The sequence below is a fragment of the Rhinolophus ferrumequinum genome, chromosome 10 (genome assembly GCF_004115265.2).
Source record: "Rhinolophus ferrumequinum isolate MPI-CBG mRhiFer1 chromosome 10, mRhiFer1_v1.p, whole genome shotgun sequence".
Classification (NCBI taxonomy): Eukaryota; Metazoa; Chordata; class Mammalia; order Chiroptera; family Rhinolophidae; genus Rhinolophus; species Rhinolophus ferrumequinum.
This window is the reverse complement of record NC_046293.1, coordinates 22,791,971-22,864,059: the sequence shown is the minus strand read 5'-3', so window position 1 is coordinate 22,864,059 and position 72,089 is coordinate 22,791,971.

Here is a 72,089-nt window from a genome sequence, read left to right as displayed (position 1 = left end):
TCCCCAGTCCTGGGTTCATTTCACAGAAGTGGGAGTGGGGGGCCTGGCTGGGAGGTGACCTCCATTAGCTCTGAACTGGTGCTTCCTCCTCTTTCTTTCCCCACTTAGCGATTTATTTATTCGTTTGCCTTGGCGGAGTTAATGGGGACTCAGGCTGGGAATGGCGGGTGGCCAGTAGACTGCTGTGGATGCTGTGGATGGAGGGTGTTATATATTGCTTCCTGAAGGGTGACATCTGGGGGTGGGCAGAGTGGGAAGCAAGGAGGGGGAAGGGAGGAGCTGGGCTGCCGAGGTCCAGTCTAATTGAACACCTAGTGCACAAGAGGGATGGTCTCCCCCAGGGAGCAATTCGACCTGGAAGTAGCTGGAAGAAAGAGGAGGGAAAAGGCGGGGTGGGAAAGAGAAAAGGAGTCAGAGAGAGACAAGACCCAATGACAGACAAATGTCCCAATAAGGCCGATAAGCCAGGCAGCAGAGAGCGAGAGGGGGTGGGGAGGTGGTGGGAGTCAGTGCCTCGCATTGCTAACAGCAGGCACACTGGGGGCAGCGGCAGCTGGCTGTGATTTCAGAAAGACTGCTGTGTCTCTGCCCTGCATTTGGCCTCTCCATGTCTGATAATGCATGCGGTTCATTATTTAGGTTTCGGGTTTTGAGTCCCCTCTTAGAAGGTAATGTTTTGAGCTGTTGTCACTGTTTTACACCACAGTGTAAGTGATCTGTGTGGTGGTGCTGGTGGTGAGGGTGGGGGATGTTAGGAGTAAGTTAGTACCAAGAAAACAGCAAGTCAGGGAAATAAGAAGAGGCACGAGGAGGAGGGAATGAGATCGAGGACCCACGAAACATCATTTTTGTCTTCCCTATCACTCTAATCTTAGGCCTCCATGGCTGAATCAGGACGGTTCAGTTCCCCGCATCAACACTGAGAAAGTGATGCAGGAAGGATGCTGAGGGAGGTGGGGCATGGGGTGCAGCTGTCAGGGGGAAGGCATGAGTGGGGGGCATGTGTAAAGATGAGGAGAGGTTGGGAGAAGACTGGTTCAGGGACAAGTAAGTGCCCAAAGCAGATATTTTTTAGGGAAAAGTCGATGGAAATTGAGGTTTGAAAGGAGGGTAGGTGGTTGGCAGGCAAAATGTGAAGGGTCACAAACATACACTGTAGAACTCGGACTTGATTATACAGGTCACCAGAGAGAGAGCTATTAGAGCTTCCTGAGCAGCGATCACCATGCTCTCACACTTCTGTCCTTCATACCAGCGCCCTACCCTGCCTACCGGGCCTTGTCCACCTGGCAAATTTCTACTTCTCTTTCCTCTCCTATGCTTATGATGCCGTGCACTGTAGAAATCAGAGGCATTCATACCATTGCATCTTAGGTGTCTGCAGGTCTTGTAGGTTTGCATGAAACACTAAGCTCCTGTCAGCTTATCATTGTCTTCGTACCCCTGCCCAATTCCCATGCCACAAAGTAGCTGTTTAATATGTGTTTGCAGAATGGATGAACTTTCTATAGATGAGAAACTTGTCCAAGAACATTCAGTCAAAAAACCTCAGCGCTGAGATTCAAATCCAGGTCTATCTGACTTCCACAGCTGTGCCTTTCTGGGACAATGTGTTGGGGTGTTTCAGTAAGACTGAAAATTTCTACTCACATGCCATGTCCTCTCAGTGAGTATGTTAGTTTCCTAGGGCTGCCACAATGAAAGACCACAGACTCTGTGGCCTAAGGCAACAGAAATTTGCCTTCCAGTTCCAGAAGAGAACTGGAAGAGAATATATTTTTCCAGAAGAGAAAAATATTCTCTTCCAGTTCTGGAGGCCAGAACGCTGAAACCGAGTTTCTTTCCGCAGGCTCTAAGTAGAATCCTTTAGCGCCTCTTCCAGCTTCTGTGGCTCTGGGCATTCCTTGGCTTGTGGCAGCATCACTCCGATCTCTGCCTGCATCTTCACAGGGCTGTGTCTCTGTGTGTCTGTCCCTCCTCATCTCTTATGAAGATTCTTGTCATTGGAATTAGGACCCGTCCTAATCCAGGATGATCTTGCCCTCAGATCTTCATCCTTATTACATCTGTAAAGATCCCTTTTCCACAAAAGGTCACAGTCACAAGTTCTGGGTGGACATACCGTCTGGGGGCCATGGCTCAACGTACTCCACTGAGCTTGGTGAAGAGTATGGAGACCAGAGGCTCGGAGATATGCTCCCTCTCCTTTCACTTGCGGAGTCAATAGCTGTGTGACTATGGCATTCTCTAGTGTTTTATAATCATTGGTCTTATTTTCTTCTCACAACAGCCTGGCTAAAGAATGAGAAAGAAGGGATGGTGCTTGTCGTCTACAGAGATGAGGAAACAAGGCCCAAACTCTGAAAAGTTCCCCTGTGGGTTCTACAGTCAGGCTGGAATTAGACTTCAGCTGGCTGTGGGTTGAGGGAGGAAGGGGCCCTTTTCTTTACCAACTGAAACAGCTCCTGGTTCCAGACTATCTGGCACAGTAGTGGCTTCTCCTCTCCTGACTGTCAAGATCGATTTCTTATTACTGCAATTTGACCCTGTGCCCTGTGCTAAGAGACCCTGAGTTAAAAAGACCTTTAGCAGATGGCTATAGTCACATGTCTGCAAGTGAACAAAAAGTTTTAACAACCTGGGCCACTAAGAAAACAGGTTACCAGTTTTCAGAGACCTAAGGGGGCTCTTCTCTCCCATTTCAGGTGTTCCTGGCTGGTGGGTTCAATGGCTGTGGATATCTGGGCTCCTCCTTGCTGGCCGGCCACCTTCAGGGCTCACCACAAATCTCTGAGTGCAGTGATGTCTTACATTGGTGAGGGACCCCTGTAAGCCGTGAGTCTCTGGCTCTGGTGCAGTCCTCCACAGGGCCACTGGGTAGGAGGTGTTCTGAGAGCCCTGCACCGTGGTGACTGAGTGGGCCTGGGCACGCACAAGGAAGTATATTTTAGTGTCAGGAGAAGGATTTAGGGAGTATTTCAGAGCCCCTCTGTATCCAAGTGAGGTGTCGAGCCAGCCCTGCCCCTCATAACCTGGAGGAGCTGCTTCTCTGTGCTGGGACCCAGATGTCTGACATGTGTTTGCTGGGAAGTGGGGGGAGAAGGAGGGAGAGTGGAGCAGAGACGGGTAAGTGGAAGGAAGAGAGGAAGAGAGGAAAAGAAAGAGGATGAAAGTGATATTGGTAGGGGAGTAAGGACTGAAGAAAGGAGAGAAAGATGAATAAAAGGAAGGAAAGAAGAATCAAAGGAGAGGGAAAAAACGGTTCTTGTATGATGGGCAACTGAGGTAACTCTCTACTGATTTACTGAGAAAAACGACAGCCTTCGCTCCCCACATCCCACTGATAGGATGCTCTCTGAAGCCTCGAGCACTGAAAAATGTCAGATGTTCCTAGCCACGTCGTCGTCGTCATCATCATCATCATTATATTCATCTAAGTTCTTATTTTCTTTGTGATGATATTTTAAAATAACAAATATTACCTTCTTCCAGAAAATATATTTTTTGACGACCCTACTTTGCTAATGCTGCAAGCACAGGCTTATCAGGTAGGACATACCAAACAGATAAGCATCTGTAAAACGAGGGTGGCATCATCGGTGAGAGTCTTTAGATTTGTTTGGTGGTTCAAAATGTACAAAGCTAGTTCACATATACTATATGAGTGGACCCTATGGAAAAAGATAAAGCAGGTTTTTATTTTTAATTGGAAAAACATACAGCTAAAGGAAAACAAATCCTTCAGTTTCACCATCCAACGACTTACAATTCTCCAGGGTGTCTAATAAATATGCCTATGGGAGACGTATGAGGTGTGATCAAAAACTATGGTGAATGTTTAAATTAAAAAAAATTATTACAATAAAAGACACATTGCCATTAATCTCCCTCAAAATACTCCCCCTCATTTCAAACACATTCATCCCATTGTTCTTGCCACTTTCTGAAGCAGTTCTGGAAGTCCTCTTTCGTGAGTGTCTTTAGTTGCACTGTTGTGCCTGCCTCGATGTCCTGAATCATTTTGACTTTGGGGAGAAGCCAGAAGTTGCATGGTGCCAGATCCGGTAAATAAGGTGGTTGATGACACACCATAATGTTTTCATTTGACAGAAATTACCGTATATCAGAAGCGATGTGTGACACGGAGTATTGTCATGATGGAGGATGAAGTCAAGTCACTCATGAAAGAGGACTTCCAGAACTGCGTCAAGTGGCAAGAATGATGGGATAAGCATGTTTAAAGTGAGGGGGCGTATTTTGAGGGAGATTAATGGCAATGTATCTTTTAATAATTTTTTTAAATGAAATATTCACCGTAGCTTTGGATCACACTTCGTATATGCAATAAGAACAACATTCTACCTCAAAGCTGTCCAAGAATGGAAGACCCAGCTTCAGGAAGAAGTGAGTAGATCACCAACAGAAGAAACTGTGGTTTCAAGTGCACCCCACTCCCCCAGCTAAAGACAGGTCCACATCCTCACTCCCAGTACCTGTGAATGTGCCTCATGTGGAAATAGGGTCTTTGCAGAGGTAATTAAGGTAAGGATCTTGAGATGAGATCACCCTGGGTTTAGGAAGGGCCTGGTGTCCTTATAAAAGAAAGGAGAGGGACATCTGAGACACAGACACAGGGAAGAAAGCAGAGGCTAGAGTTATGCTGCCACAAACCAATAAATACCAAGAGCCACCAGCCTCCAGTGGAGTCAGGAAGGATTCTCTCTAGAGCCTCAGAGGGAGAGTGGACCTGCTTGCAGACACCTTGATTTCCGACTTCCAGCTTCCAGGACTCTGAGAGACTACATTCCTGTTTTAGGTTACCAAGTTTGTGGGTTCAAGCAGGGGTTCAAGCCCCCTTAGTAAAGATATCTCGAAAGGAAGCTGAGGATCAGAAAAGCAGGTCGTTTAGCTAGGTGATTTTTAAGGTTCTTTCTAATCCTTAGATTTTATAACTCAGAGAATTTTTACTCAACTGCATTATGTACTGATAAGCTAATGTTCTGCTTTTGTATTTAATATAATTTATATGAATTTTTAAATAGATAACTTCATATTTTTATCTATACTGACTACATAGTATGTCAGCAAATGAATGGTTGTGATTTCCTAACCCGCCTTACTGCCGATGCAAATTGTTTTCACATTTTTTATTATGACATATAACGCTGTTGCAGATCTCATTATTCATGGAACTATCTTTCTTTTGATAGCCTGTGACAGCGGTTCTCAACCAGGGGTGATGTTGTCCTCCTAGAGACATTCGACAATGTCTGGAGACTATAATTGTCACAAGTTTTGGGGAGAGTTGCTACTGGCATTTAGTGGGTAGAGGCCAGGGATGCTTCTAATCACCGTGCAATACACAGGACATCTTTCCACAACAAATACTTTCCAGTCCAAAATGTGAGTAGTGATGAGACTGAGAAAACATGCCTTAGGATAAAATCTTGGGAGTGGAATCAATAGGTCCTTGTGTTTGACTGTTCCTATGAATTGAAGGAGTATAATAAGCACCTTGGTCAGAGCAGAAGTTCGGAGAGGAAGACAGACCTGGCCCAATGGTCGCATGGCTGGTGAATGGCAGAGGCAGGGCCACAACTTTGGCACAGACTTCGGTCCAGTGCTGCCATGATCCTAGCTCTGCTGCCTCTCCCGCATGCTCGAAAGCCAGGAAAGCATCCAACAATGTGTCTCAGGACCAAGAGCTGATGAAAGATAAATACACCTGAGACTTCCATGCTGATGAATTTGGGGAAATGAAGTTTAAATAGAAACTTCATTTAAATAGAAACTCGTCCTCTAACTAGAAAACCAGTTCCCACTGTGTCAGAAGACCTCCCTAAACACTGCAGCCCACACCTCCCTGTTGCAGCATGAACACCTCTCGTGGCCTACACTGCTCACGAAAGCACTTTAATATGTTCTGGCACATGGTGGGGCCACCATAGATGCTTGGAAAATGTCTGAATGTTATCAGGTTAATAGCTTTCTGGGAACCAGCCTGGGTATGCAATTACTGTCTGCAAAGGTGACTATAGGAAAACACATGCTTATTACAATTTGGAATGGTGGCAGAGCCTCCACGCTCTCCTCCATCTCCTGAGAGGCAGGGGCTGCTCTCCTTGGATGGTGGAGAGGCCCGTTCCATTAGTACTCTCAGAGCACAATCCCGGGGTGGCCCACCTCCACGGCGTCTAGGGAGCTCCTTAACAATACAGATGACTACTTTATAGGCTTGAAATCCATCATCTCCCTGAAGCCCAGAGCCATGTTTCTACACAGGTAGTTGAGGAGAGTCACCCCTTCCCCCATCACTATCAGGGGAGGAGCTTGGGTGTTCAAGAAAATTGATTTGGGCAAGGGACTCTTTCTTGTCAGCGAATGTGATGAAACTGTGCAATAAAGTACAGGGCAGGGAAGGGGCAGATACTCCTTTAGCATAATAAGGTGAGGGTTACTACCTTGCAAGAAATAAAATTAAAGTAAAAGGAATACAAATTTCTCATGAAGACCAGACAAGAGTCTTCAGAATGACATTAATCCTCATGATGGTATAATGTGCGTGTTTCAGATCCTTTATGGGGAAAAACAGGCACTGTCCAGAGGAGAGCCCCTTTGGCCCTCATTTCTCTTCCTCTGCCCCACGCTTGCCCAGAACTCCCTCTCCACACCACTGCTTCTCACCCCTTGGGAACCAAAGCACACTCCTCCTTTTTTTACCAAAGTGATAGACATGGAGTCTTAGAAAACGTGATTGGGATTAAGTGGATGTTTCAGGCATAAGGAGGCTGAAGAAATGGGGATTTCATTACCCCACTGGGAAGATGGCACCTCCTGTGCAAGGGGAGAGTGACCAGATCCCCTCAGTAGGAGCTGCTTCACTGGGACGCAGAGTGTATTCAGGTGGAGGAAGGCAAGAGAGAGAAAAAGAGGGGAAATCCCCACCCCTTACCCATCTCAGTGGTCACCTCACAGGTACAAACCACACTCTTTTTATGGACGATTGGCTGGCAAGAAATTATTTCCCTCACACTGTGGACCAGCTGGAAAAAAGGTTAAAAAATTCCTCTTAATTAGTGTCACTCTCTGTGGGACAGTGAACAAGGGTCCTCTAGGCAGTGTATATTCAGATAAGAAAACTGAGAACAGAAGGGGTCCATTAAGAGCATCATGGTAAAAATAGCATGATGTGGGGCCAGGACACAAAGCACTGTACTCTTCCCCATATCTGACTGTCCCTGTGACCCTGTGAGGAGAGAGGGGACCCACGTGTATGGTCTCTGGGGACCAAGCAGGGGACACACCTGTCCACACAGCTGAGGGGTTGGGTGTGATGTCCCACTCTGTGTACCACATGGGGGTTAATGAATCCCAATGTGTGATTCATAGCACTTAACTTTTCCCCTCCGAGTTGCAGTGAACCTGAGAGGGTTTTTGCTCTCAAAAAAGCCTCGGGAGAGTCTTCGAAAGGCACTGATCAACATAGGGAATAGAGTCAATGGAATTGAAACAGCTATATACGATGTCAGAGGGGTAGTAAGTTGGAGAAGAGGGTTATCACTTTGTGAGGGGTGTAAATGTCTAACTATTACATTGTTTTGTACACCTGAAATGAATTTAAAAACTAAAAAAGGCACTGATCATTGCAGCAGGGCACATTACCTCCCCGGAGGACAGTTTGGTTGCAACGGAGCAGTGTAAGTGTGTAAAGTGTGCCGCAAAGGATAAGTCCCCAATGTCCGATATGCAGGGGATCAAGTACACTGAACTCCTTTCTGAGAGACCCTTCATATTTTTTAAAGAAGCAAAAATATCTTTCCTGCAGCAAAAAAAAAAAAAAAAAAAAAAAAAGTTGATAATCCTCTCCTCATTTATCACAGCTCAAATGAAGGCTTCGCCTCTTTCTTTCTGTTTCATTTGCTTTTCCAGAAGGGAGCATGTTAGCATAGCACTTACATTCCTTTCCTCCTTCTTTCCTCACTTCTCTTTGACAATTTTGTCCAAAGTAGTGGAGGCTGGAAGGTGGATGTGAAGGAGGCAATGACCATGGTGACGAGAGGACAGACTGTAAGTAACACTCAAACACTTAACACATGTGTATTTATTCATGCACTCAAAGACTAAAAATATTGTTTATTCACTCAACCTATTTACTGAGTACCTATCCTGTTGGCACTGAAGGACAAGAAAGATGAACATGACAGGTCTAGTTAACAAGGGAAAGCATGTATCTTCATTACCACAATACAAAGAGAAAAGTCAGGGCCTTAGGATAAGCATATGAATTAATACAGGATTTGAGAGAGAACTTTTAGTTCAAGAGGTCATGGTAGGTTTTGTGGAGTCTCCAGATGGCATTTTTGTTGGGACCAAAGAATAGATTGAACTCAGGGATGAAAAAATAGGAAATAGTAGGGAATATGGGCAAATGAATCTGCATGAACACAAGACAGCAACAGGGAATGGTAGGTCAAATACTGAAGATGGTCATTGTAGGGGTTGGATGAAGTTTAGATAAAGCATAGGATGGGAAACAGTAGAAATTATGTTTGGAAAGATATGTTGGTGTCAGATGGTGGACCATATTTGGTGGATTACAGTGGCTGCACAGGAGTGGAATATGATGAGGGTTGCACTTCACCCACATTCACAGACAGGTGAATGGAAGTGAAGCGGGAAGACCATTATGAGGCTACTGCAGTGGCCCAGAAGAAAGATGGTGAGAATCCCACTTGTAACAGTGACTTGGGATGGACAAAGGAGTTCGGCTGGATGTTAAATTACAGATGTTGAATGGATGGGATTTATAATTTTATGAAGCCCAGGCAGAAGTTCAAGATGACTTGAAGGTTTACAGGTTATGAAGTAGAACTCAGGGTGAACAATTAAGAGAAATGGGCAACCGAAGGAAAGTATCTGATTATGGAGGGAAGACCAGAAATTCAGTTTTGGACACACTGAATGTGTCTGTCCATTGGGCTATCTAGGTGGAGATGTGTAGCAGCTCTTTTTCTACAAACACAAGGTTGTAGTTTCAAAATTAAGAGTCTTCAGGATAGAGGTTACAATTATAGGAATGAAACTGGCTGAGACTGTCAAAATCAAGTCTAGAGACAGAAGGGAAGAATGGAGTAGAGAAGACAGGATAGGTGAGGTCAGATCTTTGGATAAGCTGTGGTTTAAAAGGCAGGAAAAAGAAGAAAAGTTAAAAAGAAAAGAAATTAGAGAAGAAGGAAGAGGAGGAACAGGAATAAGGATGAGGAGTAGTGACCAAGAGGAGTAATTTGAGAAGCAAGAAAACAAAAAGAGCACTACAGTGCATTGGAAGCTGAATTATATAAGATTAGTTTTGCTGTGTAAATGGAAAAGTGAAAATAACAGTGGTTTAAAATTTTAGGGATTTGTTTTTCTCTCACATAGAAGAAATCTGAGATAATCAATGGGTTTGCATGGCTATACCATGCTGTCATCAAGGACTCTGGCTCATTCTATGCTTCTGCTCCATGATCTTTTGTATAAGGCTTCTTTGTTTGCCTCATGGTCCATGATGGCTGCTGGAGCTCTAGCCATCATGTCCACATGACACTTAAGGGAAGAAGGGGAAAAGGCAAAGTACTTGTGTCATTTTTTGCACTATTTTAAAGATATTCTTTTATAAGTCTTATCAGACAACTTCTGCTTTCATATTATTGGCTGCATTTAACAACAGTGAGGCTGGGAAATGTAGTATTTGCATTACTACCCAGAATAAAATCAGAGGCTATTAGTAGGTAAAAGAGGAAACAGATATCGAATGAGTAGTCAGTGAGAGTCTTTACCACAGAAGCCAAAGGTGGAGAGTGTTTCATATAGGAAAGAAGAGTCAACAGCAGTGATTTTAAAAGTATGGTCATCAAGTGATGTCATCAAAATGGCGGAGTGAGGTAAGCCTCTGGAAATCTCCCCTGGAATTTACAACAAATTGAAGAACTATAACTCCACAAAGGACTCCCTACACAGCAGACAGGCAAGACGAAGAGGCCCACTACTGAATTCACCTAAAGGTGGGCAAATCACGCAAGTGGGGGAGGAGGGAAGGGAGAAGTGTAGAGACAGAGCCGTGTAGGCGCAGGACGCAGACCTAGCTCAGTGCTCCAAGCTCCCTGCATCCCGGAATTGCTGCAGCTATGGGAAAGGGAAGAACTCGGACTGCTAGGGCACCCCTTATGGCCCACAGAGCTGAGGAGACAGAATATAACACGGCTGAACCCAATGCTCACAGCAGAGACCTTGGAGAAAAGACTGAGGGAAAAAGTCTGAAAACGGTGGTTTAAGCCCTCACTGCCGAGCAGAGAATGGAAGCCTTAGGCACTGAGACTAGCCGCCCCCTCCCTACCCTCCCAGAGCTCGCCCCACCCCCACCTGCCCAGTGCTAGAAGAGGAACAGTAGCAATGTCAGATCAAAAGAACAGAATATTTGCAGTTCTGAGAACTGTGATCCGCAGACACAGATTCGCAGCCCAACTAGTTCCAGCAAAGGGGAGGGAGCAGTGGAAGGAGGACTGGTTGTGGTGGTGGTTGCCACCATTGCTCTGGGCCATCTCTCACTACTCACCCAGTCCCTGTCCCCACCTACTTGGGTGGATCCTTGCAGGAATACACAGAACTGCTGAAACACAAGGGCTCTGAATCTGGTGCAGGAAGAGCTTTGGAACTTCAAAAGCTCTCTGCATCCCCACATGGACACGGCAACTTATGAGCCAGGCGAACTGTTCACAGAGGAGAAGCCTGCCTTCCAGGGAATCCCCCAATTGTGTGAGAAGCTGGAATAGTGCAGAGAAAACATAACACTACAGTGTGAGAGAGAAAAAAAGACTGCAGTCGGAGAGAAAATAAAACATTCTACCAACGCATACTGGAAAACAAAAGAAAGACCACTTCCTATCAACCTGTTGCAGAACCCACTCCTGTAGATGTCTAGGAAGAGAAATAACAAATCATTAATTGCCATGAATAGGCAAGGCAACTAGACAGCTCAGATAGAAAATGAAAAATCTCCAGAAAATGAACTTAAAGATATGGAAATATGTGACTTAAATGACAGAGAATTCAAGATTGCAGTCCTGAAAAAACTCAACGAGATGCAAGAAAACACAGAAAGTCAGTTTAATGAACTCAGAAACACAATCAAAGAACAACATGAACATTTTACCAAAGAGATTGAAATTTAGAAAAAGAACCAAATATAATTTCTGGAGATTAAGAACTCAGTAGGAGAAATGAAGAATGAAATAGCCAGCTTAGGTAGTAGAGTTGACCAGATGGAGGAAAGAATCAGTGACATCAAAGATAGAAACCAGGAAATGACACGGATGGAAGAAGAAAGAGACTTGAGACTTAAAAGAAATGAAAGAACTCTACAAGAACTTTATGACTCCATCAGAAAGAACAATATAAAATAATGGGCATACCAGAAGGAGAAGAAAGGGAGTATATTCAAACAAATAGTCGATGAGAACTTCCCAAACTTGTGGAAAGAACTGGATCCTCGAATCCAAGAAGTAAGTAGAACACCTAATTACCTCAACCTCAACAGGCCTTCTCCAAGGCACATTGTATTGAAGCTGTCAAAAATCAACGACAAGGAAAGAATCCTTAAGGCAGCCAGGGAAAAGAAGACGGTAACCTACAAAGGAAAGCCCATTAGATTATCATCAGATTTCTCAGCAGAGGAAGCCAGGAGGGAGTGGAACCAAATATTCAAACTATTGAAAGAGAGAAATTGTGAGCCAAAAATACTACCCAGCAAAGATATTCTTTAGATATGAAGGAGGAATAAAGACCTTTCCAGACATACAAAAGCTGAGGAAATTTTCTAATACATGACCTGCACTACAAGAAATACTAAAGGAGGCTATTCGACAACCATCAACAGGAACAATTTGTGGCAAGCAAAACATAAAAAGTTGGAGAGTAAAGCCCTGAACCAGAATATGGGAATGAAGAAAGTAAGCATGCTGAAGAAAATGGAATACTCTAAATATCAAACTTTCTTTTACATAAACTTAAGGGTAACCAGTCAAAAAAAAATCCAGAACTGAAATATATACTGTAATAAAAGAAGAAACAGAAGGAAACATCATTGAATACCACCACACAGAAATAATAGACAACAACAAAAAGGCAAAGAAACAATGGAGACACAGTCTTACTAGCAAACTAAAGATAGAATGATAGGAAATCCTCACATATCAATAATCACCCTAAATGTAAATGGACTGAATTCACCAATAAAAAGGCACAGAGTAGCAGATTGGACCAAAAAACTAAACCCAGGGGTGGACGGGTGGCTCATTTGGTTAGAGTGTGAGCTCTGGGCAATGGAGCTGCCAGTTTGGTTACCACATGGGCTGGTGGGCTACGCCCTCTGCAACTAGAATGAAGTCAATGACCTGCAGCTCAGCTCCCGGGTGGCCAGATGGCTCAGTTGGTTGGAACGCGTGCTCTCAACCACAAGATTGCTAGTTCAACTCCTGCAAGGGATAGTGGGCTGCGCCCCCTGCAACTAACAATGGCAACTGGACCTGGAGCTGAGCTGCGCCCACCACAACTAAGATTGAGGGGACAACGACTTCACTTGGATGGAGCTGATGAGTCCTGGGAAAAACACACTATTGCTCCCCAATAAAAAATCCTGGAAATACACACTGTTCTCCCAATAAAGTCCGTTCCCCTTCCCCAATAAAAGAAAATCTTTTTTTAAAAAAGTAAGGTACGTTAAAAAAACAAACTAAACCTAACCATATGCTGCCTCCAAGAGACACATCTCAGCTACAAGGACAAACATGGACTCAAAGTGAAAGGATAGAAATTGACACTCCAAGCAAATGGTATCCAGAGAAAATCAGGTGTATCCATACCGATATCAGATGAAACAAAATTCAGGATAAAAAAGATAACAAGAGACAAAGATGGACATTTCATAATGATAAAGAGGACTATACAACAAGAAGAGATTAACAGTCATCAATATTTATGCCCCAAATCAGGGAGCACTGAAATATACCAAGCAAATGCTAATAGACTAAAGGGAGAAATTAACCAAACACAATTATAGTAGGGGACCTAAATACATCATTGACAGCTATGGATAGATCATCCAAACAGAAAACAAATACAGAAATAGCAGCCCTAAATGACACATTAGATGAAATGGACATAATTGACATTTATAGAGCACTTCATCCTAAAACATCAGACTATACATTTTTTTCTAGTATACGTGAAATATTTTCAAGGATAGACCATATATTTGGTCATAAAACTAGCATCAGCAAATTTAAGAAGATTGAAATCATACCAAGTATATTCTAAGATCAGGCTTTGAAATTGGCTGTCAACTGTAAAAAGAATGCAGGAAAAACCACAAATACATGGAGATTAAACAACATACTTTTATAGAACAACCAGGTCAAAGAAGAAATAAGAGGAGAGCTCAAAAGATATATAGAAACAAATGAGAATGAAAATACATCCTACTAAAATTTTTGGGATGCAGCGAAAGCAGTTTTAAAAGAGAAATTTATAACATTACAGGCTTATCTCATGAAACAAGAAAAATCCCAAATAAATAACCTCACGTTACACCTTAAAGAACTAGAAAAAGAAGAACAAATGAAACCCAAGGTCAGCAGGACAAGGAAATAATAAAAATCAGAGTAGAACTAAATGAAATAGAGAACAAAAAGACAATAGAAAAAATTAATGTGACAAAGAGCTGGTTCTTTGAAAAGATTAATAAAATTGACAAACCCTTGGCTAGACTCACTAAGATAAAAAGAGAAAAGATACTAATAAACAAAATCAGAAATGAAAGAGGGGAAGTTATCATGGATGCCACAGAAATACAAAGGATCATCCAAGAATGCTACAAAGGACTATATGCCAAATTCAATAACCTAGAAGAAATGGACAAGTTCTTAGAAACATATAGCCTTCTAGGCTTAATCATGAAGAACTGGAAAATCTAAATAGACCGATCACCAGTAAGGAAATTGAATCAATCATTTGAAGCCTTCCCAAAAGCAAAAAGTCCGGGACCAGATGGCTTCACTAGTGAATTCTACCAAACCTTCAAAGAGGATCTAATACTTGTCCTACTCAAACTCTTCCAAAAAAGTGAAGAAGAGACAATACTCCCTAACTCATTTTATAAGGCCAACATTACCCTGATACCAAAACTTGGTAAGGATAACACAAAAAAAAGAACACACAGACCAATATCTCTGATGAATACAGATACAAAAAACCTAAACAAAATTCTAGCAAATCGAATGCAACAATGCATTAAAAAGATTATTCATCATGACCAAGTGAGGTTCATCCCAGGGGCACAAGGATGGTTCAACATACGCAAATCCATCAATGTGATGCATGGCATAAACAAAATAAAGGACAAAAATCATATGATTATATCAATTGACGCAGAAAAAGCATTTGACAAGATACAACATCCATTTATGATTAAAACACTTAATAAAATAGGTATAGAAGGAAAATACCTTAACATAATAAAGGCCATATATGACAAACCCTCAGCTAATCTCATAATTAACAGTGAAAAACTGAAGCCCTTTGCTCTGCATTCAGGAACATGACAGGGCTGTCCCCTATCACCTGGGCTTTTCAACATAGTGTTGGAAGTCCTCGCCAGAGCAATCAGGCAAGGAAAAAAATAAAGGGCATCCAAATTGGGAATGAAGAAGTTAAACTGTCACTCTTTGCAGATGACATAATGCTATATATAGAAAACCCTAAAGACCCCACGAAAAAGCTATTAGAAACAATCAACGAATACATTAAAGTTGCTGGCTACAAAATCAAGATACAAAAGTCCATTGCATTCCTATATACTAACAATGAAATCTCAGAAAAAGAAATTTAAAAAAAAATTCCTTTTGCAATTGCAACAAAAAGAATAAAATACCTAGGAATAAACTTAACCAAGGATGCAAAAGACCTATGTGCTGAAAACTGTAAGACATTTTTTAAAAAAACTGAAGACACAAAGAAATGGAAAGACATTCCATATTCAATGGATTGGAAGAATCGACATAGTTAAAATGGTCATATTATCCAAAGCAATATACAGATTTAATGCAATCCCCATCAAAATCCCAACGGAATTTTTTAAAGAACTAGAACAAAAAAATCATCAGATTTATTTAGAACCACAAAAGACCCCGAATAGCCAAAGCAATCTTAAGAAAAAAGAACAATGCTGGAGGTATCACACTCCCTGACTTTAGCTTGTACTACAGGGCAACAATAATCAAAACTGCATCATATTGGCAGAAAAACAGACACGTAGAAAATGGAATAGAATTGAGAATCCAGAAATAAAACCACATAAATATGGACAGATAACTTTTAACAAAGAAGCAAAAAACATACAATGGAGAAAAGACAGCCTCTTCAATAAATTGTGCTGGCAGAACTGGAAAGCCACGTGCAAAAGAATGAAACTGGACTGCCTTCTGTCACCATGTACCAAAATTAATTCAAAATGGATCAAAGACTTAAGCACAAGACCTGAAACAATAAACTGCATAGAAGAAAACATAGGTACTAAACTTATGAAACTTGGGTTCAAAGAGCATTTTATGAATTTGATTCCAAAGGCAAGGGAAGTAAAAACTAAAATAAATGAATGGGACTATATCAAATTTAAAAGCTTTTGCCAAGCAAAAGAAACTATCGACAAAATAAAGAGGCAACCAACTGAATGGGAGAAGATTTTTGCAAACAGTGCCTCCGATAAGGGGCTAATATCCAAAATATACAAGGAATTCATACAACTCAACAACAAGGAAAACAAACAACCCAATTGAAAAATGGGCAGACGACCTAAAGAGACATTTCTCAAAAGAGTACATACAAATGGCAAATAGACATATGAAAAAATGCTCAACATCACTAATCATCAGAGAAATGCAAATAAAAACCACAATGAGATATCACGTCACCCCAGTTAGAATGGCTATCATCAACAAGACAAATAGTAACAAGTGTTGGAGAGGCTGTGGAGAAAAAGGAACCCTCATACACTGTTGGTGGGAATGCAGACTGGTGCAGCTGCTATGGGAGGCAGTGTGGAGGTACCTCAAAAAATTCCGAATAGAATTACCAGATGACCCATCAATCCCTCTCCTGGGTATCTACCCAAAAAATCTGAAAACATTTATCCATGAACACAAGTGTGCGCCAATGTTCATTCCAGCTTTACCTACGGTGGCCAAGACATAGAAACAACCAAAATGTCCTTCGATTATAGATGAATGGATAAAGAAGTTGTGGTATATATACACGATGGAATACTATTCAGCGGTAAGAAAAGATGAAATAGGACCATTTGTGACAACATGGATGGATCTTGAGATTACAATGCTAAGTGAAATAAGTCACACAGAAAAAGTAGAGAACCATATGATTTCACTGATACGTGGTGTGTAAAACTGAAAACAACAAAAGAACAAGACAAAGAACTCACAGACATAGACAATAGTTTAGGGGTTACCAGAGGGTAAGGGAGGAGGGGAGAGTGGGCTCTAGAAGAGGGTAAAGGGAGTCTAATATATGGTGATGGAAAGAGAACTGACCCTGGGTGGTGAACACACAATGTGAGGTATAGATGATGTAATACAGAATTGTACACTTGAAATCTATGTAACTTTACTAACAACTGTCACCCCAATAAACTTTAATTTAAAGAAGAAAAGAAAAAGTATGGTCATCAAACCGGCAGCTTCAGCATCACCTGGGAAGTTGTTAAAGTTTCTACTACATTAGACATGGTGTGCTATAAGCAGGAGATACAAAGACAAGTAAGACAAGTGTCTGCTCTCGAGAAGTGCACGTGTACTCTTACAAGGAGAAAGGGCTGGGAGAAGTACATGCAGTTGAGAGTCACAGGGGTCGACATGGTGCCAGCACAAAGGTCAATTCTTCCTGGGAGAGTAGGATCCAGGATTTCACTCGGTTGGCTTCTGTTCTAGATTTGAAGTTTTTCAAGGATGGGGTACATTTGCCTCTGTATTACAGAAAATTCCTTTTTCTCTCCTATTGACAACTGATAGGCCTTCAGCTCTCGAGAGATAACAGTTGTGCTGCTGCTGGAGCCAGTGAAGTTACAGAGAGCAAGGTCTTGAATACTCAGAACCTCGTGCTGCTGCATGATTTGCTGAGCCATGTTAGTATCCAAAGGTCAACCCCGACCCACCCACAACTATTACTTTGGTAAGGGGTGTGTGTGTGTGTGTGTGTGTGTGTGTGTGTGTGTGTGTGTGTGTAACATCTGGAGAATATTAAGAAAGTAAAAACCCCAACACCATCGTGCTGAGACACACCACTGTTATTAAACCCAGGTACCCCATAAAAAGTTTTCTTTGACTCAGATAGGAACTATTTGTTCCGACACCTGTTGTTGGCTGTTACCAAGTGACTTCCTTATGGTCTTTGGTCAGTTGCATATTTTTTCCATTCTTTTGACATCTTTTTCCCCCTCAGGTCATTCTGAATCCCTCCCAGGCACTTTTCATTCATAAAACGTGGTGAGACATTTCCATGTACTTCAGTGCAATTCATCATCCTATAAGGGGAGGAAAGAGAGAAGACCTACAGGATGACGGCATTGTGTTGTGCGTGGGACAGTAAAGAGCATAGCCTGACTGGAATACAGAGTTACACTCGGATGGATAAGAATGTTGTGTCTTAGGCTAGAGTCTAGACTTCATTTGTCCTAACGAGCCACGTGATCTTGGACAAATCATGCCACTTCTCTGGACCTCAGTTTCTTCTTCCGTAAAATGGATGAGGTTGGTTTAGAAGCCTCTTGTGACAGGTGGCAAGGAAGAGGCACTTAAAGCTGTTCAGTGCTGTGTTGGAAAGGGTCCTAGAAAAGATGAACTGGACCGTAGAAGGGATGGTGCTGAGAAAGTATTGGATCCAGGGAATTCACCTGAGAAATAACTGAGGCCAGGCTGCTTTCTGCTTGACACCTCAGCCCCTGGCCGCTGGCCCCTGGACCTGAAACAAGAGATGACGTCTCTGTCCCCATGACTGTTGTCCCCTCCCACCACTGCCCAGAATTCCAAGTCAGGTATCTGGAAATATGCTTTACATCCTTTACTAGTTCAAAATTGCCATAATTATCAGACCTGCCTGTAGATCATGTTATTTCATGTGTTGTGGATAAAGCACATCTATCGTTGCATCACAATTTTTTTTTTATTATTTTGACAACTCTGTCTCAGTAAAATGGGTATCCTTTTTAATCCCACATCTTGTATTTTATGCACTTAAATATATTTTCTGAGCCCACGGACTTCATCAGACTGCGAAAGGGGTCCGTGGCACACACAAAGGTTCAGGAACCCCCACTCTTGTGGCCATGGCAAGACTCCTAGAGCAGGGATCTGGGGAAGTCCTGGGAAGACTGCCATTCTGTAGCGAAAAACTCTTTAATGCATCTTTGGTTACAAAAAAGGTAAAGCTTAAATCCTATTCTGGAATGGAAAAATAGTGACAATGAGGAGCTGAACTGTTCAGCATGCATTGTCCAGAGAAGCAGGAATTATCATATTGTTAAGGGCTTTTGCCTCCCCTGGGGGTTTGGGCCCCAGGCTGGAGAGTGAGGGCAGGGAAAGGGGTGGTGTTCCATGTGGGAAGTCACAGCCGTAAGAGGCTCCTTGGCAGGGGCATGGCTGATGTGCTTGAGCAACTGTGGTAACAGCTACCAATGTTAGGTTTCCCTTTTCAGCACTTTAATTCTCTCATGTTCTCCTCCACCCTCAGACACGTTTGTTACAGCCCAGAATTAGTTCTCACTTGAGGACTTCAGGGCTAAGCATTGAAAGGAAGGGGTAGCAGCCTGGAGAAGCGATACAGAGCTGCTGATGGATGGCCAGAGGTGACCAGCAGGAGACGCTGGCCTTACCATTCCTGAGAGGTTCCAGAAAACCTCAGTAAGAAGACCTGATAAAGACTGGGTTCCTGCAGACACAGTGACCTGGGCATGGTTGTGATCATATTACACTGAATCTAAGTGCCGAGTGACTGTGAGACACACCATGGCTTTACACACCACCGAGAAAGGAAAAAACACTGCCAATTATAGTTGGGAGACACCACCAATTGTAAGAAGGATCCTGATTTCAGACATGTGAAGATGTGTGTAATGTGTCCCTTACAACTGAAGAAATATGTAGTTAAATATTTAATTGAAGGGTGACTCCTGTCTCCACCAAGGTTGGCAGGCTCCTGTTTCCTTTAATAATCGTTGGTGGCCTTGTTTCTCACCTCCTTGTTTGAGCCCGTTGAGAAGAAGGGCTGTGTCCTAGCCATTTCTGCTTCCCCAGCATCAAGCATGTCTCTCTCATAGTAGATGCTCCAAAAATGTCTGATGTAGTCATAGCCATCTGGCTGAAGGTTTTGGAAAGAGTCAGTTGATGAAAGGTGTGGTTCTGTGGCATATCCAGGTGATGCAGGGAGTGAAGGAAGACATCCAGCCCAGTGGGAAGGATTCTCCCATCGCTAACATTGTTAGACTGTTTAGCTCACCGTGATAATGAAAAGCAGATCAACTTTTCAACCATTTTATTATTGTTTTTAAGTCCTCTGCCCACAACGCGCCCCTTTACTGTTCGCGCCCAGGGTAGAACACTCCCTGCAGCCCTCTGTGTGCCTCATGCAATGAATGAAGGGGGAGGCTCCAATTCACTTCACAGTGAATCAAACCAGAATAAACGTGACCAGACGTCTCTGACTGCTGTGTAAGGAGCCATGCCCTCCCTCTCTTTGAGAGCTTGCCCTGAAACCCTGCAGATGCTGAGAAGCACCGAGCAGGCGGACTGAATGCAGAACTGAAGCACTGAATCAATACACAGCTCTTCAGGAGCTCCACCCTGCTCCAGATGCTGTCCCCTCCTCGGCTCACTGTCACTGAATCAGCACGGCCATTCCCATAAGGAATGATGCCTCGAGGAAGCCATTTGCTTAATGACTTTTGAGATAAGCTACACGTTGGGCGAGGAGAGTGTCCTGATGGAGCTGCTATCGTACACGCTGCCTCCCAGCTGTGCAGCTTGGGGACTGGCCCAGCAAGCTTGGCGCACGGGTGATGGGGCCAGGGACACAGGGAGGTACTGACTGCAGCCAGGTGGCTTGTTGGGATGACTCGTGAGACCTGGGGCAGCCCTGTGTTCATGAGTCACGACAGCTAAGTTTAGTGCTGGCTTCAGTAGCAGAACAGATGGGCAGCGAGAGCAAAGACATTCTGCTGGATTCTAGCCTGGCAAGGCCCCGTCCAACTGGCCAGCCTGAGGGCTGATCCGGGTCTGAGCTCACACAGATACACACACGAAGCAGTGCTCCCAGGTCCCGGGAACGGCAGGCAGAGGACAGGGATCCCTGAGTGCCCGTCCTTCCTTTCCCACTCATTCATCCTGAAACTTTTACTGAGCACCAGTTATATGAAAGTCAGTACAACGAGCTCCTCCCTCAAAGACCTTACAATCTAAATGGAAGACAGACCATAACGACACAGTTACATCAACGAGAAGCAAATAGATGGGAAATGGACAGGAGGTAGCAATGGCTGAAACATGGACCCTGTTTTCCAATGAATAAGGGATTCTCTCAAATCTATCATTTTATTACTATCTGCTTCAAACAGTAATTATATGAAGTTGTATTATTATCCCCAAGTTACAGATCAACACACTGAGAAGTAAAGTAAGTTGCCCAACATCCCAGAGGAAATAGACTGAGTGAGCTGGGAGTGGAGGAAAATTCCTCCCTGGATTGCCAATTCAGAATCTTTTTCATACCACTTTGCCACCTTTTTTTGGGGGGGTCGGGGAGGCATGAAGGACATGATCCCCATTTCCTCGGTTAGGAGCGAGTGTGGTTTAAGAGTCTTAGTTCACACCCGTATTGGTAGTTTCATGACCCTGGCATCTCCTGGCTTCATTCTTTCAGCCTCTGTCACCCATTTAAACTTCCTTTTGCTCCCTCAAGACACTTGCATTTTTTCCTTCCTGGGCATGAATGTTCTTTATCCTCTTTATAGTGTTTCCTGCTTCTTCAGGAATCATATTTCTCTCCATCCCTGGACATGACCTTGGCATAAAATACCAGGGCCTGTGTGCTAGACAAGGGAAACAGGCAAGGCTCTGGACAAGGGGGATGGGCCAGTTGGAAGGAAAAGGCTGATGAGATTGCTTTGGAGGTGCTGGGAGAATACTGCGATACATGCCTCGAAGCCTCCGCTGAGCCTTTCCGTTCCTTCCCTGTATCTCTCAGAGTTCTGGTTAGAAGTCGGCATAACGACATCCATTTCACACTGCATACCAGAAACTCAGGCCCACATGCAATTTCTTCAGGGAAACCTACTCTTCCCGCAGGTAGGGAAAGCCCAGGATGAATCACCTGGGCTGGAATCCAGAGGGCAGGCCTCTTTCAAGTTCATTTGATGTTTTTTCAGGCAACAACTGAGATCTTCTCGTTCCAGGATCTGTTATGATCCTCTGATGGCCATTTCCTGGGTTTCCTAGCCTGAATTCAAACATGGTCCCTGCTTTCCCTTTAGACACGGCTCTTGCTCATTTCCAAACTCTAGCTTTAAACACAAAACATAAAGGTGTCTGTAAGGCAAGCTCTGGCCACTCTTCTGATTGGGAGCAATGAATCCTGGCAGGTGTCACTTCCTAATGAGATGATTTGGACATCTTTGGGATGTGGCCGAAAGCGGCTGGAGGGGAGGGGGATTGTGTGGTTGGGGTGGTGTTGGGGTGGGGTGGGAACGCCGTTGTGGTTTATTGATAGTCGACAGGATGACATTCTTGTTTCATCACATGATGAGTGTTTTCAAGGCACTGAGCCAAGACCAGCCATAAACCTGTCTTGGGGAACATCTCCATGAAATATTCCCGAGCTCACAAAGCAGATGTCCACAGAGGCAGCCTGCTAACCTGATTCACTCCTCAAGGCGGCCATAAAGCATGTGATCTGGAGAAGGTGGAGGTGGTGGGCTTCTTACAGCCAGCTGGTGATCGAGCCAGGATTGGAACCCTGCTCTATTGAACCCCAGGTTCACGTTCTTTTCACAGCCCCAGAACGTAGACATGCAGGTGACAGCCGTTCTGGTTCTAGCTCTACCACTAATGAGTTTTGTGACCTAGTTCATGTTTTGTATCAACCGAAAGTGGCCCTCAGAGGATCATAACAGATCCTGGAACGACAAGACCTCAGTTGTTGCCTGAAAAAAAACATCAAATGAACTTGGGCTTCCGTTCTCTTCTCTGTAAGGTATGCTTTTGGAAAAGCTGACCTCTAGCTCCCTGGAGGCAGGGACTGTATCCCCGGGCATGGTGTCCTGCCTGGTGGTAGGTGCAACATGAAGACCTGCAGAGTGAACCCACCAGTGTTCTACGATTCTAGAATGCCCACTCTCATGTTAGCTCCAGGTCTTTAAATCTGCTCTCCACTTGTTTACAAACGATCTTCCATACCCTGCCTATTTTATATGGTGAGCCTTTAAAAGAAACTGTTTCTTGCTCATTCTGTCCGCTTGCTGTCTATTCCAACACCCCTGTGACAAAAGAGGCTTGACTTGTCCTACAGCAGAGATGCCAATGGTGGGGGTGAGCATGTGGAAACTTTGGGCGTAAGAATCCTTTTCACTTGAACAATGGTCCTTTTTAACCATTTTTCTTAAACGTGGGGTCGTTGTTTTGTATCATGTTAATGTGCACTTCTTTATATGGTATTGTTTTAAGTGCGTAAGAAGGTACAGATCCATGAGTGTGTGTGTGTGTGTGTGTGTGTGTGTGTCCTATTCTTCAGTGCAGGGGACCTACATTATGTTTGCTTTGCCAACATACGTTTCCCTCCTTCTTTTGATACCCCCATTTTCTTCAGGTGACAGCCCTCCCCCACTCTCCCACTACGTACCATGAGTACAGCTGACGCTCCCTGTTTCTGGACTGTGATTCAGCCCTGCATAATTAGAGCATGCGGCTCTCCGAGCCTCAGGGCTTTGCTCAATGATGGGCATATGATCCCATCAGATCTAAAGAGGCTCAATTCTAGGACTGTCATGGAACCACTGGAAATAAAGGCTTTCTCTTTCTTCTGGACTTAGAACTATGTAGATAGAAGCCTGTACTCCCAACAGACAATCTTTTTACTTCTGCCATGAGGGGAGAATTTGCCTAAGAATGGACCCTACACAGAAGAAAGCAGAGCTGAGAGGTAGAGAAAGACAGTTTGAGCACCTGGAGCCAACGGGGCCTGAAGTCAAACCTCCCCCGGGGTTTTCTTTGTATGCGCCAGTAAGTTTATCCTTTTAGTGAAGCCAGTTTGGGTTGGGTTTATTGTCACTTGCAACCGAAAGTGATAAAATTCCACTAAACTGGGAAGCTTTGAAGAGTCAGAACTAGAGTTTTTCCTCTTTCCTCTGCATCTCCTCTCATTGTCAAGTCCAAGTTCTGTGAATGGAGTCCTGGTTTTGTCTCCTTCTCCAGCCTGGGTGTTCGAGCACAGCCTTACACAAGCCTCAGATGAGGAAGGCTTTGAGGGCCTTGGGGATGCTGGGTGCAACCTGGGCTGCAACTATCTGATACCACAACGGATTCTTATAATCTTCACTCAGTTTTATGACTTTGCTAAGTTCCAAAGAAGGTTCAAATAAATCAGATATTTACTTCTTTCATTTTAAGGAAATTTTCTCCTATTATATATGTCATCTTTTTATGGCCTCTTTGTTGAGCTGTCTACTTCAGGGAAATGGATCACACAAGTTACCCATATGTTGAATTGTCTTTCCTATCCTCCATGTCTATTAAATTCCAATTGACTTTCTCACATTATACTTTTCTTCGGCATTTAATAAGATTATTTTGAGCTTTTTCTCTATGTTAATACTTTGATTTTCCACTATAGTTATCCCTTTCCTCACTTTCTTTTGTCATTGTTGTTCTGTATTGGCATCGTTTTTACCTCAAAAAATCTTCCTTATATCTGTAGACATCTTATTTCATTGTTTTATCATCTGGCATCCGGCCCTTAAGCTATTTTTTAAAATTTAGTTCAAGTTCTTATTAAATTTCTCTAGAGTATGAAGCAGAAGCACTTTGATTCTCTTCCTTGGATTATGTTCCTTCCAGGCTGAGATGGGTTTGGTTTTTTTTTCTGAATGTTGCATTGTTCCGGTTGTTGAGTTTGCACATGATGCTTGATGTGAGTGGTCTGTCCAGACCTTCTAATTGTTCTGCTACCTGAAGGTGATTCTGGTTCTGCTCCCTTCCCTTCTGTGTATGAGAATTGTGTGGCTTCCCTGTTTTTATCGAAGTCTGAGAGGATGAGAACTGCATTCATCCATTTCTCTGTATGAGGGTCTGATGGTAGCTTAGAGGAAGAGTCAGCTGGGGCTATGCCTATTTGTTTAATGTCTGATACCAGAATTCACTCCCCCAGTAGCATGTGTATCCTTCTGTCCTGGGGAATACCCCATATTCAGAGCAGGTCCCAGGAGCATAGCTTCCAACAGAGAGGGCCAGCCAAGTTCACCCCTTTCTCTTTAAGAGCCCTGTCTATTCCCACCCAGCCAGAAAGATAAAGATACCCACTTCATCCACCTCTCCTAAATTCAAGAATTCTAATAAGCGTTTTCAGTATGTTGTCAGCTCACTAGTTCTGTTTCAGTGGTGAGGGGGTCCTGAGAATCCCATTTCTCTCCTTGGGTTCTAGCTTTTCTCCTTGGGTTCTACCTTTTGAAGTTTTTAGCTTAAGATGTGTCTCTTTCCTTGTTTGGCTGCTGATAGTCAATTTTTGTTGAATTTTGGTACTTTTATTTTATTTAAAATTTTTGCTGAATTTTAATTTATTTGTTCCCTGGGTCTAAGTGAGGAGACATCCACAGAGGCAGCATGGCGTCATCAAAAAAACAAAGGCTCTGCAAGCCCTCAGACCAGCCATGGGACCCTGGGTGTGTGAGATTCAGTCTATTCTCTGAGAACAGTCACACTCACTTTGCAGAACTGTGGTGTGGATCAGGGTGCTGTGTGCAAAATGCTTAGCGCATGATACGTGTTCCTAATGGTGACCATTACTGGTAAGAAGGCTCCTGTTTTTCTGATGACGCCGTGCTGCCTCTGTGGCTGTCTCCTCACTTAGACCCCGGGAACAAAATCCCGCAATGAGGTTGTGCCGAGCATGAGGGATGATCATTTCAGGGCCATGGGTTACTATGTGCACTTTCCTGTGCTGTTTATAAAACTCCTTGGCAAAATGTGGAGCTGGTAACTATTTGTGGACAGGATGCCATCTTTGCTTTCATAGCAGCCTGACGCTGTAACTTACTTGTTCTCTCTGAGTGTCTGCCTAAGGACTAGATGGCGTTATTAGGGAGTTCTCTTGGTTCGCCACATTTTCTTTAATATTTTTTTCTACAAATCCTTCTATGAAGGTCACCTATAGCCATAGGCAGAACTGTGAGCTAAGATGGAGGGGACAGTATCTTACCATTCTGGGTATAACTAGGATAATGGCTCCTGGAGGTAAGAAACCCACTGGTTTTTCTACCCACACTTCTCTTTACCATATTTTGTGGTAGACAGTGAGGCTTTCACGTAATGAGCTATCTGTAATGCCTAACAGGCCTGGCCACGGGTGGGGCTGGCACTGATGCATCTACAGGCTGTCCCTAGGGACTCCTCTCAACTAATGAGAAGTGTTTCTAGGATGGCGGGAACATGGAGGTCCCTCTGGCACACATGGTATGACACTCAAAGGCCTACAAAAGGCATGCATGACCTCTTAAATAGTAGATACGAAAAAAAAAATCACATCTTTCAAAACTGTGGGGTTGCCAGAGCCACTGCAGAAAAATACAGGATAAAGCCCAGAGGCAGAACAGAATGCAAGAGCTCAGTGAGTCTACACGGACACATATCTCTCTCTGTGAGCTTTCTAAGACCGATTTCCTCATCTGTAAGATAGGACAATGACAGTACCTATTGCACAGTCTTATTGCTAGGATTAATGTTTGTAGAGTGCTTGGAATATTGCCAGGCCAAAAGCCAGGACTTGGCACATGAAATCTGTTGATGTTATTTTCTTCTAGTTGTATTCATTTACTAGTTAATAGAGCTCATGTGTTCCATGCATGCACACACACACACACACACACACACACAGATGCCTACACAACTAAGGAGTTGTGTAATCATCCTCTTTAAGCTGAGATCGTGATGCTTACATAGAGGGAAATAAGGGACTGTATCTCCTCTTCATTTTGTCTCTAGTGCCGGCGTACCAGTAGGACTTAATCCATTTTGTTGAATTACATCATTATGGTGCCTGAAGAGGTGTGCAGAACAGGGTTGGCACAGAGTTGTCCTCTATTAAATATTTGTTGAGTGAATGCAAACAAATTTGAATCAGTCTCCTTTTAAAAATAGCTTAAAAGAAAATGAGCTTCCTCTATTATAAACAAAATATAGAGGAGCCACAGGGATGACTTCTCAACACTGAACCATGACAGACTATAAAAGAGAGCTAAGAGAGACTGTAGGCTCTGAAAAAATAATACTGCAGGATGGATCTGGAGGCCGGAGGGAGAAATAAATTAACTTTCTGGCCTCATATAGTCCTTGGACTCTAAAAATTCATTGATGAGAATCTTTGATGTTAAAGAACTACAGAAAGATGGGTGTTTTCAAAAACTCTTTGTGTCACAAATCGAAATAGGCATAGGACTTTTTGAGAGTAAATTAAGCAAACCAATACTTAACCCAAAGCAAGACAACCCAATCAAAATCCTGTGCTTTAGTTTTAGGACTTTATCAGAGGTCAGGGTTCTGTGTACTCAGCTTGTTCATTTGGTCAGAGTAGAGGCACAACCCTAATACATGGAACTGTGAATATGGAAACCAAGAATGGCTTGTATTCTGTTACTTGTGAAATACAACCCTACTATTTTTGTTCCCACACTAATGTTGAACCTTAATTAACACCCACTTCAGGAAATCCTAGTATGGGCCAAGGAGTGAACTGGATCACTGTTGTGAAAAACACTGGGGGGCTGTGAAAGCATCTGGGGGGCTGTATGTTGCAGGGCACAGAGAGGGGATAGAAAGAGCCCACATTTCTGACTCCTAATCTAGTGCTTGTTGACAATATTGCACTGTCTCCTCTAGTCAGTGCCACTCAAATTAGCACCGAATTATTCTTGAATGGCTTTCCACCTTAGTTTCTTTCACTTTGAAAGCAGGAAGCACACGTTATATTCTTTGACTCTCTCAAGTTCCTAGCTCAGTGCAAAAAAGCAGGGCTTACTGACTGCCATGGATTGACAGATTTTCATTTACAAGGTATGGGCACCAGCATGCCTTCGACCTAACATGAGACTGAGCACCAGATGCCAGACAGAGGCCAGTATACAAATCAGCCATGAGAAGGAGCTGACTTAGCCCCTAGAAATTTCTGGTATTTATGACTTTTTATTTTTGTCCTTAGTAGGGAGAAAAATTAGGGAGCCAAGCCCATTTGAGTTGTCAACAGGGAGCTAGCAGGAATGGGGCAGGAAAGCAGCAGTTTGCTGAGCAAGTGCTGAGGAATTTCAGTAGACATGTTTGTAGGTTGACATTTTGAAAGCGGGATAGAAATACCGTGTGTGCACGTGCACGTGCGGAAGCTCACACACAAGAATATATTCAAGGGCCTATGCTGGTAACTCCTAGAAAGACAAGAAAATGTGGAAAGAAAACAAAAAACCTGGGGCATATTTTTATTTTTTTTGCAATAGATCATAATTTTAAAGAAAAAAAATATGAGGCGTATCACTCACTTTGGATATTTTTCTTTTATCAGTTAGAGAGTATTTTCTGCATCTGTCCAACCACGTCCCTGGGCAAACAGGGGCAGATCAATTGAGACAGGAGACCATCAAGTCAAAGGAGCCATCTGTGCCTCCCAACACCACCAGCACCACTCCAACCTCCCGACCCAAACACCATTAAATCATGCTTGGCCCAAAATGGCGCCATGCTGGGGCCATAGAATTATTAGCCAGACATTGTTCTCACCTCAGATGGCATGATGGATGGGACTGGACCGTTTCAACAAGCAGAGCAAATATGATTCCTGCTGAGGACCATGAATTAGGTGCCACACAGTGGCCCTAAAAGCAACCAGCATCCTTGAAAATGGTAAATGGCAGACATTTGATTTTTTTGTTTGATCACCCCTTTTTGAGCATTTCTCTTTCTCAGTACTTCAGGCTAATAAGAATGGCAAAGCTATAGACAGCCAACTGACATATTGCTAAATACTGGGAGTCTGGGTGGGTGAGTGAGTGTGTGTATGTATGTGAGGGCAGGACACACAAATACGGAGAATGAATAGAGCAGAAATCTCTTATAATTGATTTTGAAGAACATTCTCAATGCTGATTTAGCTATTTACTTCTTGCACTCTTCTAACTACAGAGTCAAATTCTCTCATTCTTAGGATTTTGTGATCAACACTGAATCCCTTTCTCAGAGAAAGAAGAGATGTAGGCTTAGGCTCAGGTCAAATTTTATTATTTCCTAATTGATCTAGACAAAAAAGTTTTTAAACTAGGCTTCACATAATGAGGCAGAATTTATGAAATGCCCCTTGGATCTATTACCAGATACTTTTAAGAGAGAATTAATCACAGAACCCAGAGGAAAGGGCTGCAAGAGGGGAAGCTCGAGTAAGGGGGACGTGGCTGAGCTTGGCAGAGGGAAAGCAAGAGAAAAAGTGGATGGAGGACAGAGGCAAAGGGCTGCATTACCTCATCCTTCAGTCCTGAATTCCTCTGAAGTCTCTGTTCTGCTTTCTGGAGGGATCGAGCTAGTCTCTCCCTCTTCCAATCTATCCTGAACAGTGTGGCCCCATTAATCCTCCTAAATCACGGCTCACTTCTCATCACTCCACTTCTAAAGAGGCAGAGGTGGCTCCCTATTGCCTGCTAAATCAAATCAGGGCTTCTCTGCCTCACTTGCATTGACTTCCGGAACTCGGCCCTTCCCAGCCTGTCCAGCTTGATCTCCCACAGCTCCCAATCACCGCCTCTCTTCCAACAGCCAAGACTCTTCAGTGTTTCCTGCACAGATGGAGCCTCTCCTACCTCTGTGCTTTGCTCATGCTGTTCTTCCTGGTGGGATATTGTGCCACTACGCTCTCCCTCTCACAGTCTCCCTCTCTGACCCTTAGGGCCTATGTGCAGCCCCACCTTCTCTACAGATGGAGAAGTTAGCCCCCTCTGACTACTCCAGTCCTCTCTGATGTCTGTCTCCTCTGAATCCAGTGATATGTTGGTAGATGTTTAACAACAAGCTCTCCCAGGGGAAGTAGGGGGGAGGACTAAGTACATTCATATACACACAGGACTTTATTATACAGTTTAGTGGTATAAAGACGTGGTAAATATGAAATATTATTTAGAAATAAAAAGGAATGAACTTTGCCATTTGCGACAACATGGATGGACCTAGAGGGTACTATGCTAAGTGAAATAAGTCAGGCAGAGAAAGACAAATATCACTTATATGTGGAATCTAAAAGAAAAAAGGAATAAATAAAAACAAAATAGAAACAGACACATAGACATAGAGAACAAGCTGATAGTTGCCAAAGAGGAGGGGATGGGAATTAAAAAATATGGTGGAGGGACAAAACAAGAAAGATGTAATTTATTCCCGCGCAAATTAATGAACCCTAGAGATTAAGAAGTCCTTCACCCTCTCCTGGGTATCTACCCGAAAAATCTGAAAACATTTATACATAAAGATACGTGTGCTCCCATGTTCATTGCAGCTTTGTTTATGGTGGCCAAGACATGGAAACAACCAAAATGTCCTTCGATAGATGAGTGGATAAAGAAGTTGTGGTATATATACACAACGGAATACTATTCGACAGTAAGAAAACATGATATAGGACCATTTGTGACAACATGGATGGATCTTGAGAATATAATGCTAAGCGAAATAAGTCAGACAGAAAAAGCAGAGAACCATATGATTTCACTAATATGTGGTACATAAACCAAAAACAACAAAAGAACAAGACAAACAAATGAGAAACAAAAACTCATAGACACAGACAATAGTTTAGTGGTTACCAGAGGGTAAGGGGGTGGGGGGTGGGAGATGAGGGTAAGGGGGATCAAATATATGGTGATGGAAGGAGAACTGACTCTGGGTGGTGAACACACAATGGGATTTATAGATGATGTAATACAGAATTGCACACCTGAAATCTATGTAATTTTACTAACAATTGTCACCCCAATAAATTAAAAAAAATATATTTGAAAGACAAATAACAATGCTGTTAAAAAAAAAAAAAGTCCTTCAATAAATTCTAGTATTATCTGACAAACCAAGTGACAAATTTAACTCAAAAATTTTATAATAAAAAGAAAGTGTAGTACACAATTTACAAATAATAATATAATATACAATACTCTTTATTGTCAGTTCTGTGTAGCCAATTGATTTTCACAATATGCTTTCATTGATATTTGTTAAACTCCTGTATCTGCAGCCAACTTATGATTGCAATTGACAAACAAGGGTTGTTCTGACATGAATGCTAGTTGACATTTTAATGAACAAAATAAAAGTGAAACAAAGACATATGTCACAATTTCACTTGCTTTTCAGTGACATGAGCGTCTTCTTTGCTGAAATGGATAATAGTTTCCAAATACTCAGGGATTGTGTGTGTGTGTGTGTGTGTGTGTGTGTGTGTGTGTGTGTGTTATTCACAATGTAATGATTACAGACATTCCTAATTTAGTTTGTATTATTAATAGTTTCTCCATGATTTTGTTAAGTCTAGACAATCAACAAAACAATAAATCAAGCCCAAATTTATAGCAATTGCCCATTTCTGTGGTGTAAATAGTCTTGCCATGGCCAATTTCAAGTTATGGATGCAATGTTAGAAGTTGGGCAATGTGCAACAGCACACTCTTACACAGTATTTCCATCATACAGCTACAACAGACATGAATAACCTCAAGTGCACAGATAATAGGAAAATGGAGCATAATTAGGAAGTGGTGAATTTTGAATATAACTCTTGTTTTGAATATATTTAATTGTATGTTTATATAATGTAATTTTTAATATTGGCTGACAAAATTCCTGAACATTTAACAATCAGGTCTCGCAAGCCAGTTTAAGTTGTCAGTACAAGCTGACTCTGTCACACCAGTGTCTGACTCCAATATTTAGAAAGTTACTAAGTGCCAAACATCACGTGAGGCATTGAGGATGAAGAGATCGGTAACGCTATCCTTGTCCTCAAGGATCTCATGATCCAGTGGGTCTGACAGATGTGGTACCAGGTAATGACAACAGATATGTACTGCAATAGAGCATGAGTGGAGAACTGAGGATTCTGGAGGCCCAGGGAAAGGCAGCCATCAACACACGGTGTTCATCAGGAAGGCTACACGAAAGAGATGATCTTAACAGAATCCAGAAAGGCGATGAGGTGGAGTCAGGTGGAGTGGCTGGACTGGACATTCCAAACATAGAAGGGGAAGCACATGTGGTGAAGACACATGTTTTTGCAACATCAGGTTAATTAGGCATGTCTGAGATGGGATCTGTGGTGGGGAACAGCCAGAGGTGAGAATATTTGGGAAAGCTGGAAGAACGTAACAAAGTATTCACAATCATTACCACACACTTCAATGTTTAATTACTCTCTATTTTTTCCTGGGTGTATATATTCAAAATGTTTGCTTCTTATGAAGATAAATCTTAATTTTCACCCATGTAATACTGACCCAATTATCTGCCCTACTGGCCGGGCAGAGAGCCAAAGGAACTTTTCAGAATACTGGTACATGGGACCTTTGTAGGACATTTTTTTCTTCTTGAATGCTTAACTAATGTGATCACTTTTATTCCAGATCACGGGACACAAGACTTTTGTTCCCCATTATTTAGGCAGGCCAACAGAGATAGCCCAGAGTGGCGAAAGCTTAAAAGAATCTTGAAAATCAGGTATCTTTCAGAATCACACAACTGGACAGTAGCGGGGCTCAATGAAAGATGTAGTTTTTCTGTCCAGGCATCTGGCCACTATACCTGTGATTTCACCTTAATTTCAAATCTTAGCCATGTCATTCACCCTCCTGGGTGATTCTGTAGTCCTATGGAGAACACTTGAAATGTAAAAAAGGACATTAGGTGAATCAGGTTGGTTGGCCTAAAAAGTTGAGCCAGCTTGAGCAGGGAGCAAATAAAATATCTGAAAAACTGTCAAAACCTTGTGAGAAACATTCGGAAACCAAAATCCTTGAACTCATAATTGTGAAAGGAAGATCTTTAAAAATTCCTTTGCTTTGTGTGTTCAGTGTATTCAATTAATATGAGAGTTTGATTTCCAAACATACACAAGAAATTTTCATAAAAAGCAGGATTTTTTACTGAGTCTCAAATTTCTAGTTGTTGCCTGTTATTTGATATACAATATCTAATTTTCAAGACTTTTTTAAAGCCAAGTGGAAAAGTAGATAAAATTGCTTTCTCTTCCAAAATGAGATGGAGGTATGTTTGTGGGGGCTGATATAGCACAGTCTCCTTGGTGACAATGTGACAAGTCAATAAGGGCTGAGAAGACAAGACACACTAAATGACAGGAGCACGCCCACTTTCCTGGCAGGAAAGCTTGAAGAATCCTATGGGGAAGGGATTCTTGTCTCTATGGAGAACTGTGGAAGGAATATAGAAAGCAAGTAGCGGAAACACTTGAGAGAAACCACCTAAAAAGCTATGTGGCTAACAACTCTCAGGATTACCTGGAGGGACAAGTGATAGGATATGTTTTTGTTTGCTGTATGCAAATACCCCGTCAGCATCAGTTTGATAAGTAGAAAACCACCTCTGGTCGTCCTTCCCATTTACCTTCACAACTCTCAAATGATCCAGTTTGGTTTCTCAACCAATCACCCAGGATCATGCCTACAAATCTCTTCATGGTCAGAGAAGGAGTGAAAGGAAAATGGAGTAGTGTGGATTCCAGCTTTGACTCCACCCGCAATTTGGACCTGGAGGATTGAGACCACATCTAACCCTGATCTGCTCTCCTCGCATTGTGACTCTGTTATAGTAATTATTACAGTGCCTTGTAACTTTCTGATTACTGAGCTCCTGCTCTACTGGACTTCAAGCACCTTGAAATTAGTCATCATCTCTCATCCATCTATTTCCAACCCTAAACACAAGCTTATACATGAAAGGATTTGATAAATGTAGGATAAATGAATTTTAAAAAATGTTAGCTGACACTGGACAAGTCATTTTTCTCTCTGGGATTTCAGTGTCTCTACTTTTAAGATAGAGCATTGGTATAAAGTCTCTTTCAATTGTCATATTCTATGCTTCTTTCTGCGTGACTCCTCTCTCTTCCACTAATATAGCTTCACAAGGTCAGAAATCATGCCTTAAACTTCTGAAGAGAGTCTATTTAAATGCCGACAGCTACTACTGATGGGAAGGCTAAATCCTGACCATATATGCCTTCTGCCTTCATTTACTCAGGCAAGGGTAGAAAAAAGTGTATGCAAAAGAGGACAGAAATCAAAAACTTTTTTTGAGTTTTTAAAATTTTGATAGACTTATTTACTTATGTTTTAGCAGTTTTAGGTTTATAGAAAAACTGAGCTGTAAGTACAGAGTTCTCTCACATATCTCCCCCCAACACACCAATACCCCTACAGGTTCCCTGTTATTAACATCTTGCACTACCTACTATGACAACATCTATTACATTGATGAGCCATTATTGATACGTTATTATTAACTAAAGTCAGTAGTTTATGTTAACTCTCTGTGTTGTACATTTTATGGGTTTTGATAAATGTATAATGACATGTAGCCACCATTACAGTGTCACACAGAATACTATGACTGCCCTAAAATTTCCCTGTGCTCTGCCTATTCATCTCTCCCTGCTTCTCTTTTCCTTCTAGAAATCACTGACCTTTTTACTGTCTCTACAGTTTTGCCTCTTGCAGAATGTCCGTCATACAGTTGGAATCGTACAATATGTATCCTTTTCAGATTGGCTTCTTTCACTTAGCAATAAATGCATTTAAGTTTCCTCCATGTCTTCTCATGGCTTGATAGCTCATTTCTTTTTATCGTTGAATAATATTCCATTGTCTGGATGTATCACAGTTTCATTATCTATTCACCTACTGAAGGACATCATGGTTGCTTCCAAGTTTTGGCAATTATGAATAAAGCCTGCTATAAACATTTACGTGTAGATTTTTGTGTGAACAGAAGTTCTCAACTCATTTGGGTAAATGAGTACCAAGGAACATGATTGCTGAATCATATGGTAAGAGTATGTTTAATTTTGTAAGAAACTGCCAAACTGTCTTGCAAGTGGTCATACCATTTTACATTCCCACCAGCAATGAAAAAGAGTTACTGTTGCTCCACATCCTCATAAACATTTTATCTCCCTTTTCAAATCTCCTATGTTCATTATCTTACTGAACGAAACCACCATCCATCTGGGCACCCAAGCCTGACATACCCCATGTCCTGTCTCCTTCACCGCTCAAATGCATCAGTCCCTACGTTCTGCTGATTCTCAGTCCTGTATTTCTCTGAGAGTCATTCCTTTTCTCTATCCTTTCTGCCTCTATCCATGAAACAGCCTCCCTATGGTTTGTTCCTGCTCCACACTGCAGGCAGGTATCTTCCAAAATTCCGTTGCGTCATCATTAAAAAACAAAACAAAAAAAAAAAAAAAACTTTTGAAGTTCCCCCATTACCTTCAGGTTAAAGCCCCAACTCCTGTGGATGGCCTGCTAGGTCTTTAGGAATCTTGCTCTGCTAACAACCCCTTACCTCATGAGCTGTTCTGCTACCACCACTCCCAACTCCCTGAAAGCTAGCTATAGTATTTGTGGTATTTGCAGTTCCCAAACTTGCAAAGTAGTTGTAAACCACTGCACATGCTGTTCCACTCCCCTGGAACTCTTCCAGGGATTTTCTCCCTGGAGGATTCCTACTCAATTTCAAGACTCAACTGAAATATCACCTCCCTTGACCCCTAGTAGACTAAGGAGACCTTCTTCGGGTCCCCACTGAATCCCAGGGTCCAGATGGATTAGCCCTCATCTCATCGACTCATATTTATTTGTGCATGGATCTATCTTCCCCTCTCACCCTCATGTCTGTGAATTTCATTATCCTTTAAATCTATGCCACTTATAAAAGTTCATTGAATTAAATTTTTAGAAGGGCAGCTTGAGCTAACTGTGCCTAAAATAGGCCCCAAACACTTTAGAGAATGTACAACCTCTCAGCCACTGCTAGCTGACTTTACCACATAAGCCTGGAAAATAACAGGAGAACAGGATAAGAGGTGAAGGTTCTGCAGAGCCGCCAGCCATACATATTTTCCCCTTCTAACAATTTTGAATAGGTTCAGAGATAGACGAGAGCAAGGTCATTGCTAACTACTACTCTTGTACTGATGGGGAAGGGAAAATTATAAAACGTGAGACGTGCAATTAGTTAGATGGCTGCAGAAGGACCATAAAAATTACTCATTGTCACGGAAGGATTTATTCTGGCACATGAAAATTATCCTGCTTCAGAGAACAGGTTTGCAAGTAATTGCAACAATTCTGTCTGAATCTCCATGGGCTCTCAGCCTGGCCCTCTAGGTAATCTCTTGCAGGTGCCTTTGTGTGCAGATGGGCAGGGAGGGGGATGAGCAAGTAGCAGCTCTTAGGTGGGAATAGCCATCCCTGTTCTGGGTCTTAACTGTTTTTCCTGCTCATCAGTAAAACTTCTCATGTTTAGCCAGTTATTTTTTTGTATCGTTCACAGAAAGCATTTTGATAATCTTGGAAATTGTGTCCCATTTCCCACTGGATTACCTAAGTGCTCTGAATGTGGCTGTGCCTTGGCTGTGGCCACTCAGCCTGTCAGGACAGGCCTCAAATTCAGAGGCTCTCCTCCCACGCGTAAGGTTGGTCCTTTTTACAGCCTCCTCCCAGCTCTGGAAACAACCCCGGAAGGATCCTTAGCTACCTGTTTCCCATGCTTCCTTGTTATGTGTTTTTTCAGCTGCTTGAAAGACATCTTATTAAGTCCGAGGGACCTGAGTTGCAATCCCAGCTCTACCACTTTCTGACACATGACCCCTGAAACCCTTGAGATGATTCTGGGGAACATATCCAGAAAGGTCCTTCTGTGGTTTCCCTTTAGCAGTGAGGGGTTGAGATAACATGGTGGTGTTGCCTTGTGACTAACTAGGAGGGTTTCCTCTGAGGGAATCCACAAGTTTGACTCCAGAGCAGGAATCAGCTACAAGTGAGAGTCCCAGAGTGAGAGAGGGCCAGGGACCAAGTCTTCCTAATCTCTCTCAGAACAACCCACAGCTTTGGTCTGCCCTTTCCCTTGCAACACCTCAGAGCCTCCGATCTGGGGCTACCAGAATCTTGCTCTGCAGAGATCTCACACTTTGGTCCTCCAGTGACTTCTGAAAATGCTAGGTGTGTGAGACATGGTGGCCAACTGGGAATGGGGAGGGATGGCAGCCAAGGTGGGGAGGAGAGGGGTAGTGGAGGCAGCTGGGTTCGAAGGCTGTGCTCGGAGCTAAGTCACTGCATTCCTTTCTCCGTTTTGAGTCAGACTTATTTCTCTGAGAGTTTGGTGTGAAAACGAAAAAAAATAAAAGAACATGAGAGAATTAAGATCATCATAAAATATTCTGATTAAACTTCCTTAAGAAAACGCAGAATCAAGCACCCTACTGTTTTTAGAAAAATTGAACATAGTTGCTTACCAAATGCCAAGCACTGCAATAAGACTTTACAAATATTCACTCAGTCCTTGAAACAACCCTAGGAGGTTGGTACATTATTATCCCCACTTTACAAAAGAAACAAAGGAGGTATAAATATGTTAAGTCGCTTGCCCAAGATCACACAGCTCTTAAGTGGCAGAGCAAGGATTCAAACCCTGGCCGTCTGGCTTTTAGTTTGTGCCCTTAAATCTATTCTATGAAAAACAATGCTATGCTGCCTCCAAATCCTAGAAATGCCTGGATCCTTCTAACACTCGACTTTATTCTCCACTCTTCTTCAACTTTGCACGTCCAGACCTCATCCTGTGTCTTCTCATTACTTAGAACCACTCTATCTCATTTTTGTGTCTTTTTTTTAAATTAGTTTCAGGTGCACAAGACAAAGTAATACTTAGACATTTATCATTTATATCCCTCACACTGTGTGAACCCCCTCCCCCCATCCATTATCTCTCTGACATCGCACAGAGCCATTACATTTCCAGGGTCTCTATTCCTAATGCTGTACTCCGCTTCTTGTAAGTATATATATATATATATATATATATATATATATATATATATATATACACACACACACACACACACACACACACACACACATATAAACTTGTAGTTGACATTCATTATTGTTCAGCTTCAGCTTCAGGTGTACAGTGCAGTGATCAGGCATCTGCATCATCCCTGAGGTGATCTCCCTAACGAGACAAGTGTCCATCGGATACCCTACAAAATCTTTACAACATTATTGATTACATTCCCCAAATTAACTTTCGTAACCCCGTGGCAATCTTGTGGTTACTGACTGCTTTCATTTTTGTGTCTTTAATGGAGAGTTGGGTTTTTTTTGTAAGAGAAAATAATTATTTTGAAGCCTTCATATATAGGATTTTTTCAACTCTAAAATGCTATACTTGTATGATCTATGATATGCAAGTTTAACTGGAATGGGGTAGTCAGAAAAAAAAATCACCCAAAGGACATTTAATCCAACTCAGCTGCTCTATCCCAAAAATCTTAAAATAAGAATTGGCAAGACTATTGTTTTTAATGTTTACCCTTTAGTTTAAATCTCAACAGCAACAGCCATCCTGACCACCATTTCTTTAGTTTTAAAGACAAGGTCTCCATCTTTTCACTCCAAATGCACGTGCCTCCCCACACGAGTCAGGTCCCCTCCAGCCTCCTTACAGAGCTGCCTGCGTCAGTCACCCTCTGTGCTGTAACCGCAACCCCTCTCTAACGGTTCATTCCCTTTAATTAAGTTAAGCATGCTTGGTTCTCTCCCATTCTAAAAATAAATATAAAATAAAATCTCTTTTTGACTATTAGTACCCCCATACCTACAGATCTTGCTCCTTCTCTTCTCATACAAACTTCTTGAAAGATTAGTGTTATGCTTTCCTTCTTTAATTTCTCATTAATCCAAGTTTGGGAGGTTTCTTCTCCTACTCTTTTATTTACTCTTTTGCTTTTTGCTTCATTCTGTTTTAGAGATAAGAAAAGATTCCAAAGAATAAAGAAACAAGATTTTTAATCTACCTGCTCTGGTAGAACTGAGATGGGATCTGACTTAAAACATTCTTGTGGTCTATTTAAATGTTTTGAAAGTTAACATTTCTGAAGCAGATCTAATTCTTTCCAAATCTACTGTCTGTATCAGAGTGAGTTAGTTTCCAAGGGCTGCCATAACAAGTTACCCATAAACTTGATGGCTTAAAAAAACAGAAATTTATTCTGTCATGGTTCCGGAGAGCAGAAGACTGAAATCAAGGTGCCAGCAGTGCTGTTCTTCCACTGGAGGCTCATGGGTAGAATCTGTTCCTTACCTCTTTCTATTTCTGGTGGTGGTGGGCATTCATGGTGTGTTCCATTACTTTAGTCTCTGCCTCACTGTTCACCCAGCATTCTCCTCTATGCTTTCTCCTCTTCTGTCTTTCATAAGGACACTTACAATTGGGGTTAGGACCCACCTGGGTAATAATCCTGGACCTTTAACTTCGTTGTATCTACACAGACATTTTTTCCATGTAAAGTAAAATTCACAGAATCCAGGTCTTAGTATGTGGATATATTTTGAGGGCCACCACTATACAGAGGGTGGGCTAAGAAAACGTGGTGGTGGAAGACAAACTTTTACATTTTCGAAAGTAAATATAAGCACTGAATGTAAATTATAACTCAAACTGGGTTTGGATTCAAAGGATAAGAGCTAAAATTGAGAGGATCCTATGTATTTTGTAATACTTACTACACCAAGATTATAAACCGCCCCTGGATTGATTTCCTATTTTGGCAATTTTTTTCTAACTGTTCATAGATTTTTGCTGTTGTATGGCTCCTCAGAACCCATTTCATCTGTTTTCTTCCGTTTAGAAACAATACTGGGAATTTATTATCTCAATCACTAAACTTCTGGTGAGGCTTCTCCCCGCTACAAGGGTGAATGAAACACGTTGCACAGACCTGGCCAATCATATATTTCCTCGGCCAAAGTGACTGGTTGGGGGATGAACATATGATCCAATCACAGTCAATGAGATTTTTGCTAGGGTTTTTTGGTTCTTTTGTTTTGTTTTTAGAGAAGCAGGTAAATTTCCCCCCGAGACTTGACCCTGAGATAGATGATCTAAGGCTGTTGCCGCCAAGGCTTAAGAACAAAGCAGAACGATGGGAGCAGGAGAAGGCCTGCCAAAACCACTTGAGCCCTCGGGATAAGTCACTCTTGAAGCACTACCCCTTTTTTATAAAGCACTACCCCTTTTATAAATTCCCTTTTATTGTTTAAGCAAGTTGATGTTGGCTTTTCTGTTACTTGCAAACAAAAGAGTACTACTTGATACAACATTCCCTCAAAATAGAATAAAGGTATGCTAAACATTCAGGTGTTTTAAGAGTAAATTTGTACAATTAAGTGGTTTTTAGTATATTCACAGAGCTGTGCAACCATCACCACTAATTCCAGTACATTTTCATCACCCCAGAACAAAGCGCTATACTCATTAGCAGTTACTCTTTACTTTCCTCTCCCCGCAGACCTTGGCCACCAGTAATCCACTTTCTGTTTCTATGGATTTGCTATTCTAGGTACTGCATACAAATAGAATCATACAATATGTGTCCGTTGGGTCTGGTCCTTTCACTTAGCATAGTGCTTTAAAGGTTTCTCTACATAGTACTGGTATCATTTCTACATTCCTACTTATTGCTGAACAATATCCGACTATATATGGACACATCACATTTTATTTATCCATTCCTCATTTCATGGAGGTTTGGTTGTTTCCATTCTTGCTTTTTGGTTATTATGAATAATATAGCTATGAACATTTGTATACTAGTTTTTGTGTGGACATATGTTTTCATTTTTCTTGGGTATATATCAAAGGAGATTTCTGGGTCATATCGTAGTTCCGCATTTATCTTTTTGAGGAGCTGCCAAACATTTTTCAAAACTGGCTCCACCGTTTCACAATCCTGCTGGAAATGTATGAGGTTTCTAGTTTCTCTACATCCTCACCAACACTTCTTATTGTACATCTTTTTTATTACAGCCATACTAGAGGGTATAAAATGGTACATCATTCTGTTTGTTATTAGCCTTTCCCATCTCTGCATATTCTTTTTCACCATGTCTATATAATTTTTGAGAAGTATTTATTAAAATCCTTTTCCTATTTAAAAATGGGTTATTTATTCTTTTATAGTTGATTTGCAAAAGTTCTTTACACATTCCAGCTACAAGCTCCTTGTCAGATACATGATTGGCAAATATTTTCTCTCAATTTGTGGGTTGTCTTTTCATCTTTTTGACGATGTCCTTTGAAAAATAAAGATTTTAATTTTGATGAAGGCCACTTTATTTTTATATTACAGCACCACTTGTTGAAAAGGCTATTATTTCCCCATTAAATTTACCTTGGCACTTTTGTTGAATATCAGTTGACCATAGATATATGAGTTTATTTCTGAGCATTCAAGCTATTCCATTGAACTATATATAATTATGCTAGTACCGTACTGTCTTGATCACTGCTGCTTTGAGGTAAATATTGAAATTGGGTATTGTACGTCCACCAAATTCGTTCTTTTTAAAGGTCGTGTTGGCTATTCAAGGTCACATGAATTTTCACAAGAATTTTACAATCTGCTTGTCAATTCTGCAAGAAATTGGATTATTTTTGGGATTTTGATTGGGATTGTGTTGAATCTGTAAATCACCTTGGCGAATAGTGTCATCTTAACAATATTGAGTTTTCTGATCCACAAACATAGGATGGCTTCCTATTTATCTGGATAGTTTTTAATTTTTTTCATCAATGTTTTTGTACTTTTCTTGTGCATGTTTTGTTAGATTGATTCGTAGGTATTTAATTCTTTTTGATGCTATTATAAAAGGAATTGTTTTCTCAATTTCATTTTTTGATTTTTCTTTACTAATGTATATAAATCTAATTGGTTTTTGTATATTGATCTTGTATCCTGAAACCTTGCTGAACTCATTTTCTTGTGGATTCCTTATGATATTCCTAATTTACAAGATTATGTGATATGAAAAATAGAGGTAGTTTTACCTCTTCGAATCTGAATGCCTTTTATTTACTTTGATTACCTAACTTTTCTGACCAGACCCTCCAGTACAATGTTGAATAGCAGTGGTCAAAATAAGAATCCTTGTCTTGTTCCTGATCTTAGGAAAAAATATATCATCTTTTACATTAGTTGTGGGATTCTCGTAGATTTTTTTTTGTCAAGTTGAGGAAGTTCCCTTCTATTCTTAATTTGTTTCATGTTTTATCATGAAAGAATGTTGGATTTTGTCAAATGCTTTTTATGCATCTTTTGAGATGATTACGTGTTTTTTTATCCTTTAATCTATTATTATATTGATTGATTTTCATGTTAAACCAACCTTCCATTCCTAAGATAAATGGTATTTGGTTGTCACATATAATCCTTTTTATATATTTCCTGGATTTGTTTGCTAGTATTTTGTTGAAGTTTTCTTCACCTATATTCATAAAGGACATTGGTCTTTACTTTTTCTGTGATGTCTTTGGTTTTGGTATAAGGATAACATTGGCCTCACAGGAACTGTTTTGATTGCTAATTCAATCTCTTTATTTGTTATACATCTATTCAGATTTTCTATTTCTTCTTGAGTTAATTTTAGTAGCTTGTGTTTTTTAAGAATTTGCTCATTTCATCTAAGTTATCTTTTTCTGGATACTATTGATAACATACTACTTTTTATTTCTGTAAGGTTGGTAGTGATGTTCACTCATTTCTAATTCCTAATTTTTATAATTTGAATGTTCTCTCTCTCCCCCTAACCCAATCTCTCTCCCTACTCTTGTTCTCTTATTTTAATTTTTGAATTTTTTTGTAAGTCTAGCTAAAGGATTGTCAGTTTAAAAAACTGTTTTGTTAAAAAACATTTGATTTTGTTTATTTTCTCTATGGGTCATACTTCCCTATTTCTATGTGGGTCTCATAATTTTTGTTGAAAGCTGGACATCTTAAACAACCTAATGTGGTTACTCTGGAAATCAGACTCCCCTTCTGTCCAAGTTTGTCATACTTGCTGTTTGTTGTTGTTTTGTTTGTTTAGTGTCTCCCTTGAACTATTTCCGTAAAGTTTGTATCTTTGTTGTTTGTGTGTGGCCATTGAAGCCTCTACTGGTTAGTTTAGTGGTCAGCTAGTCTTTAGACAGAGATATCCTTAAATTTTTTTAACCAATATGTCTCCAAGTTTTTGTGTGTGTACTGGGGCATGGTTTGCGGGCTCTAGCAGTTTACAACTCTGCCTTAGCCTTCACTTCTGCTTGTACAGAGTCTCCGTGTCAGCCAGAGGTGAGAAATTAGGGAATTATTTTTATAATTTGAATGTTCTCTCTCTCCCCCCAACCCAATCTTCTCAGGTCTTTCCTGGGTATGTGTGCAGCCCTGCACATGTGTACGGCCTTCTTAATTCCTACAAATATGTCAGAGCTTTTCAATGCCCCCATGAATATTTCATTTCCCAGATTTTCCTTTTATGTTTTTGGTAAACCTCATATTTCTCTTACCTGATATTGCTACCTCAACCAGCTGTGATGTTAAACAATTGCCACTGGGTTTTTTGTGTTTTTTTTCTTTTTGGTGTTTTTCTTTCTTTCTTTCTATCTTTCTTTTTTTTTTTTTTTTTTTTTTTTTTTTTTTAATAAACACTCTGGGGATAGGGCTGTTAGCTCTGAGTCAGGTAAAATAAAGACAAGTTCTATAAATGGGGTTTTCTAGGAGGCTGCCAGACAGATCAAATGGTGACAATTTTTCTGGGGATGGAGCTTTGAGGGAAGCTCCAAACTCACTATGTCTTCTAGCAGTGGCTACTAGGCTGCTGATTTTCATAGCTACCGTGGTTGGGAAATCATTGGTTTTCAAGGTTACCATGGAGCTGGGGCAAAGGCGATAAAAATAGAACAAATTTAAATACCATAAATCTCACTGTTCTTACTGAGATTCAGCCATTTTTCCTGAATAAATAGTCATTGAAAGAATTTGGTTAATTTCTAGAGTTCTAAAAAATTGGTTTTGGCAAGTTTTAAAGTGTTCTCATTACTTTTACAGAGAAGCAGTTTCAGAGATTCTTATTCCACCATTCCAGAAAGTGTTTCCTAAATCCACCTCTTCTTAACTGCAAAAGATTAAGGTGAGTCTTGTTATCTCCCAATTGAGATATCTACAGATGTCAGCAAATGATTTTCCTGTCAAATTTAATGCTTTTCAAACCAGCTTCTCAATTTTTCCCATCTGACTCTCTCTGATAGGCCACCCCCGCCCCACCTCTTTTCCATTCCCCATAGTGGCACACTCTATTTTCCACTTAAATTTCCCTGAAAACTGAAGGTCTAACTTGACTTAGCTGAAGCGTGCCCTTCTTAAAGCAACAGTCCATAGAACGGAGACAAGCAATTCCTGGTTAGAGTTTGAAGTAGTCATTGCTAGCATTCTAAGACACAGGTAATAAGACAAGATTATTGTCCTAATTTTAAAATGTATGGCACCAGCATGGGTAATAAGAATAAAAACAAAACCTAAATTTCTATAGCAGCTTATTTGTAGGTGGTGGCATCCTGTTGCTTATCAGCATCTGGCCTCTTGATCAAGTTACACCCTTAGCTTTAGATTCCTTGCTTATAGCATACCAGAATTGCTATAATAATTATAGTAATAAACTCTCAAGTTGTAGTGAAGAGCAAATGACAAAGTCTGTTTGAAAAAGATTTATAAATTAAGTGCACCAAAAAGTTTTATAATTCCACATGAAACTGATTATTAACTCTATGTGTTTGGAGGTATCGGAGCCCATTAAATATAGGCTATTCAATGATCTAAGATTTAGCAGGGATGAGTGACAAACTTGGAATATTAGAAGGCTACTCACAGGCTCTACAATGAGAGTGTGTTTCTCCTTAAATTTTGCTCCCAAGGCACCTCACCTAATTCATCCTCATCTCAACACTGCTACTCATTTCACCCTCCCCCATCCCTTCACCAAAAGCCGATGTTTTTATTTTCTTTGTTTTTTACAAATGTGGGTGATGAAGGCCAAATGCAGACAATTTATGCAGCTCAGTGGCTATAGATTGCAATGTGCCTGCTGCAGGCTCAGAGCAGACATTGCCAGTCCTCTCACAGTCCCCTGTGTATTGTCCACCTGGCCAGTGGCTGCTGGAAACAAAGGAGTGTGTGGAATGGCATGAGGGAGGAGGGTCTCTGGGGGAGGGAGTCTTCTGCTGGAGCTGGGTCCCTATGTCAAAGGGGCTCCTTCTGGGAATTCAGCCCTACGGAACCACAGGTATGCACAAACAGGGAAAAAAGAAACCAATGAATGCCTGGTCTGTGTTTGGGCTTGTGGAAAAGGATTGCATTTCCTTTCTTTTTGTCTATTCATAGATTCTCAGACCACTAATTCCTTTAATCAATAGCGAAGATTTGTACCAGGTGTCTCGGAGATGCCAGTATTTGCTGGAGGGGTTAATGCCAGTTAATCTCCTCTCTTGCAGAGCCTGCTCATGGGCTCAAAGTAGAACCCACTTGGGGGCTGGTTTCTTCAGAGTGATTAGGAAGCATGGGACCAGAGACTGAGGGAGGCCAGTGGGAACCTCTGTTTTACTAGTCATTACTTATTTGGACAGTGCTTCCCAGTTTAAAAGCATTTTCGTATTCACATTCCAGCAACTAGACAGGATAAAAGTTACCGATTTCATAGAATTCAAAAAGAAACAAATGCTGCAAATTAAATTTGGCACATCATTGACTTTAAGACATATCCCAACTTCAGAGACATTAAGATGTGATTAAACATATGTGTGTGCATGAGCGTGAATGCAGGTGTGCATATATGCGTGTGTGTTTGTGTATCTTGGAATCAATAAGATTTAGTTCTGTTCCTATTTAACAGGCAAGAAAATATAAGATCCAAAGATATTAAATGTCAAAGCTAAGTTCCTAGCCCACTAGCTCCCAGTCTTCTGGTTCGTAGTTCAGTGCAAACTTTTACTATAAGCCTGTAACACAGTACTTCAGAGAATTTAGGCAAGCCATATACCCACATTGGGGTTCACATCTCATCTGCGAAACTTGGATGAGAATATTTGACCTCCCTGCTCCAGACGGTTGTTATGAAGCCCTAATTGGTTCCCCTATTTTTTTTATTTTTTATTTTTTTTATTTTTTATTATTAACTGACTAAGAATTTATCGAGTACGCCTTTGTGGTAAGCACTGTGTCAGGTTTGAGGAGTTGAATGGAGATAAACATGGCCCCTGCCTTTGTAAAATTTCAAATATAGCATTTTGTAATTTTCAGAGGACTATACAATTATGAGGTATTAGTGTTGCTATTGACATCACAGGAGGTGGTGACAGAAAAGCCCTTGAATTAGGCCTAATGGGGTAACAATGAGAGAAGAGAAGGTGGTGTCCCAACTTGTCTAAAAAAACCCTCTAGATATGGTGCCTAGAACTTTCCAAGGCCTAATGGAAACACCTAAATGTATTAAAGTGGAATTCTGGCCCCAGTGTATTTCCCCAGTCCTTTCTTGCTGTGTGACTCCCTGGTCCTCCTCCAGTCCCGGATATTGCGTGAGCTTTCTCATCTGTGTGGCTTACTCTCATCCTTTCATCTTCTCAACCCGATTTGGAAAACTCCTGCCCATCTTTAAGCCCCAGGTTTTTGGAATATTTTTCTAATCACTTCAGACCACAGCGGTTTCCTTCTTTTCAATTCCTTCAGCATGGTTTTGCAGCCCTGGTCATTTGGCATTTACCATGTTCTAATTTTACTGAAGATATCTCTGTGCATGCCTTGTCTTCCTACCTAAAGAAAGGACTCTATCTTACTTATCATTATCTCTCCCTCATTATCTAGTATCTATGTATTGAGTATTTCTTGCTGGTTGAGCCTTTTCCCATTTTACACTGCCTCACCCTTCAATTCTGTCTTGTATAACTGAATGCAGCATTTTAGAAAACAGAAAACTGGGTTCTAACAGAAGTTCTTTGTGGTGAAACCAAACGTAGAGACAGGTGCAGCACCTCATCTAAAGATGTTCTCCAAGTTGAGAGCTGAAGCCAACTGACAAATGAACCTCTTAAGATATGTACGATGGACCCTCCTCCCCTCTGCTTTTTGTTGTATTTTTTCTAACACTCTCCATGCTCCGATCTTAAGGGGAAAATAAGGAATTGGTATTTAACCCTAGGAGAGAGTGAAGTTAGCAGGGAAAGTTCAGTAGTGTCTGGTGCAATGACTAGTGCGTACTAAATATTTGTTAACTAAATGAATGAGAACTAGGGTGCCATGTGAGGGAGTCTCCAAGGTAAGTGGCAGAAGCCAGAGGCCCAAGGCACTTGTGCCTGGCCCCAAAAGTCTAATTCTTTTTTTTTGGCTAACTCACTGATGGTGCTATTCCTGCCTAGGGGACTGTTGTAGGATAACAACATCCTCTTCTTCAAACAGGCTAAACCCACTCCTACCTCAGGAAGTTAGTACAGTGTGCAGTATTCCCATTGCCAGGATGCTCTTTCTCCAGGTTACGTGTGTGGTTTTCTCTCTTCATTCAAAATTCTGTTTAAATAAAACTTCAGCAGAGTCCTTCTTTTAACACCACACCTTAAATAGTACCTTCCATCACTCTCTACCTGCCAACCCACTTCCTTTTCTTCATAGCACTTATCACCATTCGGAGCCGTTAGAGTCTAGCTGAAGACACTGCTGGGGAGTGTGCAGCGCATAGCCTGTGTGCCACATGCAGTGGTCTCTCTTTAGAGGACACACTAGATACTCTATTGCTTTATCTGTTCATTGTCTGTTGCTCATAACTAGAATCTAAGCTCTATGATACAGACTTTGTTGTTGTAACTCTGACGCCCTAGTGCCTACAACAGAGTTACCACAGAGTAGATATTCAATAAATATGTGTTGAATGTTGGCTCGATGGATGGATGAGACCTAAGACTAACTTTGTCTTCACCCTTATAGCATGATCCTGCTCTCTTCCCCACATCCCTTGTCAAAAAACAGAGAACAGCGTTCTAACAACTTCTTGCTTAGATCCATAACATTTTAGAGCTTATAGGACATTAGTGACCACCTCATGCAAACCTCTTATATACACACGCAGAAAGTGAGGCTCTGAGACATGTTGAGTCCTTACGGACTCAGTAAGTCCTTCAGACTTATCACAGAAAAGTGAAGGCCCAGGTGTATTCAAACCTATTGTGTCTTTATTGAGGGCTATTATTGCCTAACACACTAGGTTTCAATTTAGTTGAAGAGATGAGAGAAAAGCCTATATCAAGTGCACAAATCTTTAAGGCTCAACTGTAATTAACTGTATGTGGGAAAGGAGGTCAGAAGGGCTGGATGGGTCAGGAAAGATTTCAGGGAGGAAGCAGTAATTCCACTGAGCCTTGAAGGACAAATAAGATTGACAGAGATGACGTACATTCAGAATGTGTACAAAAACAAACAAAGCTATGGCAGTGGAAATGGTCTAGGACCTAGATCTCAGGCGTATTTACAGGGCAGACTAGGTTCTAGTGAAAATTGTTTGCAGGAGTAGAAGATCATAAATAGCAGAGGCACATTTTGGAGAGTTGGAAGTCAGAAAGAGGAATTAAACATGATACTACAAGAAACAAGTAGTTGTGGAAGGATAGTTAGCAAAAAAATGACAACATGGAAGGAAGGAAGGAACAAAGAAGTTGATACAGGTTGGTTTGAAGGGAAAGGAAAGAGACAATTGAAGGCAGAAAAAGCCAGGTAGGGCTTTCTTCCACCAGGGAGGAAAGAGTTTGACTGAGGATGGCGGCCACCTCTGCACATGGCCCTCTCAGCCTCCAGCAGCCTCCACCAAATGCATTCCACCTTAGGTGGGAAACAGATTCCACAGCTTTCCTCAAAGCCCTGCTTCTGCCATTCATGACCCCAAAGCTTGAAAAGGTCTTCCTTTGGTTTAACATTAATCCTCCCTGTGGCCATTTGCGTTTTCCTTCCTCTGTACCCAGCAGTGCGAGGAAAAGGAAGTAATCCTGTATAGTAGATTTCATAAAGTCACCCTTGAATGGTACTGCTAGAAGGGATCTTTGAAACCACTACATTTTTATCTCCTCCTTTTAAAGATGAGGAAACAGAAGGGGAAGGTGACACAGCTAGTCTGTGGCTGGACGGAGAGGTTCCACCACCACCCGCTCCACTATTCCAGTCCACTGGTCACTAAAACATCCCCCCAGCCTGCTGCTCCTTCCTCTCCCACTAGCGCAAAAGAGAAAAGTTTTACCAGTCCTCTCCGGGAGCAAAGTGCAAACTTCCCTACATGGTTTATTTCGAGTCCAAAGAATGTTTAGTTTTGAAAGGAGGTATTGGTCTGGCTGACCATCACTGACGTGCCAGTGACAATTTACGGTTTTCTGTGTTCATTTCCGAATCCACTATTCTCTGTGCCTGAGTGTGTACACACCTGCGATCTCCCCTCGTCCTCCTTTTGGCCTTTGACTTTGATCCAGGAGCTGATACGGTGGCTCTCCAGCTCCCTGCCTGAGCAGCTGCAGGCACGGCCTTTTATGACATCAATGTACATCTTGACCTGTGGCTCCAGGCCCTCTTTCTTCCTCTTCTTCAGCTCCAAATCTGTCCTTCAGGCTGGCTGCCTGGGGTGCACATGCCTGAGCCTTGGATTCTATCCCCTTCTCTAATGCTTTAATTGTAGGCAAAACCACAAGGAAAGATTTCCCACACTAAGCCCACTTCAAACACGCATACCCAGCAAATGCCCACTAGGGTAGCGTTTGGGTTTGGGAGGAATGTGCAGACCTGATCAGAACTCATTTATATGTCCTGGATTTCTTTCCCCGTCTGTCCCTAGGACACTGGCTAGGGAGATGACTGTCTTTATCTCGGGGAACTTTTACAGCTGCCAAGTTATTTTCCTGGTTCACCCAAATTTTCCCCTTTCCCCATTTTGGCATCCATTGCTCCATGTTGGTCAGTGTATAATAGGAAGCAGAATATACTTACACACTGGAAACTTTAAAATATGTGATTCATTTAGTATGGAAACTTGCCTGGGGGAGAGACCAGGCTTTCCTGGTGACCTGGTATGGAATATGCACATTTGAAGCATCCTGAGTCTGGAACTTAACCCACAGAGGTTATCTTCAGGGCTAGCTGCGGATTAGCTGTGTCGGGAAGATATATTCCCTGACTTTCTTTAAGAGTTCTAGTGAAGGAGTTTTCAGGCTGTTCCAGTGTCCTGCTTTAGGAGCCAGGAGACATAAATTATTCTTGCCTCTGATTATAGAATCTTGGCACTGGAGGTGATCTCATTGATCAAAAAGCTGAGGGACATGAAGAGTAAGGAACGTGTCTCATTCCGCAAGGAATTGCAAAGATGACCCTAGAAAGGGGAATGAGTTCCCTTTTCAAGTCTCCATCCTGCAGGCAGGACTTTGGAACATAAGGAGCTAGTCCAAAACACTGGGTGCTTGTCAGAGGCCCCATTGGGGGTCCTGAACTACGTCACTCAAGGACTCACAAGTCTCCTTGGTCCTCCTTTCATCTTGAACTTACTCTTCCCCCTCCCCATAAACACTTATTTGTCTCTTAAGGAAAATAAATCTTATCTCATGGTCTCCTTGAGATGACAATGCAATTAAGAAGTCACTGACAGTCTATTTCCCCATCTCTCAACAAGGTCACAGTTTACCCAACAATAATCTTTGTTTGTTTATTTGTTTGTTTGTTTTAACAGTAATCTTCATGATCTAGACATGTTTGGATCTGAGGCTGGTGTTGTCACAGTGGACCCATTCCTATAAAGAGTTATGTCATCTGATTTCATTTCAAACTCACAGGAGGGAATACAAAGACAAATAGACCAATTAAAAATAGGCAAAAAGTTTGACTAGACATTTCTCCAAAGAAGATATAGAAATGGCCAATAGAACATGAGAAGGCGTTCAACATCATTAGCCAGTAGGGAGATGCAAATAAAAATCACAAAGAGATACCGTAACTTTATACCCACTAGGATGAATATAATAAAAAAGAAGTTTGGGCAATGATGTGGAGAAATTAGGATCCTCACACATTACTGAAAGTATCGTAACATGGTGCATGTTATTTGGCATTCACAGTAGCCAAAAAGTAGACACAACTCAAACGTCCATCAATTGATGAATCATAAAATATAATATGTCCATAGAATGGAATATTTAGTCAAAAAAAAAAAAAGAAAGAAAAGAAAAAGAAAGAAAGTACTGATACATGTTCCAACATAGGTGAATCTTAAAAACATTAATCTAAGTGAAGGAAGTCTATCACCAAAGACCATACCTTGTATGATTCCATTTATACAAAATGTCCAGAATAAGTAAATCCATAGAGACAGAAAGTAGATTAGTGGTTGCTTAGTACTGGGTGGAATGGGGGAAGGAAAGGTGACTGCGAATGGCTCAGGGGTTTCTTTCTGAGCTTATGAAATATTCTGGAATTAGATAGTGGTGATGGCGGCACGACTGTGAATATAATAAGTGTACTGATTTGTACACTTTAAATAGGTAAATATTAGGGTGTGTGAATTATCTCCCAATCAGGTTTTCATTTAAAGAAAAGCCATCATAGGTAGAATGAAAGCACAAAAGGAAGGAAGTAAGCAATTTAAAGGAACTAGACAATGAATTCATTGTAAACCAATGCTTTACATTTTTGTGTAAAGTAATATATTCCTGACCAAATGTATGTATTTTGTAATGCTGTGGTTTTCTCAAACAGGCCCACCCCAAAGCCACTGCTAACATGAGTTTCTGAAGCCCTTTCTGACAGGGACAGTGTAGCCAGCCTTGTTTTAGGACCTTCGTCGAGTTTTTCTCTTTTCACCTCCATCTGTCTGTCTGTAAACCTGACAGGAAGCTTCCACACCGAGTCCCTTATGCACCATCTGATGGGGTGAGCCGGTGACATGAGTCCATGTTGGATCTTCTCCCAGCTGTAGACTGGTGGTGAGGTTGGTTTTCTTTGATTATGATCTCCTTATGGGATGGGGTGAGGGAAGAGGAAGCTGGGGAATGGGAATTTAGATCTCTGACTCTCCAGTGCAGGTCACACTGATTCTGTTCTGCTGAGTGCTTTAGGAATTAAGAGACTATTCTGGAATCAATGAGAAGGGCATTTGTCACGGGAACGATCTAACAATAGCAGCCAGAAGTGTGGTGTACAGACCACCCCACTGGCATTACGAGGCCACTCTTCAGGTCAGCATCTCGACCATCTGCAGAACCCTGGACCAGTCACTTAATCACTCAGGGCTCTGGCCTCCTCAGCTGTAGAATGGAAATAACGATTCCCTTCATGCTTGAATTTCATAATCACAGGAGTTGTTAGAAATCGTCTAGCACAATCTATTCCAAATCCTACCCCTTTTGGGTCTTACCCTGCGTTCCCTCCCACACTCCTGATAGTTTTGACAAATGACTGGCCAGTTTCTCCATACGTTGGGCAGTCCAAAAATGTCTACAATATATTAGGCTGAAGTTTGTCAGTTTGAAAGTCTTAACTGAGACCTTCAGGGGCTCTACCATACCTTTCACGTGACAGAAATTTGAAGACCAAGATCTAGCACCACTGACACCTTCCCTTCTCCAGGGTAGATCCCCCTACTTCGTCTAACAACTCCTCGTGTAGCATGGTTTCAAGTTCTCTACCATCCTGGTTACTCTCAGAACACATTCCAGATGGCCAGCTTCTCAGAGTATAAAAAGCAGCAGTACTGAAAAGTCATCAGAATAGTGTGACACTTCACCTTCCTTCTGGACAGTCTATTCTTACTATATTACTAGAAATTTATTACCGTAGTATTAGTCTAAATTTGCATCTGTTTTCATGACAACTATATTCACAGGCAACTCACATTCCTATTATAATCTGGGAAACCTACAGCTCTTTTTTCACATGAGATCCTTTAGCAGAACCGTCTTCAATCCTTTTACATATGTCCTTCGTTTTTTGGACTAAGGTGTTAGATTTTACACTTTTCCCATCAGGCCCCATGATCTCAACCATTTCAACCCACTTCCTGCACAGCAGATGAATATTTGGTTCCTGTGGTTTGCTGATGCACTGCCGACAGTGACGAGGGCAGGGAAGACCAGAGATGTCAGCTCTGCCTTTAAGGTTCTCTGCTGAGAAGTCACTGTCTACAGATCCCACCCCAAGCCCAGAAGTGCGTACACAGAAAGACATTTTGCTCATCCAAACCCAGGCTTCTGCCTCCTCCAGAACAAGTGTTTCCTGGTCATCCTCAGACCCTGAGCCAGAAGTCACACAATGATCACGTGAGCCAACCTAGACGGCTTCAATGGGGTAGGTGAAAGGGAAGGAGGTAGAAGAGGAAAAAAAAAGAGGTAAGAAAGTAAAAAGCGGCTGGGATACAAAGTGAGAACTAATGGATGATTTTGGTCATGTCTTCTTAGCGTTGGCCACATGCCTATTCTCGAGTTGCATGGGGTACCCTCATATTCTTGTGACTAGTTATATTTTATTTGTGTGTTTGTTTGTGTATTGCTCATCCTATAGGTGGTTTCTTTCACTTGAAACAGTCCTGCCAATCCTAAATAATTTAAGAAAAGAGCCCTAATTATGATCATGATATTTACAAATGTGGAAACTGAGGCCAAAACAGCTTCAATCAGTTGTTTGAAACTCTACAACAGTCATCGAAGAAACGCTTGAGTTTTGAGGTGTTTTACGGCCATAAGAATGGGCAAGGGAACCCAAAGTTGGTGAGCAGGGAGCTGAGAGGGCTAGTGATATTTACAAGAGCACTAAAGGTTTTATGAAATGTACACTGGGCAGTTGCTTTAACTAAATCAGAACGAATTCTGGAAGGGCACCAAAGCCACTCCCTCGGTCATCAAATATCTGAATAGTATGTTATTGTCCATGCAGCATCTGCTCCTGTGAAACTTCAAATTAAGACTAGACAACAAAGGACCCTGGATGGTGAGACACTCAATCAAAATTCCTAAGCATCTCTTATGCATCTAGTAATGTGCTGGATACACAAGAAATGCCGTATACAACCCTGCCCATAAGAAGCTTAAAGGATCATTAGGGACACAGAGAAAATCATTAACAAACAATATAAGGCAGAATTAATTTCCTCAGAATTAAAACCTGAGTCTCAGGTGTGGTACAGATCTACCCATTATAAAAATAATCGGTAAGGGGAAATTGCAGCACAGTGTGAAATTGTTGGGAAAAGCCTGAAGAACAAGTGTGGACTTGAGCTGAAGAATGGGAGTATTGAAAAGATTTCAATAGCTCACATGATAGGATAAGAAGAAGAGAAAGAAGAAGAGAGGGAAGGTGAGAAGAAGGAGGCGGGGTTAGGAGAACATGCGGTGTGAGCCAAAACACAATGGAATGAGCATGGTTGGCATGAGGAAATGAACTTGGCCGAAGACTACCTTTGCCATCCCACACACCTTTGGTCCTGTTGTGGCTCTGCTCTTCCACATAACCCCTGCTAACACTAGAACTCTCTGAACTCCCAACACATTCGCATCAATCTTGTATGTGCCTTGCACAGTTTTAGTTACCTGGTACTGCCAATGTCTATACCACTTTATTTGAAAAATGTATCTTCTCAACAGAATGGTTAGCCCCTGAACGTAAAGACTGCATCCAGTGTATTTTGGCATTCACCCATAACCCACTGCAGTAAGTTGAATTTCAAGTTCTAATAATAAATAAGCACTTATTAAATGTGCTCAAGTGGAATCCAGATATCATTTCTGGCCCTAGCCTTCGGGGAGCTGCTGCCTTTTTAACTCTTAATTCATCATCACAAGGCTCTGCTGAGTGTTGAAGTCAGGAAGCAGGCACACTGAGAGAGGACGCAGAGACGAGGCTCCTCCGACTGTGCTTCTCTTGTTAAGACTGTAGCAACCATCTCATCTCTGCTCTTGCTAAGTAACTACTCACAGTCCCGGCATTCCAACGCTGAGTATAAATTAGGTACACTCAATAAGAAGTCAGGAAGCAATGTTAATTTACATTAACCTAGGAAGGGCCATTTCTCTCACTGTCTGCTGAGACACTTTCATGAAGATGGAATGGATGGGATGGAAAGGGCAGCTGGGGTCCAGAATACTAACACCCAGAAGGACTTCAAATCCCTTCGGATCCCATCAGGAAGTATTAGGATGGTCCCAACACATCTGCCTTGATGGTCTTCTTATGTCCTTTGCAAATCACATGTTTAAGTAAGAAGGCAGCCCGATATTTCAAATGCATTTGCCTCCAGATATGGAAACATCTGGAATCTTAAGGTAAAGCCTAACAAAATTATCTGCTGGTTTTCATTTCTGTTCTGTATTTGGGACCCATCTGGCTTTCCTGTGAATCTGATTGCAGATCACGATAGTCATGGAGCCCCCGCACCTGGGAGCACTGGTGGTGACCCAGCTCAGCTGAGATGGAGAAGTAGAACTAGCTCCCAGGGCATGGAGTTTGGGGGGAAACTAGGCTTCTTTGGATTTATAGTAGACTGAGTTCTACTCTCACTGTGCCATTTATTAGCTGTGTGTGCCATTGGGCAAGTTATCATATTTAGCCTGAGTCTCATCTGTAAAAGGAAAATAATATTAATAATGCAAAACTGAATGGGTGATTGCAAGGATTAAATAAGATCACACACCCATGAAGCCATGGGCAGAGTGCGTGCCTGATAAGTGGTAGCTATTATAATTATTATCACTCAGTGTATTCTGGAGCACCATCCCCTGCTCAGCTCTGCTCAGGTGGTTCTGCTTGAATCAGGCTTGGGTAGAACAGAGGGGAGATGATGGGTCTGAGTGTGTGGCTGGCTGTGTGTGTTGGTAAAGAGGGGTAGGTGTGCCCTGAGAACATGGCAATTATCATGGGTGTGTCTCAGCCCCAAACCAGGTTGGAAATTCTATGACAAAGACAGATCACAAGTCTGAGCCACATATAATGTTCACGTCCTGGGAAAATCCTGCTTCTATTCTGTCCAGTGTGCTGTTCCCACAGGAAAGGATTTGCCAATCACATACTCCTAAATTTCCTCTTGATCTCTTCTTGGTCTTTGCACTCAATGGAAGAGATTGGGTCATTTTAGGAACCTGGCTTCATCCCCACTAAAGGAGCCAAGCATAGCCTATGCTTGATGCACCTATTTGGACCTACTGGTATATTACGGGGTGCCATCCCTTGTTAAGCAGATCTCGCGACTGGATTGCCATGGGGAGGAGGGAGTTACATGTTCACTCACAGGGTATGATTTGTGGGCTGGCCAAAAGCTTTGCCCAAACCAAATCTTGCCATGCAGAGCCAGAAGTTCTACCATACTAGAATCCTTCTCTAGTGTTAAAGCTTTATAAACTACAAATATCTCTGGGAGCAGGTGATTCTTTAAGTCAAAACCAGTCATTAACCCCTTGAAGTGACATAGTTTGCAGGGATTTTACTCATCATAGCAATTAGGAAATAATTATGAGGCTACAAGAAATAAACAGAAGCATTAGGTGGACGGGCAAAGGGGTCCGGCGACACATGAAGGACTGCAGTCCAGAGTGTGAAGCCCTGGGCAGCTGGGCACAGGAGGATGCCTGGAGAAGCCTATGGCTCACGAGATGGGAGAGCAAGGACAACTTTCACTCCACAATTCTACCTGGTTTCTGAGGAATCATTCTTTTCACCCTGTCTGGAACTGAAAAATCAAGCTGGGAGACACCAGGCAGGCCGTTATCAAAGAGAGAACACTTGTAGCAGGATTAGGTCTCATGGACATGAATAACTCCACCAGGCTGGCACTGATGTCTTCCCGATCTGCTCTGAAGGGAGTGATCCCACAGGCTGAGACATAACCTCACCGCCAAAGCCAAAGTATGTCATGGAGCTTTTAATAACCCTGCCTCCCCCACAAAGGGGAACAGCTGGCCTCACCCTCCCTTCTCATTGTCACTTTCCCTCTGTGATTCCAGGGCATTGTCTTCTAATGGGAGTCCCCATGCTAAGAAGCATGCTTACGGGATAGAAGCAGCAATCATTTGATAATTTCTTTAATGCTATTGTTGCTGGGATTGCCTCTCTACGTGATGGTTACAAAAGGCAGGTGGGGAGATTCGGTCTAATTAGGGGCCCACCAAACTTTTCACCCGCCTGTAGTTTCAGTCCCACCCATGTTTACTTGGGCCACCCAGGCCCCCTTCACCTCCTACCCTCAACATGAGAATCTCAACATCATCCGTGAGAGCTTCAGACTAGTACTGTGGGCCAGGTCTACATTTGGGGACTTCCTATCTCCCCTTCCAGGGCCTCCCTGCCCACTGGTGGAGGCCCGCAGCAGTGTGCGGGAGCCTGTACTTTCCCAGCAGCAAGCATGAGCCAATTGTTCATTTCCAGGAATTCTGTGAGTCAGGTGACATCACACTGGCAGCCTGAAATTAGCAATGGTGGGAGTATCACATCATGGAAATCAGCAGAAGCTTCAAAACAACACACTACTGCCCGTTCCTCACTCAGGAATCCTGCTCCTCCCTGTAGCCTGCCAAGGCTTTTAATTTCTTTTCTTTCCCACAGTACATTTTCCCAGGTATGTGGCCTTTCTCTTTTGCTATCCACTAGCTCTGATGGGAAAAGATCTAATAAAGCACTTCCTGCTATTGTATGACTGGACAGTAATATCTGCTACTCCTCTGGTGACACTTAGACTTTAATTTCAGGCAAAAACCCTCAACAAGAACCCTGTCGTTCTCTTCATAGCATTCTGAGTAGCTAGTTGGGGTGGGGACCTTTCCAGAACCACTACTCCCTGAAAAGCCCTCCCAAGAGTATTAGGTGGCAGGGCGGTGTCATCTCCCTGCCTGAAATAATGTAAGTGTGGCCCTTCCTGGAAGCAGACCATTGGCAAGGCGGACCTCCCAGTGCCCTTCCTACCTAAGACCGCAATCTTACATCACGTCTTCAAATATGTGGATCCCTCCACTTCGTAGATTGTGTAGATGTATGACCAATGCGCTGTACAACTGAAGCTGAAGTAGAATAATATTGTATGTCAACTACAAGTAAATATATATATATATAGTATGTCAACTATACTTATATGTATGTGTATATACATATACACATATATGTATGTATAATTATATGTATATATATATATATATATATACACACACATATTCCGCGGGAGGTAGAGTATAGCAAAATGAAGATAGCCGATGGTTTTGTAACAGTTATATAAGATGTCAGAGGGGTAATAGATGGGGGAAGGGGGTTATGACTTTGTAAGGGGTGTAAATGTCTAACTATTATGGTGCTTTGTACACCTGAAACTAATAAAAAGAATATATGTGGATCTCTCCATATTCAAAACATAAGGATTGTTCTAGAATTTTAACCTAATTCTTCAAGATTCAGTATTTCCTTCCAACTGAATGAAGGTCCCCAAGACACAGAAGTGAAATTCAACATCAAGTGTGTGTTATTTTAATCCCTGAAATACCCCATCATCACACACCAGGACACTCCATTTAGCCGCCATCCTCTAGTAAAAGGCACAGACTTTAAAAGAGCAAACCTCACATTCTTGAGCTATCTTAAGTTTCCTTATGCTTTTTACCAATTCTTTCACCCTCTCCAAGGTCCTTCCTGATCTCACTTCAAGTTCTTCGTGAACGACCATGGAGCCTGGGCTCCGACAAAGATCGGTCTAGGGCAGGAGGTGAAGCAATGGTTGCCCTACAGGTTCTACATGCTGTTTTTTTAAACGGATCACCAGGTTGCCCCTCACACAGGACTCTGCATTGGGGCAAGGCCTTGTGTAATGAGTTATGGACAATAATGGTCGAAGCCTTAATTTCTATTTTTATATCCAAGAATCAGGTCAACTTTGAAAACTATAGCATTGTACTTTACTGTGGATCCTTGTTCTCTATTAAGACATTTGTCACAGCCATAATCAATGGCCTGTGGACTTTCGTGTTTAACTATCTCCTTCCCTAAATGGTAAGCTCCATCAAAGCACAAGTGAGCATGCCTGTCATTCATCAGGATGTCCCCAGCACCTGGCAAATAATGGTTGCTCAGTTGATATTTGTTAAAGGACATTAATAGTTTGTTTTTTTTCCCAACAAACCCGAACTTCTACCCCTGTTTTGAGTTTAGACTTGCTTTTCCTCCAACAGTATAGTAGCTTGGATTTAATAGCATTGAACCACTATTTAACTAGGAAGAGAGTAGTCTAAGAGCACGAGTCCTCTGAAGGCTTCTGCTTTGGGCCCATAGAAGTAACTCTGTTGGAGAATCCACTTGCAAATCGCAACTCAAGTCCGTGAGACCCCTATGACCCCGGCCAACTTGTTAACACTTTTTTGGTGACCCAGTTAGCTCAGCTGCTGAGCCTGGGTTCTTAACGAGGCCACAGTCAGAATGAAGCTGCACAGGGGAACAGAATTATGTCATGAAGCTCCTCAATTTCCTGGTTATGTGAGGTTTCTGGGAAGACTGTACATGGCTCCACAGATCCTCATCTTGTTTCTGGCAAAACAACTCCTAGGTCTTGTCCTTGCTGAGTCAACAAAAGCAAGTGGTTCCCCACCCCACTCCCAAGTAGGATAATTGTCCTTGTGCTCTATCCCCAGGCCTGTTGCAAGGAGTTGCGATAATGGCTGTAGAAGTCCTTTAACAGGTAATGGCACTATGGTGAGCTGCCCTTTTTGTAGAGAGAATGTGATGCTGGTCTTCCCTCAGTGGGGCGTGTGCTAGAAGATGTTTTCTTAGCAGCAGGGCTGGACTTCTACTGGCTCATGCCCTCTCTCTGACTAGGTTTTCCTGCGAAGAATGGATCTGTGAGGCCAGGACTAGGTTATAGACACTATGAACTGCTCCAGGCATCTTTGGGGTTTTCTTAAATTCTAATGACATCTTTCAAGATGCAGGTTCAGACCCCTGACGGCTCCTCTTCCCAAACCCTCACTCCCACATCACTGAGCACGTTTGAGTCTGCGTACAGCCCCTGAAGTCATCTCTCGTGAATTAGGTCTTTAAGTCAGGCCTGTATCGCTTTACTTCCCGAGCATGACCATTGAACAGCTGGGAGTTCATATGAGTGTTTGTGGTCTAAACCAGAGGTTCTGAAACCAGCATCATCAGCATCATCGAAGAACTTGTTAGAAATGCAAACTCTGAGGCCCTACACAGAACAATGAATCAGAAACTCTGGTGGCGGGATACCAAAATCTGTGTGATAACGTGCTCTCTAGCTGCTTCATGTTCAAGTTTGAGAGCCATTGGTTCAGACAACACTGTCGTCTCAGAATTCCTCATTTAGAACTTGGAATGGAATTGTAAAGAAGTCTTTTTAAATGTCACCTTGTTCCCCCTCCTTTTTCACATGAGTAAATTGAGGCTGGAATGATTTGCCAAAAGATACGGTACAGTCCTTGCAGAGCCCAGGTTTTATGGATTCACATGCAATGATTTGACTGCATATTAAAATTTTAAATGTGTTTAAATGATTTCTCCTTTCTCAGTATCTACCCCACAGAAATACGAGTATACACATATGTGGAAGGGCCTGCACAAGACTGGCCATCGTGGATCTGTTTGTAATAGCAACAGCCTGAAAACATCTAAAGGCCCATCAGCCTGGAAAAAGGCTAACCAAGTCATTGTATGTCTAGCCAAGGAACACTATGTAGCAGCTAATGAGAGGGTACTGACATGTAAAAATCTACACCTCCTGCTGAGTGAAAAAAACACATGGCAGAATTCAGAAAGCTACAAGTATAGAGGATAGTGTTTCCATGAGCTTGGGCCATGAAAATGCGCTCATCTCTCATGTGCGCTCATGTGTCAGGGTAAAAACCAAACTTTCTTGGGCTTTGACCCTTCTCGACCCAACCGAGATGCAAATCTCTTCCTCCCCCCTGTAATCTTTCCTCCTGATCTCTAACTACACTCAAAAGCAGAACTGTCTAGGAGAAAAAGAAATGTCCAAAGGCTTGGTGCAGAATATGGTCTCTCTTCCGGAGCTCCAACAGGTGATTCCCAAATGTAATTTTTACCCAGATTCCCTGCATGCCTGAGAACAGATGGGCAGTCTGTGGAGGACTCCCTCCTGGAATTTTGGGAAAACCTATTCACAGAGGTGGGGGAAGGGCTGCAAATGGTCTCTGAACAGGTCGGCTGCAAATGCACAAGGCCTGGCAACCTTCGCTGCCCTTAAAAAGGAAAGAACTTGCTGTGTTTGGGGACTCTCCATTATCACTTGGGGGGAAAAAAAACAAAACAAAACAAAATCCTAAACCTCCTTCCAGCCTCCGCTGTCTATGTCCTTCCAACTCAGGACGATTGCCAGCTTTAAATTTCATCTATCATTTGAGACCATATGTGGAAATTCTGATCACTGACATTTTTATTTTTATCTCTCAGACTGAAAAGGCTTGTCTCTCTTCCAAACCCTTCTTATTAAAAGGCTAGAGTTGACTCCAAGTGCTGCAGGCAGAACGATGACAAGTGAGAAGGAGTGAGAGGGAGGGAAAGTTCAGTGCTTTGGGAAGGACAGAGTTGGTGCAAGTCCCAGCTTGTCTCGGGCTCTCCTGGAGGATGCCTGCGTCATTCACAGACTCCACTACCTCTCTCCTCCCAAGACCTTCAAAAGCCTTTGACTTACACAGTCTGCCATTCCCTTTCTTGTAAACACAGTTCTGTGTGTCGCTCTCTATCAACAGAGATTTAAACAGTAAGTTGCTAAAAGAACATTGCTTCCTTCTGCTTCCAAGGAATTCTTTTTTTTCTGGCGTTGGCATTAGGTTTTTGGCATGGGTGCCCTAACTATTTGCCTTCAGGAGATCTATAAGTTAATATTTACAGAAGATGATCACTAAAAGCCAATATGGGTTCACTGAGAACAGGCCATATGGAACTAACCCCATTCTCTCTTTTTGAAATGGTTACCAGGCAGAACATCACAAGATGCCATAATTATATAGAGTATCTTCATTTCAGAGCAGCATTTAACAGTCTTTCATGATAGAAATGTTAAAAAAATTAAAAACGGAGAAATAAAGTTTGTATTAGAGTACTGCATGTGGATTCACAGTTGTAATCAAGCAACTTGCATTGTGACTGGCACCTGCCCTCCCCCAGTTGCTCTGCTTGTCTCTTCTTCAGTGATTTCTACAAAAGCATAGAAGAGCCATTTATCAAGTTTGTTTGAGATATATTAGAGAGAAAGACAAACACTTCAGATAAGAAGATGAGGATACAAACATTCTCCAAAGACAGGAATGTTCAACTAAAAGCTAAACGACAGAATTGGACACAAAATCTTGTCATCGATGACATAAAAAGAAGGTGAAAAGACCTGGCTTAATAGTGGTCAATTCGAAAAAAGGCTTGGGGTTTACATTGACCATAATCTCAGGAATGCATCTGCCAAGAAAGTCAAACACGTTGGGGCTTTATTAATAGAAGTATAGATAAGAGATCAAAGGAGACAATGGCCCCATTGCACCCTGCATTGGTCAGACCACAGCTGGACTATTAAATTGTCCTCTTTTGCAAATCACATTCTAAGAGGGACACTGACAAATAGCAGAGTATGCAGATAGCAGGGACTGGAATGGTAAGCAGCCTGTAACTGATTCATCCATGCTCCAAGAAATGGGAAGGTTCAAGAAGTTCAAGATAGAAGAAGATAGATTTCAGAACAATGAAAGGAAGATTTTTCTAATCATCAAAGCGGCCCAATAATGGTGCATTTTTCGCACAAATTAACAAGGTGTCTTTCAAAGCAAACACTCAAGCTGTCAGAAACACCAGATATTTATTGAGAGGATTTCTATATGGTATGGGAGGCTAAATTAACTTTGACTGCTAGGTCCTTTCTAAGACTGCTTCCAACCCAAATATTATGTGTGTGGCTAGTTTTTCCTCCAGATCTATCCTGGGAATCATGAGATCTGGATTTCAAACGTGGCTTTGCTAAGAACCAGCTGGGCAAGTGACTCCTCTTTGGGCTTTAGTTTTTTCATTTGGAAAGTGAGAGGGATGAATTACTTGACATCTAAAGTCACTCATAGAAGGAATATCCTATTTATTACTTTTTTTTTTTGGAATTATAAAAATAACTGAGTTAGAGAAATTATCACTAATTAGATTCTTTTAGACCTTATCTTATGAAGCATAAATTCCAAGATCTACTTATGTTTTTTCTTTTTTCAAGTGAGGTAACATTGGTTAATAACATATAATTTTCAGCAACACTATAAATTGGTATCCATATACACTATAGCATGCTCACCACCAAAAGTCCCATTGCTATTGTCACCATACATTTGACCCCCTTATTCAGTTTTCCCTCCCTCAAACCCCCCTTTCACTCTGGTAACCACATTCTGTTGTCCGTATCTATGAGTTTGTTTTGTTTGTTTCTTTTCTATTTATAGTCCACATATAAGTAAAATCCCATTTTTGTTGTCCTTTTCCATTTTACTTATTTCACTTAGCATAATACCTTCAAGGTTCATCTATGTTGTCACAAATGACAATATTTCATCGTTCTTATGGCTGAATAATATTCTAGTGTGTGTGTGTGTACAGTCTCCACATTTTTATTCATTCAAGTGTAAATGGACACTTAGGTTGTTTGCATATTTTGGGTATTGTAAATAATGATGCAGTGAACATAGGTGTGCATATATCTTTTCAAATTAGTGTTTTCATGTTCTGTGGATAAGTACTCAGAAGTGGAATAGTGGATCATAAGGTAGTTCTATTCTAATTATTTTGAGGAACCTCCATACTGTTTTCCATAATGGTTGTACCAATTCATAATTCCAACAGTGTACACGGGTTCCCTTTGTTCCACATTCTTTCCAACATTGGTTATTTCTTATCCTTTTGATACTAGCCATTCTAACAGGTGTGAGGTAAAATCTCACTGTGGTTTTCATTTGTATTTTCCTGTTGAACATCTTTTCATGTACCTGTTGGCCACGTGTATGTCTTCCTTAGTAAAATATCTATTCAGATCTTCTGCCCATTTTTTAATCAATTTATTTGGTTTTCTTGTTGTTGTTGAGTTGCATAAGTTCTTTATATATTTTGGATATTAATCCCTTATCAAAATATCATTAGAAAATATCTTCTCCCATTTGGTGTTTGCCTTTTTTTTTTTTCTTTTTTTGTAGCTGGTTTCCTTTGCTGTGCAGAAGCTTTTTCTTTTTTTAGGTTGATATAGTCCCATTCATTTATTTTTATTTTGATTCCCTTGCTTTTGGGGTCAAGACCACAAACACGTTACTAAGACTGATGTCCAGAGTCTTAGCATCTATGTTTTCTTGTATGTATTTTATGGTTTCAGGTCTTACATTCAAGTCTTTAATCCATTTTGAGTAAATTTTTGTGTATGGTGACAGATAGCAATCTAGTTTCACTCTTTTGCATGTGGCTATCCAGTTTTCCCAACGCCATTTATTGAAGATGTCATTTTTTTCTATTCCCCTGTCTCAAACCCTGACAGAGAATACCCCTAAGAAGGTAGCCCAATAATTTCTGCAAATAGATGTTTTTCAGCAATGGTGGGTACAGGGTTCTTTCCCCAAAATGAAATTCTCATATGTCCCTAGGAAACATTCAATGCCTTATATACATTGCTGCAACACTAAGAAACTGTTAAGATACCAAGCCTCATAACCCCCATAAGCACTCTTAGAGATACCATTAGTCCTACCTGGTGGAGAGGAAACTAAGCATAACCATATTGAAAAGTGACTTGATTTTATCTATTAAAATTTAAAACAGTCTTACCTTTTGGCCACCTAATCCACTTCTTAGTATCTACCCTATAGAATATACACACATGTATGGAAATGGACAAAGATGGCCACTGGAGATCTGTTTGTAATAGCAACAGCCTGAAAACATCTAAAAGGTCATCAACATGGAAAAGGCTAACCCAGCCACCGTATGTCTATCCAAGGAACACTTCGTAGCAGCTAATGAGAGGGTATTAATGTGTAAAAATCTACACCTCATGCTTGTGAGTGAAAGAAAAAAGAAACAACCAAAATTGCAGAATAACATATTCAACATACTGTTCCTAACCTCAGAAGTATGCTATTTGACCTATATAGAATAGGCCCTGCTCTTTGCCTTTTATTTTTCTGAATTGTTGGCTAACATTTTAAATTGAAAATTTTTATATTAAAATGAAGATTCATTCTTTAAATAAAGTTACTTTTAAATCAAAACTAATAATTTATTGTGTATATAACATGTAGAAATAAAATGTGTGACAATAGCACTCAAGGATGTGGAGAGAATGGAAACATGATGTTAGAATATTTTCAGACTATACATTATGGTATAATATTGTTTGAAGACAAGTTCTGATAATTTAAAGATGGTCATTTTGAACTCTAGAGCAACATCTTAAAAAAATTAAAACAAAGACGTATAGCTAATAAGCCAACATTAGGTGGAATGAAATTAAAAAATACTCAATTAACTCAAAGGAAGACTGAAAAAAAGAGGAAAAGGGGAACAAAAAATAGATGGCATAAAGAGAAAAGAAAAGAAAAATGATCAGTTTAAACCCAAACATTAACTATATTACAGGTATAAATACTCCAATTAAAAATTAGAGATTGTCCAACTGGAAAAGAACACAAGACTTAGCTAAATATATTCTTTAAGAAACCCAATTAAATATGAAGACACAGATAAGTTAAAATAAAAGGGTGGAAAATACATGCCATGTAAACACCAACTATAAGAAAACTAGAGGCTGTATTACTATCAAAAAGTAGACTTCATTAAAAGGATCACAACAAAGGACAAAGAGAGGGGACATTTAATAATGATAATCAATCAATTCCTTAACAAGTTATAACAATCCTGAATGTGCATGTACCTAAAAATAGTTTCAAAATACAGGAATCAAAAACTGATAAAAATGAAAGGGTAGAAAAATCTGCAATTATAACTACGTATTTCAACACTCTACTCTCAGTAGTTGACAAGAAGTAGACCAAAAAATAAGCATATTGAAGACATAACACTATCAACCAACTTGACCTTTAACATTTATAGAACACTCTATTCAACAACAGCAGAATATACATTCAGTGCACATTAAACATTTACCAGAATAAATCAAATTCTGGGCCATAAAACCAGTCTCAATACATTTAAGTAGGTTGAAATCATACAAAACATGATTTCAGCCAAGACGGAATTAAATTTTATGAATTTTTAAAAGGGTAATCGTAATTGTATTAGGGGAATGGGTGAGAGATTCCAGAAATATATCTGCTTAATGTCATCAAAAGTGTGGAACCGACCTTCCTGACTTTTAAGGTGGCACAAAGCATGACTGATTCTCTTAGCATTTTCAACTCCTCTGTGTAGAATGTCCCTGGAAGCTGTTACGATGAGTTTTGTGAGAGTAAGAGGGACTCCATATTGAATGAGCAGGAGTAACTCCATTTTGGACAGGTGCAGAGAACTTAGCAGACAACGTCCAGGGAGCTGCCCAGTTGCCCTGGTAATTGGGTGTAACCAGCTACACTTCGAAGGTCTGCTACTGAAGATAAGAGGACGTCAGGGTTGCTGGCTGGCTACCTGATAAAGTGACATCAGGAAGGCACTCAAAACTGCATAAGAACTGAGGACTTTGGCAGCTCAGAGAGCCAGTCTCAACTGAGAGGTGAACATGCTGCCACTTTGCTCCGAGAGCCCTCCACTCTGCTCTGCTCTGCTCTGCTCTCCTCTGCTCTGCTGTGCTCGGACTGAAACTCTGCCTGACCAACGTCCCAAACCAGCCACCCTTCCTTGCTCCACCAGGACTCTGATTGACTATGAGAATATTTCATTACTCTATTTGATCCAGTTATTGTATTACTCTGTGTGCTTTACTGGGTGGTGTGTTGATGGTTGATGCTTTACTGTTTGGTGTGCTGATGATTAATGTTAGAGTAAAGAGTATATTGATATTGAAAGGCATTCAAGATCTTGCGTTCTCTGTGCTTTGCTCATGCCACGGCGACCGCGGAAGCCTCAGGCAGTGATCCTGGGGGTCTGAGAGTCTCTCGGGGGTTAGTCCCCCTGACTTGCAGGAAGAGACTGCAGCAGGGACTGTGAGCCTAGCTGTCACTCGTGACATTCTTTAAAGCCACAGACCCCTTCAAGACTTCTCCAGTCACCATCCCATTACACAAAAGTTCCTTTACACAGAAGCAAAGTAGGCAGTTGCTATATAGTATGTTCTGAAATATACCATGAAAAGCTCCTGCCCTTTGCCCCCAAGTATCTCCCTCACCGCCTGTCATGACAACTGCCATTAAAGCTGCATAGGGTATTTGTTCAAATCTAAAATACTTGAACCCCAAAAGTGATGCATCAGTCACGGACATTTTAGAGTAGACCACTTTATCATCGGTAAACAACTCAGGCCATTAAGGCATCAATGCATTTTTATGAAGGGAAGTGAGAAAATATCCAAGTGTTCAGATTACAATCCTGTCTAAGTTGAACAAGCCCAGAAGGCAGGCTTCTGCACATGCCCTGAAGAAGCTGATGGTGGCGAGTATTACCAAGAGAAAAGAGACGGGGAGAGGGCAGAGATCCGGATATAATGCAGGAAGAAGCTGCAGAGCCAGGCCTATTCATGATTTTCTTACGGCCACCTGTGCGGTGGGGAGGTAAGACCACTAGTGCCAGAAAACTGGTTCCTACCTCCACTACTGGTATTGGCATAGATCTGATTAGAATGAGGACTTACTGCCTCACTTTTCATTGCCTCCCGGGTGCATGTGAAGGACTGAAACGTATCCTGGCAAGCACCCCATGGGAGACAAGGCCTTTACCATGGAATGTTCCATGACGTGGACCCAGTGGTCCCAGAGGGAATATTTTCCTAAGGGATACTGGCTGGAAGATTTATTTTGTTGGATGGTATTCCTTTGTTTCCCAGGGTCTAACTAGATGTCCTTGCTCTACCCCTGCCCTTACCCATAAGATTGTCTTTTGAGTTTGCTGTGGCCTTGTGCACTTCTTAATTTCTGTGCCATGGGAAACCTAAGGAACCTGACAGGTAAGACCATCAGTCACCTCCTGGTATGATCTGAGAAGCCAGCCCTTCCTTCCCTCAAATCTCCCTTCTTACAATTACAGTTTCCCACTTTCGAAGGAGGACTGTCAGGTATATACTTCTGCACGGCAATAATTGAGCCTTACCATCTTTGAAACCCTTTAAAGAAGGAAAGGGCAGTTCTTCATTCAGGACTCCTCACACACAAGAGGCTACATCAGTAGTTGCTCCTCCTGGAGCAAAGCCTCCTGGAGGAATACTAAACCTTAGCAGTCAGACATGTGCTACAATATAAGTGTGGAGAACAGTCTCCCAAGGGAAGCTTGGTAGGAGGGAAAGGATACAAAGATAGAAGATAACTTTTTGAAGAAGTCAGACACTGAAGCACTGGAAAGGTATTTTGTTAGGGGGACAGGAAGAATGCAAAACAGGCTCACACTGTGACCAAGCGTTGACCATGTACCCACAATCATGGTAACTACTGGGTATACCCACCCTGTCCACAGACGTGGCCTAACAGTAGTTGTGTTTCTGCTGTGTGACCCTGATCACACAGACATAACTGGTTGGACTAGGGGTGCATATCTGATTGAAGCTGAATCAGAGCTATTATCTCTCTTAAGAATTGACCCAAGAGACAGGGATTGCCAACAGCACAGCACTGGGCAGCGTGTCCACTACAGCTGCCTCGTGCCCCTGCACAGCTGGGTTGCTCAACTTATCTTTGGATTCCACGAACTTTAGTATCCTTCCAATACTTGTTTTGTTTCAGCTTACTTGAATTGATTTGGTACATTTTAACAATAGAAAATAACCAATACAGACATGCATTTTGCTTCCCATTTCTGAGAACAGGAACAGGTGCTGGTGACTGGAAAGCAGCATGACCTGAAGAAAATTATTCAGGCTTTGATGTCAAAAAACCAGATTGAATCCAAGCTCCATTACTTTCTATGACCTCTGTGACCTTGAGGATCTTAGTTGAGTTCTCTAAGTTTCATTTCCTTACCTGCAAAATGGAGTTAGTAATCTTTATGTCATAGAATCGTTAAGGGGCATAAAAAAGCTATTATGTGCAAAGGGCCGGCATATAGTAGCTGCCAAATAAAAGCTAGTTCTGTTTTTTTTCTCCTGTGTTGCTTCATTTTTCCCAGCCATTTGTCAATCAATATTTCTACAAGCATTCAGAGACCCTAAAGGCTCTAAAACAATTTCTCTTTAATGCTCCTGAACACTTAGTTCATGCTCTTTTTTCAAGTGTACTAGGATAAGCATAATAAAAACAAGTGGTGCTGAAGGTGAGCACAGAATTGGGGGAAAGGAGAGCTGGTTCTAGTGGTGACTCTGACCATGGACATAGCTGGATGACCTTAACATGTCATGTCCCCTCTCTGGGCCTATTTCTCTGGCTGTACAATGAGGAGGTTGGCCTAGATTAGCATTAGAAAGCTTAAGTAAGTGCTGTACCCAACAGGGGGGCGACTGACATTTTGAGTGGGATAATTCTTCATTAAAAGGGAAAGCCTGGATTTCATATTACACGAAGTTTAGCATCTCTGGTCCCCCCACCTTCTAAACACCAATAGGGCCTCCAGATATTGTGACCAAAATGTCCCCCGGATTTGCAGAACAAGGCAGGCAGTATTGCCAGGTTGAGTTCAACTCCGTTAAGCAGAAATAAAATAGTTTTAGTGATCAAATATGTTTAAGACATATTGGATTAAACAGAGCTGCATAGGCTTTTTTAGGATTTCTCTAAACCTTTACCATGTGAATGTGCAGAATGAAGGGATCCATTTCTCCCTTAACCCGACTCCTACTTGGGATTGAACTTGAGTACACTGATAAAGACTCAATATGTGTCTCAGGGAAATTGTAATTTGGATACCACTCACTGTGAACCACATGTAACAACTTCACACCAGTACCGAGCAGCACATGGTCTAAGAGAGAATGAAAAAACGAAATAATAATTTTTGTTGTTATAAGGGAGGCTAATAAAAGAAAACTCCATTGCACACTTTTTCAATCTGTCTTCAAGCAATTCCCTACCAGGAAGACTACTAAGAGTAAGAAAGTCCAGCTGGGAAAGCCAAGTGGAATGAACGCTACAGTAGGAAATGCAAGAAATGAACTCTGCGGGTCTCCACGCCGCATGTGACCTTCACACGCCACGCTTCCGGAGGCAGCCACAACTGCAGAGTCCCCTCACTGTGCCCCCAATAATTTAATATTCTTTACCAGTGAAGACTGAATTTTACATTTTCAGGCCTCATCTCCCCTCCAATCATGAGCACTGTTCCAAACATACACAGTCGCTCAATCAAGGAATTTACAGCTTCATTTGCAAAGACTGTCTTGAAGGTCTGGAACAGATTCTCTTGGCTGCCATTAACATTTTCATCAAAACGCCACTACACATTGGTCTAGTGTTCTCTCTCTCTCTCTCTCTCTCTCTCTCTCTCTCTCTCTCTCTCTCTCTCTCTGTCTTCTCCTGTGACTGGTGTTAGCTGGCTTGATTAACAAAGGTGAACAGAGCTGGGGTCAATGAGAAAGGTGTTCCCAACAAAATATTCTGAGCGACTTCAAGGAGACCTTAAGAAACTACAGGCAAGGCTGTCCCAGCTGCTCTGGGGAAAGCCAGACAGGTAGCCCATGGGGTGGCCCGGTTAAAACGGGGACCGTGAATCTGTCAGCTTTTCTCGCTGCTAAAAATATTTTTGGTTTATTATTTGACTTATTGGTTTACTGATGATTTAATTAAATAATTAATTCACTCAATTATTTGGACAAATCCTTATTGAGGATCTATTTGAGTGACAGTGTTCTTGGCACTGAGAAAACAACAGTCACCAGGATAGTCAAGGTCCCTGTATTTCCTGAGCCTGCATTCCAGTAGAGGAGACAGATAAGAAACAACGAAGCAAATACATGCGTAATAACATGTCAGCCTGGGATAAGAGCCACACAAGAAAAAGGAGAGTAAAGGGGTCAGTGGGTGATTAGGTTGATGATTTAATACAGAACACCAAAGACAGCCTTTCCGAGAGGGTGGTGGCCACACAGAGGCATACGTGAAGGGGTGAGCCATCTGAAAAATTGAGGAGAGAGCACTCTAGGCAGAGGGAACCCTGAGTATGAAGGCCTTTGGCAAGACTGAAGTTGTGTTCAAGAGGAGGCCAGAGGGCTCATGCAAGTGTGCCAGCTGGGAGGTGGTATAAAAGGAGCTCAGACAAGCACACAGGGCCTACATGGTGCCGAGTCCCGGAACCCGTGATAAGGGGTTCGGCTTTTGAGAGTTTGGGGCAAAGCAGTGACACCATCTATTTTTATACTTAACAAAACCATTTTAGCTGTCACTTGGAAAACAGAAAGTAGGAGATAGCGACAACGAAAGAGGGACTAGATCATGCTGAGGCATGACTAGGAGAAGGAAGATCCGTTTCAAAACTATTGCAGGATTTCAGGCAAAGATGATGGTGGCCGGGATTAGGGTGATAGTGGGGGAAGTGGTAAGAAACGTGATTGGATTAAAATAGTGTTTCAAATATTTTCTTCATTCCCCTATATTTCCCAACCTTTCTACATTTACCTTAGGGTCAGATGATTAGTTCTGACTGATGAGTAGAATTGATATGTGTCACATCCAGGTTGTGGCAGTCAGAGCTTGTGGGTCTCCTCTGTCTCTCTCTTTCCCATTACGGAAATAGTTGACATCGTCTGTGCCAAAAGATGGGTGAGGATCCCCCTACACATATGGAACAAACTCTTCTCATGTTAAACTCCGAGATTTAAAGTGCTTATTCTAGCATCTAACACTGCTTACTCTGAAAAAGGCGGTACATATTTCGAAGGTGAATCCAAATGGGCAGGCTAAGGGTGTGAAAGAGAGAGAAGACTCTCGGATAATGCCACACACTTTTGGTAGTATTGTAAGGTGAATTATAGTGACCTATATGAGGTGAATTATAACATAAGATGAATTATTTGTGCAGATGGAAAACACTAAGGGGAAGCATCAGGTTTGAGTGTTAAAAACCAAGAATAAGAATTTGGGCATATTAAGTTTTCATTGCCCATTAAACTTCCAAGTGAGTTTACCAAACAGATAGTTGGATACACTGTCTTGAGATATATACTGCCTGGTTGGGTGTTGAAGGCTGCCCCAGAAACAGAGACAGAGACCCTTGGCAAAGACTGGGAGATTTATTGGTAGATTTATCAGATAGAATTAGATTTTGCTGTCATTGACGGAAAATCCAAATAAACCAATAACAGAAAACAAACAAAAAAACCCGTTGGCTTAAACACGATAGAAGTTTATTTCTCTACTATGTAAAGGCCAGAGGTCAACACTTCGGGACTAGTATTACAGCTCTGGACATCAGGTCCAGGCTCCTGCTAGCCTTCCATGTAGCACACCCAGGGTAACCCATGTCTTCTGAGTTCAATATGGCTGCTAGCTTTCAGTTATCATATTGGTATTCCAGGGGCAGGA